Source organism: Myxocyprinus asiaticus, chromosome 9 (genome assembly GCF_019703515.2).
Source record: "Myxocyprinus asiaticus isolate MX2 ecotype Aquarium Trade chromosome 9, UBuf_Myxa_2, whole genome shotgun sequence".
Classification (NCBI taxonomy): Eukaryota; Metazoa; Chordata; class Actinopteri; order Cypriniformes; family Catostomidae; genus Myxocyprinus; species Myxocyprinus asiaticus.
The window spans coordinates 37,277,108-37,338,055 of record NC_059352.1 but is presented as its reverse complement, the minus strand read 5'-3'; the positions used below and the strand labels follow the sequence as shown (position 1 = coordinate 37,338,055).

Below are 60,948 nucleotides of genomic sequence, written 5' to 3'. Positions count from 1 at the left end.
TAAGGTGGGGGGGGGGTCTACTGAGGCGGAACGCTGTGTCTTACCAGACTCAGGCGGAACGTTCTTATGGACCATGCACGACACAGATGGGTTAAGCCATTGCACACCGTCTCCAGGATGCGAGCGGGGTCCGAGTTGGAGTGGCAAAGCTCATTTTTGGGTGGCAGCTGCCACCCTATGCCACCCTTCTGGCCCCGCCCCTGCTCTAACCCTAACCTTAGTAGCAATACTCAGTAGCAAATACTCAGAAAATAAATCTAGGTTACATGGCTACATTTGAGCAGGGACTAACTGCTAATGCTAACAAGTAAATATTTCATCACCCTGTTATAATTAAAAGAATGTTTATCAAAAGAAAATAGAAGCAGCATCATGATGAATAAGTTCTGTTCTAAAATGTTTTTTTTCTTCTTTTCAATTGTTTCGTTTCTAATAAATAATAAAAAGTTATTAGTGAAATATAATGCCATATTTTGTGTATCTTTAAAAAAAAAAAAAAAAAATATATATATATATATATATATATATATATATATATATATATATATATATAAAATGTGCTAATGCAAAAATAGTTAAATAGGCTACCTGCCTTAATTCAAATAAATTCTGAAAGGTAAGAGTTAATTTGAGAAAAAGCCAAGCAAAGTCAGGCACCAACACATATTAATCCTTTTTATTCCTGTTACTTTTTTATCTGATATCATACACAAGAAACAAAGTGTGTGTGAGAGCTAAAGCAAGATTAGTGCAAAAATCCAGAATACTGACATTTTAAATGAAGCATATTAACAAGTAACATAGGAACAAAGTTAGATATCTTCACAAGGACTTATGTAAACCAGATAGAAATTGTTAAAGAGAGCTGTGATTAATTCACTGGTTCTGGTTCAGTAAAATGTTCCATATTGTACTAGTAAGAACAAAAATAATCTCTATAATGACTCTTACTGTATATAACTGTATAAAACACATAGTTGAAGAAGACTGAATATAGACACTGGACAATACTGTGCCTTGGGGTCACCAAACTGTATTATTATTTCTTTGTATTTTGATTATTTGCAATCAGTGTTCTGGACTGGGTGGATGTATGTATGGAGAGCCAAATGTGTAGATGGATAAAGACCTGATTAATGCAAAGCAACACAAATGTTAGAGTGTTACAAATGCACTCTGTTTGAAGGAATGTCTTGGGAAAACTTCCTTTTTTGTTGCATACTCAGTGCCTGAAAGCCACAAAAAATATGAAAAAACAAACAAACATCTAATTAGTAGCAAATCTGTAAGCAAACTGTGCTTTTGATAAAATTTTTGATTTTACCATGTCAATGTGGATTACTTTGAATTGAATTGATATACATTGAATATCACTTTACCTTTTTCTTGGCTTTATCGTTTGATAGTCCTTTAACATTTAGAGCAGCTATCTTGTTTTCAATGTCCGAGACCTGATAATTACAATAAATAAACAGACAGACAGACTATAGATATATAGATAGATAGATAGATAGATAATGCAGTTATTGAAAGATCATGAATAATTATCAGAACTTCATTATAATAATTTATTATGAATGTATTCTTGAGTTGTTGCTCACCTCACTCTCCGTACTCTGAACTTTAGTGGCTGCCAAAGCAACCTGGTCCTCCAGTTCAGAAAGTTCTGAATCAGTTAGTGGGCCACTGTAGTGATTCTTAGCATTCTGCTCAATCATTCGCAACTTCTTTGTCATATTGAAGGACTTCCCAGCAGTCATATACACCTGCTGTAAAAAAGAAAAAAGAAAATGCACAATTCTTATCAAATAGCTTGTGAACTTCGGTGATACAATTATACAAAAGGCACAAAATCGCTTCGTCATGCCATTGGCATTTTATGTGTCTAATCTCTATCCTTCAAAAAAAAAAAAAAAACTATAAGAGGAATAAGCTTACATTTTCCTCAAGTCCCCTGCAAGCATCATTAGACAGCTTAACATCTGTGCACGCTAACTGAAGTCTGTCAATAGGATTTGAGGGGGCAAACTCATTCAAAGCGCTTTCAGTGGCATTAATTGTTCTTAGAATTGCAGTTGTGACGTCACAAAGGGCCGCCGCAGTGGATCTCTGAAAGCCATGTAAAGGGAACAGTAATTTACCGGAAGGAGCTTAAAATCCTTAAAAAATACTATTGTAAGGTACTGTCATTGCTAATGTTGTAGCTTAACGAGGCACAAATTTTGCTAATGCTTCATGATCTTTAGATACGTTATTGCTTTATATAAAAACAACCCAGGGGAGTTGTCTATCGAAACTTTCATGAGCTGTGATAATAAAGATGCTAGTGATAAAACTGAGCCTTGTTAAAACAAGATGTAATTATTGAACTATTTGATCTGACATCCTTATTAAAAGTTTTTTTAAAGAGCACCTATTACAGTTTTTCAAATATTACCTTTCATGTAGTGTTATATAGCTGTTTGTGAATGTAAAAAAGTCTGCAAAGTTTCAAAAATCAAATTGCACGAAATATGGAGTTATTGACACCCAAAAGAAAGAACTGATTCTGAACACCTGAAACGAGTCGTTAGTAATTCCAGACTTACTTCCTGTACTAACTTACGTAATTTGGTAACAAAAAACCTGCCTCTGGTCTGTTTACATGTACAGCCAGTGCAGGCTGTTAGCCTGTTAGCTGTTAGCCTCTGCTAACTGGCTAACTCACGTTATTGTCAAACTACATATAAACTTACCACAGAAAATCGCCCTGTTCTCGTCGTGCTTGCGATGGTGGTTCGGGTTGATCTTCCGATGTATCTCTATCGGACTCGGGCTCAAATTGGTAAGGTAAAACAGACATTTTTTCAGATGGAGCTGAACTCGGATATGGTAGTGGGCATTTCCTTTCCAACACGCACTGTAAGTGGTAGACCAATCACAACAGACTGGGACATCTGACCAATCAGAGCAGAGTAGGCTCTCTGAAAGGAGGAGTTTAGAATGAATCCTTTAGAACGGATCATTGAATGAGTCGTTTTTGACACTGGGAAAAAAAGGTAATGTTGCAATTTAAATTATGAGCAAATTAAAGTGTTTTTTGACCTTGGATGCATGTAAATCTATTGTATGAGACCTTTAAAACAAAATTAGGCACATTTAAAAATCATAATAGGTGCACTTTAAATGACCAATTAGAGATGTTAATGATTAATATCGATTAAATAATCAATGAATCATTGTTAATAAATTGATTGATCGTCGATTTGTCAATTTCAGAACAAATGCTTTCAGTAAGCATGCCAGCAGACGTTGAAAAGACTGACTATATAGTCATCCGCCGCTAGAGGGCAAACTGCCCCTTGTGCGTTGCATGTCACGTCTTGTCTGCAACACCAAAGAAAAACCACCTCTCTTGTAAAGATGAAGCGGGCTCAATGTAATCAGTGTTGGAGCATTTCCCTATGAATAAACATCATTGGTTCTTTTAAATTTCCTATTGATATTTTCATAATTTAACCTAATAATTCAAGATGCACTATTGAAGTATGTGACAGTAATGGTTTATTTAAACCACAAAGGTGAAACATGAATTAAAACTGTTGTGTCAGATGTGAAGGGGGAGGAGAATTAATGCATGCATCAGGTGCTTCGACCAAAACGTCTTCCGCATAGGATGACCCAGTGCTTCCTCAAACTCAAATATGTAGCCAATATCATCTATACAAGTTATTATTAAAGTATATCATTAACCGTAATTAAACAATTCACAAATTCATACTAAACATGGCCTAAATGTATTAAAATACACTGAACTAAGAATATTTTAAGAGGAAAATGCCAATACTTGAATTTCTTACGTGTATTTATTTTAATTATATTTAAATAGTAGGCTTCAAGCACATAATATTTGTGTTACGATTAACTGTTGTCTGCCCTGTGTTTTGCCTTTATCATCTGTTCCCCCCGGACTACACTTCCCATAATCCCCTGCTCTGATCACTTCCAGCTGTTCCCCATTGTTTCTCACCTGTGTTTCATTTACCTTATTATCCTTGTATGTATATTGCCCTGATGTCTGTTTTACCTTTGTCAGTTGTTATGTGTTTTGACCTCCTGTCCTTTGACCCATTCCCATCGTTGTTGTTTTCCCTGTTCCTGTGTTTTTCCCATCGTGGATGTTTCTTTTGTTCCTGTGTTTACCTCGTTAATCTGTACTTTGTTTATCTGATTAAATACTGTTTCGCTGCATTTAGATCCTGCTCTTGAGACCTCCCTCAGTGTTACAGAACAACTGACCAACCGAAATGGATTTAGCGGTTCCTTTTATTCAGCTGACCCGAGCAAACTTACCCATCCAGGAATATTCCAGTCTATTTAGTTCCTTGCCAGATACACAGAGTTTTCTGATTCAACCCTAAAATCCATGTATCATATCGGTCTCATTGCACACCAGTGGAGGGAGTTGCCGGCATCTGGAGATTACACGTGGAAGGAATATTTTGAGTTGATATTAGAGACATTCGCTTCAGCGGATCCTACTCAATCAATCCCGATCCCGGCTTCCGAGTCAGCCATGTCTGAAACCGCTCCACGCAACGTCACAACCACGTCACAGTCAGCTCCGCACCATGTCACAGCCACGCCTGAATCTGCTCCACTTCATGTCCCAGTCAAGCTTGAGTCTGCTCCACGCTATGTTCCAGTCAAGTCTGAGTCTGTTCCATGTCATGTCCCAGTCAAGTCTGAGTCTGCTTCACGTCATGTCCCAGTCAAGTTTGAGTCTGCTCCACTTCATGTCACAGCCAAACCTCAACCTGCTCCATGCCATGTCACAGCAATGCCTCAGCCTGCTCCATGTCATGTCACAGCCAAACCTCAGCCTGCTCCCTGCCATGTCACAGCCACGTCTGAGTCTGCTCCACGCCATGTCACAGTCATGTCCGAGTCTGCTCCAAGCCATGTCACAGCAACGTATGAGTCTGCTCCATGCCATGATACAGCCCAGCATTCTGCGACTCCCTGCTTGAAGCCCTTCTCGGCCCTTGTCTCCTAAGTTGAATTATCCACCTCTGATGTCGGTGCGTAAGGTCATGAAGACCCTTCCTCACAGCTTGTCAGTACTCCTGCCTGCCACAGCCTATGAGCCAACGCCCATGCCTGCCACGGCCTACGAGCCCACGCCTGCCACGGTTAATGAGCCAATGCCCACGCCTGCCACAGCTAACGAGCCAACACCCATGCCTGCTACGGCTAACGAGCCAATGCCCATGCCTGCCACGGCCAACGAGCCAATGCCCATGCCTGCCACGGCCAATGAGCCAATGGCCATGCTTGCCATGGCCTATGAGCCAATGCCCACGCCTGCCACGGCCTATGAGCCAACGCCCATGCCTGCCACGGATAACGAGCCAACACCCATGCCTGCTATGGCTAATGAGCCAATGCCCATGCCTGCCATGGCCAAAGAGCCAACGGCCACGCCTGCCACAGCCAACAAGTCAACGCCCACGCCTGCCATGGCCAACGAACTGCCAGCCTCGTCCGTCCCAGAGCCAGTGTTGCCAGCCTCGCCTGTCCCAGAGCCTGCATTGCCGGCCTCACCCGTCCCAGAGTCTGCATTTCCAGCCTCGCCTGTCCCAGAGTCTGCGTTGCCAGCCTCGCCCGTCCCAGAGCTAGCATTGCCAGCCTCGGCCTCCCGGAGGAGGAGGAGGAGGAGGAGGAGGAGAAGAAAGGCTTCTGTCCCAAGTCTCTGCCCATGTACACAACCACGGAGGTTATTTCCAAGTCTCTGCCCATGTTCACAACCACAGAGATCGTCTCCGAGTCTCTGCCCATGTACACAACCACGGAGGTTGTTTCCAAGTCTCTGCCCATGTTCACGACCACAGAGGTCGTCTCCGAGTCTCTGCCCATGTTCACGACCACAGAGGTCGTCTCCGAGTCTCTGCCCATGTTCACGACCACGGAGGTCGTTTCCAAGTCTCTGCCCATGTTCACGACCATAGAGGTTGTCTCCGAGTCCCTGCCCATGTTCACGACCACGGAGGTCGTTTCCAAGTCTCTGCCCATGTACACGACCACAGAGGTCATCTCCGAGTCCCTGCCCATGTACGCAACCACAGAGGTCATTTCCAAGTCTCTGCCCATGTTCACGACTACAGAGGTCGTCTCTGAGCCTCTGCCCTTGTACACGACCACGAAGGTCATTTCTAAGTCTCTGCCCATGTTCACGACTACAAAGGTCGTCTCCGAGTCTCTGCCTATGCCCACAACCACAGAGGTTGTTCTCGAGTCTCTGTCTACGCCCACGACCACAGAGGTCGTTTCTGAGTCTCTGTCCATGCCCGCGACCATGGAGGTCATTCCTGAGTCTCTGTCCATGCCCACGACCACAGAGGTCGCTCCCAAGGCTCTGCTCATGTTCGCGTCCTCTGAGGTCATTTCCCAGTCATCCTGAACTCTTAGTCTCGAGCCTCCCAAGGCTCCGCTCCTCGAGCTTCCCATGGCTCCACCTTCCACGGCTTCGCTCCTCGAGACTCCTACGGCTCCGCCTGCCACAGCTCCACCCCTCGAGCCTGCCACAGCTCCATCTTCCATTGCTCTGCTCCTCGAGCTTCCCACGGCTCCGCTTTCCATGGCTTCGTCCCTCAAGCCTTCTACGGCTCCGCCTGCCACGGCTCTGCCCCTCGAGACTGCCACGGCTCCGCCTTCCATGGCTCCACTCCTCGAGCCTGCCACGGCTCCGCCTTCCATGGCTCTGCCCCTCGAGCCTGCCACGGCTCCGCCTTCCATGGCTCTGCCCCTCAAGCCTGCCATGGCTCCGCCTTCCATGGCTCCACACTTCGAGCCTGCCACGGCTCCGCCTTCCATGGCTTTGCCCATTGTGCCTTCTATGGCTCCACCTTCCATGGCTCCAGTCTCTTGACTGCGGCCATCTCCCAGGTCTCCTGACCCTGTTACAGCCCTGTGGCTGCCAACCCCTGATCCAGTCCCTATCCTGAGGTGGCCTTCTGGATCTCCTGGCCGTCTGCCTGATCTGCTCTGGTCTCCTGAGTCTCCTGGCCAACAGCCTAATCTGCTCTGGTTTCCTTGGTCCCCTGGTCGTCTGCCTGATCTGCCCTGGTTTCCTTGGTCCCCTGGTCATCCACCTGATCTGTCTGCCCTGGTTTCCTTGGTCCCCTGGTCATCTGCCTGATCTGCCCTGGTTTCCTTGGTCCCATGGTCGTCTGCCTGATTTGATCTGGTCTCCTGGGTCCTCTGGCCACCAGCTTGATCTGCTCTGGACTCTTTGTTCTCCAGCTCCATCTTGGCCCTGCCTACCCTTCCTGCCCTCCTTGGGCGTCAGCCGCCCGTTAAGGGGGGTGGGGGGGGGGGGGGGGTTATGTTATGATTCACTGTTGTCTACCCTGTGTTTTGTCTCTGTCATCTATTCCCCCTGGACTACACTTCCCATAATCCCCTGCTCTGAACACTTCCAGCTGTTCCCCATTGTTTCTCACCTGTGTTTCATTTATCTCATTATCCTTGTGTATATATATTGCACTGATGTCTGTTTTACCTTTGTCAGTTATGTGTTTTGACCTCCTGTTCTTTGACCCGTTCCCATCATTGATGTTTTCTCTGTTCCTGTGTTATTCCCATCGTGGATGTTTCTTTTGTTCCTTTGTTTACCCCGTTAATCTGTACTTTGTTTCGCTTTAGATCCTGCTCTTGAGGCCTCCCTCAGTGTTACAATTTGGAGTCCTCCACGTGTATTTTGCAGTATTGACATTAACTATTAATTTCCATGACAACTGTTTATGAAAATGTCTGAAAACTGACATCCCAATTACCAATAATATGGGAAAACTGTGGAAAGTTGTGTGACTTTTAATACCAATTGGTTGGCTATTCCACTAGCATTCAATTGGTGAGAAATCAAAACTGAATCTGCATTATTTCTCCAACAAAAAGCTCATTATTGAAGGACAGTTCTTATCAAAGAGATTTTGCAGAGGGTATTACCTTACCTTGGAAAAAGACATCAGTATCTCCAACAGATTTTGGCCTTCATGTATGTGTGTGTTGTCTTTGTGCTCACCTTTTGCGCTTCATTGGGCATCTCATCACTTGAGGAGCTCAAGGGTTCTTGGGGTGCAGGGGCAATTGGTGCCTGGTCCCCCTTTTGTGCACTTCTCATAGTAGACTCATTGGACTGAGGAGGCCTCTTCGGCTCATCCTCATCAGAGGAAAGTGCCTTGTCACTCATTAGCTCATCTAGTTTTCTTCTTAGCTTTTCCTCCTCCAGCTGCCCTGCTGTGAGCTGAACAGGCAGCAGACATGGCAGAGTAACAGTTAATATGAAAATTGAATTATGAATTCAATTTACATGAGAGGGACTTTACTTTAGTCCTAAAAAAGAAACACTGCAATAAATGAGCTACTTTGAATGTTTCGGATTTGAGGCTTTATTCATACCCGATCAGCAGGCAAAGTAATTTTCTCTTCCAGTCGATTCAAGAGACTCTCAATGGCAGACATTCTCTTGCTCAGCTCATTGATCTATGTACCTCACAGCAACAGTGGAAAGAGAAAGAAATAAACAAAAACATTTTGTTACTTGATATGCTGTGAGAGCATTTAAGTGAAGGTGACTAAGCGATTGATCAAATGATGATTTGAACATAAGGTAATCTCGCATGCCAGATTTTGTAGTGGTCCACTGGTTAACTGTAGCTTATTCTGGCCAAGAACCAACCAGTTAGACAGAAAGAAACTGTATGATTGACATGTAAAATATGCAACCAGTTTGTTACTCGTTACTATTTGGGGTAGGTACATCTGAAATCAATCATATGGCAATAATAGACCAGCATGAAGAAAACCTAACTTTGAATTACTGGTCATGTAACATGGACTCAGGAGAACCAGAAGTTATATTCATTTGCAGCTTTACTTGTAAAGTCACAGAGAATATACAACAGGCAGAGGTCAGTATTCAAAATATACAGCAACGTAGGCAAATCCAATAAACATGGTCAAAAAACAGGCAGAGGGTCGAGACAGGCAGAAAACAATCTCAAAGAGTATATCCAGGAACAGATCAAAGTCAAAAGGCAGGCAGCAGTGAATCAGAATGACAATAACAGGCAGAAGTTCAAACACAGGCAGACTAATATGGAAAAATGTTCAGAAATGTTAGCCGGGGCAAAAACAAGACTTTGCACTGAACCCAGTGTTTGCAGTGCTTAAATAGTCCATGAAATAAGGTACAGGTGTGTAGTAAACAGTCCTGCTGAGGATGATGGGAATCGTAGTTCGTGAGAAACAGTTAATACTCAGGTGACGGCGCTCTCTGGTGGTTATCGAGGGGAGTTTTCCTAATAGAGCCCCCCCCGCAACGTGAGAAAGCACACGACGCCGGGGTCTTCCACGGGGTCTGGGGGTAGGTCTTTGCGGATGAGTCCTGTGGAATTCTGTTATGAGGTTGGGGTCAAGAATGTCCTCAGCATTGACCCAGGAATGCTCCTCCTGACCATATCGCTCCCAGTCTACCAGATATTGAATTCCGTGACCCTGCCATCTGAAGCCGTCCACGATTATGGGGGGGGGTTACAGTATTGTCCTCCCTCGGACCAACAGCAGGTTTGAGCAGCGAGACATGAAATGTGGGAGAAATATGATAGTTAGCGAGCAGTTGAAGATGGAATGATACAGGAGTGATTTGTCTTATGATTTTGAAGGGACCCACATACCTGGGACTGAGCTTTCTGCAGGGCAGATGAAGGCGTAGGTCGCAAGTGGAGAGCCAGACCCATTGTCCTGGTGTATATTGGGGACTCGGACAACGATGCCGATCAGCCTGCTCTTTCTGTCTCCTCACGGCTTGCTGTAGATGGACATGTGCCTGGTTCCACACTTCCTCGCTCCGCCAGAGCCAGTCGTTGATGGCCGATAGTTCTGTGGACTCTCCTGACCAGGGGAACAAGGGTGGTTGAAATCCCAGCACACACTGGAATGGAGTCATGCCCATGGGTGGTTTTTGTAGTGAGTTTTGGGCGTATTCTGCCCACAGCAGGTACCGGCTCCAGTCGTTTTTGTTTTGATGGCAATACATCCTGAGAAAATGAGTGATCTCTTGATTCAGACATTCGGTCTGCCCGTTGGATTGAGGGTGGTACCCAGAGGTGAGGCTGATGTTGACATTTAATTGATGGAAGAAGGCCGTCCAGAGCCGAGCAGTGAATTGTGGACCTCAGTTGGATACGATGTCATCAGGTAACCCATAGAACCGAAATACTTGATGTAATAGATGTTCCGCTGTCTCGAAGGCTGTGGGGAGCTTGGGAACAGGGATTAATCAACATGCCTTGGAGAAACGATCGATTACAGTTAAGATTGTGGTGTTACCATGAGAGATTGGAAGATCGGTGATAAAGTCAATGGCGATGTGAGACCATGGTTGCTGCGCAATGGGAAGTGAAGCAGGCCTGCCGGGAGTAGTCTGGAAGATTTGGTTACTGCACAAGTGGGGCATTGGTTGACATAAGAAATGGTGTCTGCCTGCATGGTTCTCCACCAAAATTGGTTCCGGAGCAGATGGAATGTAGTCGTGATGCCTGGGTGCCCGGAGCTGGTGGCGGTATGGACACTCTGTAAAACCTTCTCCCGTAATGACTGTGGCACATAGGTTTTGCCCTCCGGGCAATCGTGAGGAACCGGATCTTGAGACTGGGACTGGTTAATCTCTGTCATGATGTCCCATTGGACTGGTGCAACTATTAGAGATGTGGGGATTATGGGTTCTGATGTCTGGTTCTGACTCTGAGCTTCAAATTGACGCGAGAGGGCATCAGCTTTAACATTCTTAATGCCAGGGTGATATGTGATTTTGAAGTCAAAACATGTAAAACATAGTGCCCACCTGGCCTGCCGTGGATTCAAGATTCCGATGATCTGTCAGCACGAGAAATGGATCCTTTGCTCCCTCGCCATTCCTCCAGGGCTGCTTTCATGGCGAGTAATTCTCGATTCCCCACATCGTAGTTTTGTTCTGCCGTGGAGAGTTTTCGGGAATAGAAAGCACAGGTGTAGAGTTTCGGAGGTGACCCATGGCGTTGTGAAAGAATGGCTCTGATCCCATTGTTCAAGGCGTCCACCTCAACTACGAATGGACAGTCTGGATTAGGATGATGCAGAATGGGAGCGGAGGTAAAGTGGGATTTGAGATCCTTGAAGGCTTGTAATACTGATGCAGACCAACATAGTTTGGTGCCCCTTCTCTCTGCATGGACGTAAGGGGTGCAGCAATCATGCTAAAATTTCTAATGAACTGTCAGTAGAAGTTAGCGAACCCCAGAAATCATTGTAGTTCCTTCAGAGATGATGGTTGGGGCCAGTTTAAGACTGCCAGTACCTTGTTGTCATCCATGGCAACCCCCTCAGAGCTAATGATGTAGCCCAGGAACGATACAGATGTTTGGTGAAACTCACATTTCTCGGCCTTGGCGTAGAGCTGGTGTGAGATTAGACGCTGGAGAATGGCTCTGACATGTCCGATGTGTTCCTCCAGGGTATTAGAATAAATTAGAATGTCATCGATATATGCAATCACCCATCGGTTTAACATATCTCTGAAGACATCGCTGATGAAGGACTGGAACACTGAAGGACTGTTAGCAAGGCCGAAGGGCATAACCAGGTATTCATAGTGTCCACTGCTGGTGGAGAATGCTGTCTTCCACTCGTCCCCCTCTTTGATGCGAATGAGGTTGTAAGTGCTACACAGATCCAGTTTGGCGAAATACTTGGCGGTTCGTATTTGTTCCAGTGCTGCCGGGACTAATGGTATAGGGTAACAAAATTACACAGTGATATCATTGAGAGCACGATAATCTATGCAAGGTCGGAGACCACCGTCCTTCTTACCCACGAAGAAGAATCGTGGATGGTCATATGGCCAGCTCTTCCTTGATGTAATTTTTCCTAGCCTGGGCTTCAGGCTCAGATAAAGGAAAAATCCTGCCTCGTGGTGGTGTCGTGCCCAGTAATAGCTCAATAGCACAGTTGCTGGAACGATGAGGGGGAAGTTGTGATGCTTGGGTCTTACTGAAGGCCTCCACCAGATCTGTGTATTCCTTTGGTAATTTGGGTATCTCAGTGATCTTCTCTGTGGCTGATGCAGCTCCAACAGATAAAGGAACTACTGACCTCAGGCAGTTGGAAAAGCATGTGGAGCCCCATTGTGATAATGGAGTGGTGTGGTTTAGTGGACTAATGCACTGAACTGGTAAGTGGAAGGTTGTTGGTTCAATCCCCACAGCCACCACCATTGTGTCCTTGAGCAAGGCACTTAACTCCAGGTTGCTCCAGGGGAATTGTCCCTGTAATCAGGGCACTGTAAGTCGCTTTGGATAAAAGTGTCTGCCAAATGCATAAATGTAAATGTAAATATCTGTCTCTCAGTCCAAGAGATTTGTGGGTTATGTTGCTGAAGCCAGGGTAGTCCGAATGACAGGATGGTGTGGTGAGCGAATGACATAGAGATGTGTGATTTCAGTGTGTATTATGCCCACTTGAAGGGTGATGTCTTCGGTGGTGAATTGAACATGGCCGGTCCCCAGAGGACGTCCATCTAGCGCTGCCACTGCCAAGGGAGATTCACAGGGAATTAGTGGTAATTCTCTGACTAACTCCTCATCAATAAAGTTGCCAGCCACACCTGAGTCAAGCATGGTGTGAGTGGGAAATTATTTGTTTGTTATCGGAACATCAATGCATGAGGTTACATGGAGAGGTAGAGAGACATTACTCACCGCCGATTGAGATGATGGTGCTGGTCGTATGGGACAGGCTGCTCTTAAATGTCCAGGTTGACCGCAATATAAGCATAGGTGTTGTCTGACGCGGTGTTCTCTCTCCTCCGAAGTCAAATGAGCATGCCCTATTTGCATAGGCACCGATTCCTCAGGGGTGCATGCCGGCTGATAATTCTGCAGGGGAGGTTTAACTGGTCTCCGCGAGCAAATGAGATTGTCAATATGGATGGCAAGATCAATGAATTGGTCCAAGGTCCTCCCTTCATCACGACATGCCAACTCCGATTGCAATTCGATGTTTAATCCTCTTCGAAACAGCACCTTGAGCGTGTCATCAACCCATACAGTATGTGCAGCAAGAGTGAAGAAGGACAGGGCATATTCGGCGGCTGTGTTTCTTCCTTGTTGGAGAGAGAGTTACTGATCTCCCGCACTTCTTCCTCCCTCGGGATGTTCAAACACCTCGCGAAAGCATTGTTTGAAGCTGGTGAATGAGGTGAATCTCAAACCTTTGTTAGACCACACGGCAGTAGCCCAATCCAATGCCCTCCCGGTGAGCAGTGAACATACAAAGCAAATGCGACTCTCCTCAGTGGGATAAAGTGTAGGCTATTGGCCAACAAACATCGAGCACTGCATGAAAATCCCTTACATTTAGAAGGTGTACCGTCAAACTTATCTGGGAAGGCGAGTCATGGATTGGCGATGTTGGAATTAGGTGTTGTTGGATTCTCCGCGGGAATTGGTTGAGGTGTTGGTGGAGATGGGTTTTCCGTGGGCAGACGAAGGTTCTGCAGCATCTTCACCATCTCCTCTGTTAACGAGTTAAGCCATTGTAATTGTTGCTGATGAACTGCCAATACACCAGCCTGAGCAGAGAGCTCGTTGGAGAGCTGAAAAATAGCTGCTGGATCAGTAGGTGGCGAAGTCTTCTGTAACATAGACTCAGGAGAACCAGAAGTTAGATCCATTTGCAGCTTTACTTGTAAAGTCACAGAAAATACACAACAGGCAGAGGTCAGTATTCAAAATATACAGCAATGTAGGCAAATCCAATAAACGTGGTCAAAAAACAGGCAGAGGGTCGAGGCAGGCAGAAAACAATCTCAAAGAGTATATCCAGGAACAGATCAAAGTCAAAAGGCAGGCAGCAGTGAATCAGAATGACAGTAACAGGCAGAAGTTCAAACACAGGCAGACTAATATGGAAAAACAATCAGAAATGTTAGCCAGGGCAAAAACAAGACTTCGCACTGAACCCAGTGTTTACAGTGCTTAAATAGTCCATAAAATAAGGTACAGGTGAGTAGTAATCAGTCCCGCTGAGGATGATGGCTGTCGTAGTTCATGAGAAACAGTTAATACTCAGGTGACGGCGCTTTCTGGTGGTTATCGAGGGGAGTGTTCACAGCAAACAGAACAGCAGAATGTGCGTATACTTAGTATTCAGAATTTCAGTTCATCCAACAAATAATAAGCACTGATTATTATACAGACATAATTCAGATAACTAAGCAGAATGTACAGTTCTGTTTGTGAATAACTAGTTTACTTGATACTTAGTGCCTCAAACAAAATTCTGAATATCTTTCTAAGATCTAATGCAAACTTTGTCAAATCCAGCAAGTAGTTCATCCTTATTAGCACTTATTGTTGCAGCTCGGTAGCTTGTAAACATGACTTTGTTTCCAGGCAGACTAATAAAAATAAAAACAGCACCCTGACTCCAGGAAGTTCAGATTGCAATCAGATTGGAACTGGTGATCCAGCCAGCTCTTGATTTCAGTCATTTTTGTATGTAACATGCAGGAGGCTGAGGCTGAGACTAAACAATAGTTTAAGTAACCTTTTTTCAGATTTGAGGATTTTCATAGTCTATGATCATACCGGTGGTGCTCCCTGATTAATGTTTTCCTGAGATGATGCACGACTGCGGCGTCGTGGGGGTAGCTGGTAGAGGGGGAAACGGAACATATCCTCATCCTCTGAAGAGTCCAGGTAGATCTGGCATGGAGCCAAAGAGGAGTTGATTTTAGAGAGAGAACGAGCACGTACCACTCTGTTTTCAGAGTACAGGCCATCATCTAAAACAAAGGCAAAGGGGTCAAATCAGTTTCTGAGTGTAATATCATAAAAAGTATGATTGGTTCAGTGTCTTTAACCTAACTGCATGCAACTTAAGCCCAGTGCAAACTATAAAAAAAAATTCTATCCTTTACGATCGTTTCTTATCTTAGGAAAAGATCTTGTAAAAAGCCAAGGGCAAACTGTGCCACATCAACCGTCACTTTTATCAAACAGTATGATACGATCTTAGCTAACACTTTGGACATGATTGACAGCGATGGCTCATTCATCGCAAAGGCAATGAACTGGCCATCGGTAAGCATGATAAAAAGCTACCGATTTGTCCTATGATTAAACTTGCCTCAGACAGCAAAATTGTTTCCAAAATCATACAGTGCACAAAGGGCTTTATTGCAATTACTCACTCAATTTCAGTAGTGATTGGTCCGCCACCCTCTGTAGCCTACTTATTTGGTATGTGTTTAGGTAAATGAAGTAATTTCCCACTTCCCCAATGGTTATGTGGCAGGCAGACATGTAGAGGAAGTTGGCGTTTGTTGTGTAAATGATAAAGTTTGCTTTTTTCCTTTACTGTATGTTTGGGATCATTTTAATCCTCTGTTATCACCTCTCTTCAGTAATTTGTATTATGTATGTATCTATGTATAGCCTATATGTATAGTGAAGTATGACTTTGTATTAGTTCTGCCAATCGATTCGATTTTTAATTGTAGTAATTATTGACAAGCCGATTAATTAATCAAATAAAATGCAATTAATCACATATAATCAATATTTGCTGAGATATTTGTCAGTCTATGTACGTATGCATCAAATGGATGCTTTTGGAGCGTCTGACTGGTTTTCAGCATCATAAACATTGCATCTTTTAAGACACTGTCAAGTTAAATTAGTTTGATAATCACGTCTCAAGATCCCTGCATTCTGTTGTGCTTTGTTCATCTGTCAATAGCACATCTTGTGTGAACAGCTCTAATTCTGTGGATGCACTGCTTGTGAGATTTGTTGAGGTGCACGGATTGCCCCCTACTGACGCGGCTCATAAAACTTAAACCTTGAATAGCTCAGATGGAAGGTAAATACATGTTTTTATTTTGAAATGTATGTATGAGTCAGGAGGCATGATTAATTGAATTAATTATTTTAACGTGTTGTTTTTATATAATTAATAGCCTTAGTTCCCTATCTGTTACTCACTCGACATTGTGTCGATATAGTGACACTAGGGGTCACTCTTGGGAGCCCGAGACACCTCTGGTCTTTGATAAAAGGCCAATGAAAATTGGCGAGTGGTATTTGCACGCCACTCCCCCGGACATACGGGTATAAAAGGAGCTGGTATGCAACCACTCATTCAGATTTTCTCTTCGGACAGAATGGTCATGCTCATTGAGCTGAATTCTACTGTTCATTCACCTCTGCTGGATCTGATGGCGCATTCCAGCGGCTTCTCCCTCCTCTGCACTGGTGCACTGCAGAGAACGCCCCTGGGTGCTTCGGCAGAAAACAAAGAGAGTATATTTTCTGAAAGAGCTTTTTTCCTCTAAAAGAGTATATTTCTCTAAAAGAGCGGCACACACGGAACGTCTTTTTAAAGACACGTCTTTTTAAAGATGCCTTTCCAATTGTGTGTTATTCCTGGTTGCGGTCGTTATCTCTCAACTTCGGATGGTCATGATCGCTGTCTTTCGTGTCTGGGCGCGACACACACGGAGGTAGCGTTTGTGGATGGTTCATGTTCTCATTGCGTGAACATGACCATGGCAACGTTGCGGTCGCGGCTTGCTTTCGTAAGAAAGCAAGCCACCCCAGCGGCTCCCCGCCTCAGTCCTTCTACCTACGGGTATGAGGTCAGCGCGGCTAGCACTGGGGGCGATTTGGGGACCCCAATTTGATTGCCTCCACCGGGTATCCCCCTGCGGACCTCCCATTCCCCAGCACCCTCGTCTGCCCCAGTCGGGCTTCCGGATGAGTTCGCCGGCTCATCTCACGGCGAGTCTGGCTTCTTGTTCGGAGCCCGCGAACATGATGAGTTCTCGAGTGCAGCATCGGAGACCGGGCTTGTCCAGTCGGAAGCAGAAGCCTCAGCTGGGCTCCCCCCCCTCGGGGACGATTGCCCAGTCACAGGCTGATGCAGAGATGACGGACATGCTTTCCCGGGCGGCCGCGAGCATCGGGTTAGAGTGGAACCCTCCGCTCTCCCCTGAACCCTTGCAGCTTGATGATTGGTTCCTGGGCTCGCGGCGCTGCTCAAAGCAGCCACGCCCCGCTCCAGTGCCTTTCTTCCCGGAAGTGCACGAGGAGCTGAAGAAATCGTGGGAGGCACCTTTTACTGCCTGGCCCCAATTCCGCAGTTCCCCCGCTCTCACTACCCTCAATGGCGGGCCGGCCAAGGGCTATACGGCAATTCCCCCGGTGGATAAGGCGCTCGCGGTGCACCTATGCTCACAGAACACCCTAAGCTCCCGTCCAAGCCCTGTAGGCTCACGTTGTCCCTGACGGCTAAAGCCTACAGCACTGCTGGACAAGCCGCCTCTGCCCTGCACGCCATGGCTCTCCTGCAGGTCCACCAAGCCAAGGCATTGAAAGAACTGCACGAGGGTAGTTCCGTCCCAGATTTGATGCAGGAACTGCACTCGGCGACCGACCTCGCTCTCCGAGCGACAAAGGTCACGGTTAGTGGTCCAGGAGCGCCACCTTTGGCTCAACCTGGTCGAGATGGGTGAGGCCGACAAGACACGGTTTCTTGCTGCCCCCATTTCCCAGGCTGGCCTATTCGGCGACACCGTCGAGGACTTTGCCCAGTAGTTCTCGGTGGTGAAGCAGCAGACGGAGGCTATCCGGCTCAAGATCCCGCACCCCATCTGCTCATCACCAAGGGCGTCCCCCTGGGGTGACTGCACAGGTCGGCCCGGCAGACACCACCTGTCTCACAGTCGGCACCTAAGAACCCACGGAGGTCATCAAAGCGTCCCTGAGAAGGGCGACCCAAGGACGAAGGAACCCACTCACCTGGAGCTGGTAAGAAGACCACTCCATCCCCCGGTGGAGGGCCGGGTGGAAAATCTTTTGTTGCCTTTTTGTTTGATTTCGCCGCATGCCCAAGTGGCTGCGGTACCCAACAGTTCAGCAAAATAGCGGCTTCCTTCCTCCCTGGGTCACATACCCGGTGTGCATGGTCGTCATCACAACCACCGTCCACGGGTTTTTCCTTGCAGGATTGGCGCTCCAGCGTTGGTCTTTCCGGGTGGTTCTCCATGGGTTACGAGGACAGGCCTCTTCATCCCCTGTCCCAGGCTGTTCCGGGGATGGTCACAAGGAGCCAGGTAAGTGCTTTGATGTCCCCAGACTCAGCACGGCCACGAAGTGGTGTGGCACCTCGAGATCCGCCCGGCCGCGAGGCCCCACTTGCCGGTATGTCCGACAACGTTGTCCCCTTGGTCCCCCTTGTGCGGAACTTGGATGCGTGGCTTGCGCTTTCCAATCCATCACGATGGCTGATCCGGACTGTCCGACTCGGCTACGCGATTCAGTTCGCCAGGTGCCCGCCCAGGTTCAGCAGTATTCACTTCACCTTGGTCAAGCACGGAAACGCTGCTACCTTGCACGCGGAGATCGCTACCCTCCTACGGAAGGGCGCGATAGAACCTGTCCCTCCAGCCGAGATGAAGAAGGGGTTTTACAGCCCCTACTTCATCGTACCAAAAATGGCGGTGGGTTGCAGCCAATCTTGGACCTGCGAGTAATGAACCAGGCCTTACACAGACTCCCGTTCAAGATGCTGATGCAAAAATGCATTCTGGTGAGCGTCCGGCATCAAGATTGGTTCGTGGCGGTAGACCTGAAGGACACGTACTTCCACGTCTCGATCCTTCCTTGACACAGACCCTTCCTGCGGTTTGCATTTGAGGGTCAGGCATATCAGTACAAAGTCCTCCCTTTCGGCCTGTCCCTGTCTCCTCACGTCTTTACGAAGGTCGCAGAGGCTGCCCTTGCCCTGTTAAGGGAGGTGGGCATTTGCATTCTCAACTATCTCGACATCTGGCTAATCCTAGCTCACTCTCGAGACATGTTGTGCGCACACAGGGACTTGGTGCTCTCACACCTCAGCCGACTAGGGTTTCAGGTCAGCTGGGAAAAGAGCAAGCTCCTCCCGGTTCAGAGCATCTCTTTTCTTGGTTTGGAGCTGGACTCAGTCTCTTTGACGGCGCGCCTTACGAACGAGTGCACCCAGTCGGTGCTGGCCTGTTTGAAGGCATTCAGATAGAAAACAGCAGTTCCACTGAAACTTTTTCAGAGGCTCCTGAGGCATATGGCATCCTCGGCGGTAGCCACCCCGCTTGGGTTTATGCATATGAGACCGCTTCAGCACTGGCTTCACTGGCCATGGGATACATCGCGTGGTCATCACGCCGGTCTGTCACCGTCTTTTCAGCCCTTGGACCAACCTCTCATTTCTACGGGCAGGTGTTCCTCTAGAACTGGTCTCCAGGCGCGTCGTGGTCATGACAGACACCTCCAAAATGGGCTGGGGCACTGTTTGCAATGGGCATGCAGCCGCCGGCCTGTGGACAGGCCCGCAACTGCATTAGCACATCAACTGCCTTGAGTTGTTGGCAATTCTGCTCGCCCTGCGGAGGTTTCAGCCGTTGATCCAGGGCAAGCACGTGTTAGTTCGGACAGACAACACGGCAACTGTAGCATATGTCAACCGCCAAGGCGGTCTGCGCTCTTGTTGTATGTCACAACTCGCCCGCCGTCTCCTGCTCTGGAGTCAGCAGCACTTCAAGTCGCTGCGAGCCACTCACATCCCGGGCAACCTCAACACAGCACGTCGGCTGTAGTCATGGCAGGTTACCCTCAGGGGAGTGTGGAGACTCCACCCTCAGGTGGTCCATCTGATTTGGAGTCGATTCGGATGGGCACAGGTGGACCTGTTTGCCTCCCAAGAATCCTCCCACTGCCCGCTCTGGTACGCCCTCACCGAGGCTCCCTCGGCATAGACACGCTGGCACACAGCTGGCCCCCTGGCCTGCGCAAATATGCGTTTCCCCCAGTGAGCCTACTTGCACAGACCCTGTGCAAGGTCAGGGAGGACAAGGAGCAGGTCGTCCTGGTAGCACCCTACTGGCCCACCCAGAAGTGGTTCTCGGACCTCACGCTTCTCGCGACATCCCCCCCCCCCGGCGAATTCCCCTGAGGAAGGACCTTCTTTCTACAAACTTTGTTCCCTGGTTGACTTCCTCCGAGACCTGTGGCATTCGATAAACTGTTGGCAAACTGCGTCTTCCTTGGGCAGAGCTCCTCTGCCCCAGTCTCCATGTCTGTAGTAACTCCTCCCCCGTTGGGTAGGATCTACCTTGAAGACTCTCCACATGGTTGGAAAGACCATGTGACATATTCTTCCACTTAAATATCCCCCGCTCTCTTTGGGCGAGGTGTGGTCTCCACGGTGCCTTCCCCTTGGGAGGGACACCCCCCGACTAGACCTGGTGGCCCAGTCAGAAAATCCCCCTTCTTTTTAGGGAGTGGAAAAAGAGAAGGGGAAAAGAGGCCACGACTGGGTTAAGCCTGTCTCTATCTCTTGAGTAGTCGACTTGTCCCCAAAGGGCCATTCGACACTCATAACTGTGTTGGGGGAGGTTACGTGTCAACATGGTGTGCTGGCTATGAGGCACACAGTAATCTGCCCACCACACACTGCCAGTCCACGTAACACAGTTCAGCTGGTTATGGCGTTTTGTATAGGGATCCCTAGTGTCACTACATCGACACAACATCGAGTGAGTGACAGATAGGGAACGTCATGGTTACTTGTGTAACCTCCGTTCCCTGATGGAGGGAACGAGACGTTGTGTCCCTCCTGCCACAACGCTGAACTACCCGCTGAAATGGCCAGACCTTATATCGGCTCCTCAGCATAAAACCTGAATGAGTGGTTGCATACCAGCTCCTTTTATACCCGTATGTCTGGGGGAGTGGCATGAAAATACCACTCGCCAATTTTCATTGGCCTTTTATCAAAGACCAGAGATGTCCCAAGAGTGACCCCTAGTGTCACTACATCGACACAACATCTCGTTCCCTCCATCAGGGAACGGAGGTTACACAAGTAACCATGAGGTTTGTATGTGTTTTTATTGTATGTATTTTAGTATGAATGATTTATTTGTAAATATTCTGTTTATGATTTGTATCATAAAAACAAACATCCAGACAACACCAATAAAATACTTTATGGGATTTTCTGCTCCATTGTTTTAAAAGACACACCTTTGTGTTAGCACCCAAACCACAATTGAGTCAGCTCACTCCTTGTCACATTTATGTGTTTTGTTCTTGTTTTCATGTCTTTTATTTTCAAGTTTAGTTCCTGTTCAGGTCATGTGGTGTCATGTTATGTGATTTCCTGTTCCCTCATGCGATCTTGTCATGTGTTTCCCATGTTCATGTGTCTTGTTTTCATTGGTTCATTGTTTGATTACTTTGTTATTAGTCTTGTCTTTTCATTGGTTAAAGTTCATTTTGTCTTGTTATCTTGTTTATAGTTTAGTCTTGTGATTGGTTGTCTTGTTTACTTGTTAATCATGTCCTTGTATTTAAGCCCTCATGTTTGCCATTGTCTGGTGTCAGGTATTGTGAATGTAACTTTGTTGTTTTGTTAAAGTCAAGTCAAGTCAAGTCAAGTTTATGTCTAGTCTAGTCTAGTCTAGTCTAGTTTAAGTCAAGTCAGATTTTGTCAAGTCTAGTTTTAGTCATATCAAGTTCATGTTTATTTTTAATTCATGTTTGTAGTCAGGGTTTTGGGATTCCACGTTTGAAAAATAAACTGCACTTGGGTTCATCACTTCATCGTCATCGTCTTCATCATTGTCTTTGCCAGCATGATTACACTCCTATGGCAATAAAATAAGTTTTACACCGTCCACATTTGTTTGTGTAAATGTGTGAGTATGTGTAAGGAAGCAAGTGAGGAAGAGAAAGATAGAAGGATGGCAAGAAAGAAATGGAGACAGAATGTTATAAATAGAATGTGTCTGCTTGACCTGGGCGTGAGAACCGGTCAAGGCTCTTCCTGCGGTTCATGCGATAGTGATAGTGATGGTACATGTCAGAGCTATATTCTAGATCATTCCGCTGAATTCCTCTCTCTTCCTGAATGTACTGGAGATGAGAAACAGAAGTAACTTTAAGGTTGAGCACCCATTTAAAGTGTGGATGTTGATAACTATAGCCTGAGGCCTCTCAATACCTGAACAGACGGTCTGCGAGAGTGGGTGACATACTCGTCCATGTCAAGATCCATTGGGTGGACAGAGAGTAGACGCTTGGTCTTTCGCATCTGTGTGGATGTCGTCATGACAATTTGTACTTCATTTAACCCTCCTATGGTATTCGGTCATTTTTGACCAATATAAATTTTGTAAATTTTTAATAAAAATGGTTCCTTGATCTGAGCAGTACAAAACTCCATAACTTTTCCTCCATTTACCATCTGAACATTAACAAAAAAAAAAGAAATATATATATATATAAAATAATAATAATAAAAATTGGGCTTGATTCGATAAGTTTAAGTGGTCATAAAAAAAGTGACACCTTTGGTATTTGTGGTCAAAATTGACCGACCATTGAAAATGAATAGGAAAGACCAAAAAACTGAGCAATTTTTTTTAATCTGTCAAATACAATCAATAAATCAGCCACAGTGCAGAAGAAAAAAAAAAAAAACAGACAGAAATTACAGGATGAGACTCTAAAACAAATATGCAAAACATACACACCCATTCACATACAAACTCACACACAAAAATGAACTGGTGAGACAATAACACAGAGCCTTTTTTACATTTGTTAAATTAACCAATAAATCAGTCATAATGCTAAAAACACACATTCAGAAATGAAAAGGTAAGACGATAACACACTTGCAATGCAGAACACACACACACAAACACACAGAACAAGGGCATCAATAAGTGGAGCTCTACAGCCATATTTTAGTCATTGATGGCATTACAAGACAACTGTTGTTTTCCAGCTGATGACAGCAATCTGACACACACACATGTTGGTGTGGCTATCCTTATGAGGACTCTCCATAGACATAATGATTTTTATACTGTACGAATTATAGATTCTATCCCCTAACCCTACCCCTAAACCTAACCCTCACAAAAAACGTTCTGCATTTTTACATTTTCAAAAAAACATTGTTTAGTATGTTTTTTAAGCGATTTGAATTATAGGGACACTAGAAATGTCCTCATAAACCACATTTATAGCATACTATCCTTATAATTACCAGTTTATAACCTAAAAAAAGTCCTCGTAAACCACCCAAACCACACACACACACACACACACACATGCAAACATACACACATGTTTGCAAAATAAATTTTTACTACAGAAAGTTTGAAATTGAAAAATGTTTACTCTGATTCTTCTGTTTTATACTCTAATTGAATTTTCAGAACTATTTTCTTTACATTATTATGCATTTACTTTGAGTTATTAAATTTTTATATTTTAAATAAATTATTGGTAGAAAAATGCCTATTCTCTGTCTTCTCTTTGTAATGCCATGGTCAGGTTTGATTGCAAGCATAAGACATTAACTGCAAAAACTGACACTTCAAATCAATTTAAAATGCTAAACTTTGATAAATAATAGTTTGATAATGTCTAAATAAATATCCAAATGCATATCTTGTGATAAAATATAAACTTAGGTTACAAGCTATCAAACTACACAGTAGGCAGCTACAGCCATCTACTGGTTGTTACTGGCATGATATTGTTTTCAAGTCATGTTATTTATATTTTGTTCACCAGATGGCAGCAATCTGCCTCCCAATTTATGTCACATTCTCATATTTTCTTCATGTTTCAACTTATAGAAATGTTGGTTTTGAATTTTGAATGTATTTATAATTTTTTTTCATAAATTTGGTTATTTGTATATGCAAATTAATGGTAAAATTTACACATGTACATATAAACAAGATAAAAAATACCATAAAATCCCAAAAGAGATGCATAATGTAAGTGTTCTTACTTCAAGGAAGAAGAAATGGTATCATTTTCATAATCAGAAAAAAAGGGTTACACATCTGACCCTTACGTCAAAAATGACCGCAAATACCAAAGGGAGGTGACCTTTTTCAATACCATAGGAGGGTTAAAATAATATGAGTAACAAAGAGATTTATAATTTAAAAATTAGATTAGAGATTTAAAATGATAATTTAGTCCAATTCAGTTTAAAGAAAATCTTAACCGCACACTTTAAAATATCCTCAAGGCTTTTAGATAATATATCTAACATATTCCCATGGATTTAAAAAAGTATAGCATTCAAAATACATAACTACTAATACATACTCTAACGTAGTATAATCTACCTGTTTATAGCGTTGAGCTTCTGCTGCATCAATATGCTCATCGTCATGACCATTATGTACATCTAAGAAAAACATATATAAACATATACATATATCATAGTGCACTGTCAAGTGGTTCCATAGTTTTAATACCAATACATGCCAACAATGTCAAGTGGTTCCATAGCTGTAATACGAATACATGTCAACAACACTTGGGCACCTGCCCTCAGCTTTGCTCTGTGACAACACCAGCTATTTTCCCTTTTGTTGCTTCACAACACCATGAATGTGTTTGTGTACTCACTGCAGACGTCAGGCATGCTCTGTGTGTCATCATCCTGGTGCCCTACCGGTACAAAGGACAATAATGTGATGAGCACTAGTCCTGTGCATTATGAGAACACAAGCAGAAAATCTGACCTGTGCTAACTACATTCTCTACAGAATGGATTTAATTCAACCTGTCAGGTAATTTATCAGATTAAATGTTGACGTACATAATACATAATATAATAATGTGATTCAATTAATAATAGAAAAAAATAAATTAACCCTTCTCACATTACTGTAAACAAAGAACATAAACCGTTTTTATTGATGGAAACCAAAGACAGATGTCACACTTCAGTCTGCTTTAACCCTAGGGTACACCCCCTTCTGTGCATTCAATCAAGGTTTCTTATTTTTCTATATAACATGCCCCATTGTGCAAGGCCATAAACAACATCAACAAGCTCTACTGTGCCCCAGGCACAGCATGTGACACAGTTATGGCCTAAGCACTGGAGACACAGCCTCTGAACAGAGTTCTTTGAATTCAACAGATACATAAATGAATATCCTCTCAATAATGCACACACAGACATTTCCTAATGTTTAACAATACAAAATTGGAATGATATCTCTACTGTCTCTTCCTGTCCTTTATCTGAAAGGTAATACTTACAGGCTTTACATATTTACATATGATATGATTATTTATATGATAATTCTTGCTGATGAGAGTGTTCCCTTTAATAACTTAACAGCCAGATCTCATTATTATTCATAGGTATTCGTACGTAACATTTACATGTACATTTTTGTACATTTGGATAGATGCTAAAACATACAATATGTACGCATTGACAGCAACTGAAAAGCAAACATTTTTACGTATTGAAAGCTTTAGAAGTGTAAAAAGATTTACGATTCCTAAATATTGTACGATATTTACAGTTTTACTATTTTATGGATATTTTAAATCCCATAACCCTAACCCTTACCCCTAAAACCTTACCCTAACCATTTCTAAACAAACAAACAAAAATAAAATTTGGGTCTGTTCCTCACATAAAGCTGATGTGAAGATGTGAAGACATGGATTATAGCACAGAAAAAGAATTGATTAACTTTGTGTTTGCTTTTTGGTGCTTTTGTGGTGTAATTTATTTATTAATTAATTTATTTATGTTTTTGGCTGAAACATATTTATAAAAAATACTTTTGTGTCCTATGTCAAACAAAATAAAAATATAATGATTAAGTAATGATTAAATTATTACATATTTTTTTATTCATTTTAACATTTAAAAGTTTAAACTTGGTGAAAGTGATGGAATTCTTCTAAACAAGTTGAATACGGCACCAGAAATCACAGAACAGAATAACACTGTTATAATAATATAATAAATTAGGAAAATGAGTCAATGACGTTAAATACATGTGGTGCCATTGAACATTTAATTAGTCTAATTGATTAAATACAATAAAATGAAACAATTAATTCCATGAATTCACTATTCATGAATTCAATAAGTATATGCAAGCATTTGTACGTTTCTAAAGTTGTTGATATGTAAAATTATTTATATTTTAAACGCTGTCCATACGTTAATATTTTCACAATAAGTTTCAGTGTCTATGCAAATGTAAGCAAATGTATGTGTAGGTACTATTGCCACACTTTACATAAGAGTACATACAAATACTCATGATATTATGTTGAACTGAAATCCCTGTGCAAATATTCAAAGCAAATAATTCCCACAGTAACTAACTGCATTGTAAAATTACTGATATGTGTAAACTCTAATAAGCAATCAATTTTCAATGTAAGATTATGAGCAAATTAAAATATATCTTATTGTATTATGTTGTAACTTATTTGAATAATTACTTATTGCTAAGTACAGTGAGTGCTTTCTATGTGATAACGTTTCTCTTGTGATGATGTGACAGCTTATTTGGACACATTGAAAGTTATCAGGAAGCTTTTAATAGCACCCACCTTCTTCATTTAATCTCTTGTACAGGGACCTCATCACCTTTGCACTGCCAAAACGCTTGAAGCGAGAGCGTATGTTGTCATGGTACCAACCCAAGGTTCCAATTTTCAGAACCCTATATAGACAAATAGGTGTTTTGCAACAGATTTCATATAACTGATTAATTATAAACACATATACTACATGGCCAAAAGAATGTGGATACCCAAACACCCAATCACAATGAAATACTTTTGTTGAGCATGGTTAAAATCATGGGCACATTGGGAGCTTACATGCTTCTGGGAAGGTTTTTCACTAGATGTTGTAACATGTGGGGATTTGCTCCCATTCAGACAAGAGCATCAGTGAGGTCAGGTGCTAGTTTAGGGCAATGGAGTTTGGCTCGCAGTCGGAATTCCAAATCATCCCAAAGGTGTTCAAAGGGGTTCAGGTCTGGGCTTTGTGCAGGCTCAGTAAACCTTTTCTTTATGGACCTTACCAAGTGCACAGGGGCATTATCATTCTGGATTTGAAAAGGGCCCCTTTCTACTAGAAATTCTTGTCTGGGGAGATTGCATGGCTGTAGTATACTTTTGGCCATGTAGTTGTAGTTTACCCAAGGTTATAGGCTGTAAACTCAGAAAACATGTTCCAATTGTTGGCCAAACTTTTCTAACCTTGCCATGCGGCAGGGGTCGCATACCCAGCCACGTTCCTTCTTGTTGTAGCGGCTACAGGTCTTGCAGGTGTAGAGTTTGCAGTCCACGCACTGGCGTTTGCTGTTCACCAGGAACTTAAAGGGTTGCAGGCAGTGGATACAGTGAGAGTCCACCAGGTTTGACTGAGATCCTAATAGGTCCCTCTTTGTTTCTTCCTTCTCTAACTTGGATTTCAGATCCCTTCAGTGTAATACAAACAGACAGAGCCTCTCAGAATGTCTCAACACAATGACATACATGATTATTAAGTGAATTAAAAATAATTTCTAATATAATTTAACATTAATCATTTACTTAATAAAGGACAAGCCCTGATCTTAGTGCAGAACACCAGTCTCACATGAAACCTAATAGAGTTCTGTAATTTCAATAAACATTTGGAATGGAATACTTTAAAACCACAATGAATCACTCATTTTCATTTATATTCCCATTAATACTTAAAAGCAGCACTCAGATACTTACTTTGTGTCTTACCATCTTAAAAATCTAACCATGAAGTCAAGAACTGTGCCATAAAAACAGAACACCTTTTTCAGACATGAACAATTCAGTAACCAAACAGAGACCTCCTTGTAGCAAAGGAACAGAGCTCTGGGGCATCTTGTTTTCCCAGCCAGTGGTATGGTGTGATCAGGCCTTGTGACTATTCCATGATCATCATGATTTCTTTACAACAGTGGCCTTTCTCATAGCCCTGTTCCACTTCTATGTACTATAGATAGAGTATGTATTATAGAGAAATATTAAAGAGATCATACATTGTGAATAATAGGCTCTACAGAACCCAAGACTACATACATATGTAAGTTTACCTATGTATGTCTATTAGAGTCAATGCTGACTGATGAAACATATGTGTCATTGTATTAAAGTTTAAATCCAATGTTAAGTGAAGTCGCAGCAGATTTGTCAATGTGGTAACATAGCGTTTAACAATGTAATTTAAAATCCTCACCCAAGCCGCTCTTCTTCCTTTTTCCTCAGCTCAAAATCTCTCTGAATGACCTCCCATACATGTTTGGCCTCCTCTTCTGTTAGTCTAGACAGGTCCAGCTTCTTGTCCATACTTGCTGCTTAGATTATCTTTTTTATTTCCTTAACAATAACAACAGTAGACAGGACCTATGTGTATGAATTTTAAAGATAAATCTTCTCTTTTGGGTCATTCCTAAAATTCAACTTTAAAACTTTTGTATCTAGACTTTTCGACCCACATAAGTGTGTAACATTATAAATATATTATTACCAAGCCTATTAAAACTGCAATCGATTTAACTTAAACATTAACATCATAAGTACCAAAACTTGTACTGGGGACTTAAAAAGCACCCAATTGTAACAATGACCCTTTTATCATTCCACCTCTCAGATATTATGTTTCCAATACAACATTAGGACAACAAGGCCTGTGCTACAAGGACATGCATCATGTTCATAAAGTGCCACAGTCATTACAACCAAGAGTCCATCCATTAAGTGTGCTCCTTTGTATAACTATATCCCAGTCTGGTGCAAACCCTTTATATAAAGATACATATAAACACTCTCCAAAATAATTCATGATAGATTTTTCTTTGACCTTTAGCAAACACCTCTATCAATAATTCAAATCAAGTTTGTGTATTGCATCATGAAAGAGACATTAACTACTGATTAAAAAAAAAAAAAATACTGCTAACACAACAACTGACCTCAACAACTAGTTGTAAATTATTTACTGGTGTCATTCTAATCCATAGTGCATTAATTTACTGTTGCTCAACATAGATATGCATTATGCAATGATGCAATGATTTCAGTGTTACATGTAATTGAACTGGAAATTACTGAAGTCTGAAACCTGCTAAAACAGACGGTATAAAGTAATGAACAATGATAGCGTGACAGTAAACAAACACTATTCACATTCCTAATCCTAACTAACTCTAACAGCAACAAGAATATTAATGACTTAATATACATGCTGAAATGATTTATGTCTACACATATGAAAATATTAAAAGCAGAGTTTAAACTTACAAAAGTGTTACAGAAGTGGTAATGAAGATTCTGTTTACCTCGCTAGCAGACAAGGAGCTTTTCTTGCCAAGTTTCTCAGAATGAGGCAAATGATGTGAGAATAGTCAGAGGTATGGTATGTCATCTTAATCACATGTCTGTTCTAATGAAAAATGGAGGGGAAAAACACCACCCTTTCCATGCTTGTAATGAATAGTGTGTTTTTTTTTCTTCAGAGATTATAATAATAATAATTATTATATATATATATATATATATATATATATATATATATATATATATATATATATATATATACACACACACACACACACACACACACAAACACAGAGAGAAAGACTGTATATACATACAGTTAGATAAAGATTTAGATAAAGAGAGTTAGATAAAGGGTAATTCTAAATTGGCACTGCATTGAAGATCAAATATTACGGTATTGTTGTATATACAGTATATTAGTTGTTGGTTAAACATTAACATTTTACCTCTTTTCCAATCCTAATTTAATTTCACTCTTTATCTAACTTTGTATCTAAACTCTGATTCTCAAGGTCCTTCGGGAACTGTAGGTATATAATTTGACCTTTTGAGAATTTCCACATTTATACCTCCATAACCTAAGATCTCAAAAGCAATAGTGACTTTTCGTTTAAGATATTCATGTTTAAATTTCAAGCTTCGGATGCTTTCTTATTATTATAATGAGCTGTCTGCTGTGTTTTATTATTACCTGTTTTGCATTTCCATGACTATGCTAGGGACTGATGGTGCAGCTTACAGTAGTCCCCATGAGGCATATGGCAAGGTGACAGAGCAAAAGTTTCTATTTACTGTACGACCATCTACAGGCAATGTCTGCTGGGGCTAAAACTGAACCTAGGATAGTTTTACACATCGCAGCTCACAGTCTTAGATGTGCACTTTGTAATGCAAGTCATACCTTCCTGTGTTCAAAATGATACTCATTGCAGTTTCTATTCTGACTTTCAGTAATTTAACAAGACTGGTCCACAAATGTCTTTGCCTTAGTGGTCAACACAAAAGAACCTCTCTCTGGCTGTGGTTCAGGCAAAAGATTTGTCCTAATTCCTGTTGCAGGAGTGGAGGTTGAATGAGAGGGTGCCCTTTAGGGATAGACTAAGGGCAGGCTGATTCATTACTCTAAAATTAGCTGCAACATACTGTTCTGGCCCTGGATGCTGGCTAGGGGAAGTCCTTCTCTTATTTAGGAAAGTATTGCTGTGCTTTCAGTGACTTTTCGTTAATATGTCAGACACAGATGTATCTTTGCACACACACTGGTTGAATGTTTCACTGCTGAGCTGCAAAGAGGGAACTAGAATTATCTGAAGAGTTTCCTGAAGTGTAAATGTTAAATAGAGAAGGGGTACAATTCACATGTCCCTCAACAGAAGTGGTATATCTATATGGCTGTTCCAGTGTGGGACGAGTTTGAGCCATAAATAAAAGCACAATAACGTGGACTGTCAAAATTAATCTCTGAAATCCATTAAAAATGCAGACATAAAGAGCATAATGATGATAAAGCCTGTATAGCTCATAAGCAGCTATATGAATATTTTTTGTGGTTAACTGTGGCGCTCTATATTACATAATTTTGCTCTTAAGTGTATCGGTTTTATGGTTGATTGGCAATGTTAAACTTGACAAAATGTATCCTTTGTTTTGTGGCAAATCTTAAAAAAACAAACACATTTAAAGTAATTTGTTTACTTTCTGGATTAAAAAGAAAGTCTTAAGCACTAAAACTAAAGCACATGTACACATGCTGAATCCCGTGCCAGCATGGCCTCCAACGTGCAAAAACATGAAAGCTGAGCTTCAAACTAAACAGATATATATACACATGACAGGTATGCACAATGCTATTCATGGCAATTCAGGCCTACATAGCTGGAGAACTTCAAATCAACAGGTCAGCCATGCAAACAGCTGTTATATTCTGTTGTTTTAAACCATCTTCTTTTAAACAGACTCAGCAGTTCCATTTTCATTTAAGCTATTTGTTTTCACACACACACAAAAAAAAGACCACTACAAAAATAAAATTTAAAGATTTACATTGAATGTACAGTATATGTTGAGTCAGCCACCATGGATGCCTAGTCTTCATATTGTATTGCATGATGCTTTAGGATCTTGTCAGGGCACTGGGTTTATAGGCAGGTTTGGGTAGAAGAATGGCAGATCAGCCTTCACTAAAAGCCCAAAGAGGGTCTACCAGATTCCTTTGCCTGAGTATACAAATTTATTAAAAACATGCTTAATTCCCCCATATGATTCAAGTTAGGGGGAAACTTAAATAAAATATGAATAGAATGAAATGAATGGGGGAAAAAGAATTTGCAGATCCAAAATAAATAAATACAATTTCAACACTTACTGTGAATGGGTTTAATATAGTAAAAAGTGACATTCTTACTTGGAAGTAGTAAAAACTCACAGCAGTCTATTGCCTTTGCCAAGCAACGGTTGAGTTTAACATCTGTATGTTTGGTAGATGTGCTGACACTGTCTTGACAGAGTTTAGCAGGGCTGGAGGTGCCATTGCAGTAAACGTTTTACATTAGCCCTTTATCACGGCAAATTTTGTCTTAGGGCCAGTGAGTCTGGATTTATCAACGGAGTGACTATTTGCTCTAGGTGTAAATAGCACCTGCCGCAAGGGCATCTATTTGCACTCCAATAGTCTGGTGGTAAAACAGAAATTTAAGACAAACTGTGCACCAAGTGTCGCTGCAGTGGCATGGGGTGTTATGACAGTGTGACTCTGCTTTTCTTATGCGAACAACCTGGCTTAGATTCTGCTTTTGTCCCACTTTTTCCCATCCTGTTTCCTGTCTCCACTCTTAATATTTCCTTTAATACTACTTATAGTAATAAATAAAAAATAAATATAAAGGTTGATTCAGAGGGTTGAGAGAAAAGGATAGAGTGGGTAGAGTGGTGGTGGTGTAGTGGACTAAAGCACTGACCTGGTAAGCAAATGGTTGTTGGTTCAATTCCCAAAGCCGCCACAGTTGCTCCAGGGGGATTGTCCCTGTAATAAGGGCACTGTAAGTTGCTTTGGATAAAAGCGTCTGCCAAATGCACAAATGTAAAAGGTTGATGCAGGTAAAATTTACCATGGTTTTATTGTAGTAACCATGTTTTTTGACAGAAGCCATAGTTTTAATACCATTAACCATGGTGTTTCTACAGTAATGTGGTGTTAATATAGTAATCATGTTTTTGTGGTTACTATGATTTTACTACAAAACACCATGGTGGTACTATAGTTAATGTAATAAAACCATGGTTAATTTTTGTAAGGGAAGGTTAGGGTTAGGTTTAGGGGTAGGAGTTATTGTAGGGTGCTACAGTGATGCCCTATGATGTATGTTAGTATTTAATTAGGGGTAAATAGTATCTGCCACTATTTGCATCGAGGTACAAATAGCATCTAACACTATATGCACTTAGTGCAAAGAAGATGCTTTTGGTTGCTATGTACACATAGTGCAAATAGCCTCTGCCTTTAAGAAAAAGATTATTTGTTTTCAGTGTTGGGAAACAGGTTGCTGTAAAAACATTAAAAACACATTAACACATCCCAATAAAATATTAAATTAGTGGCCACTGTTTAAAATCTATTTACATTTGTTTTGGTTTTGTTTGTTTTTTTGGTAAATTTGTAATTACATTTTTGTCTAGCTGTGTTTGCTGGCTACTTGTGCATGTGACATTCACTTAAAAACGTACAACAGTTTTGTTTAAATCCACCATTAGGATTTGTTTTAGAGCCATAGCAACTGTAGCTGATAGTCAGTGTTACCCTTTGGCCCATTACTTTGTCAGACGTGCCTGTCAGCAGCTGTAATTGTCATGGTTGGAAACATGAGGCCTGCAGCACACTGTGAGTCTATTCCTAAAGTTATGTAGCTTCTCTCATTCTCACCCTCCTAAAATAGCCACCCACTTCAACAGCATAGAGCCTCACAACAATAGGTTAGATAGAATTCAGAAGGCATTCCCGTTGAAAGGAGTAAAAATGCAAGGAATTTAAAGGTCATTTGAAGGTGTGCACCTCAAAAAATGAATAGAGCCCAGAAATGACATCTTTTTTGTAAGTCCTTTATTCTCATTGAATTATCTAATGGAAAAGAACTTTTACATTACAGTTAATCAATCAAGTGCATTATTTAAAATTTCAAGTATTCAAACATTTTGATTCACATGACACTAAAATTAATGAGCACAGCTGTATTCTACAGCTCATAAATCTAGCTTAAATTTCAATTTGGCAAACAAAACTAATGTAGCTAAACAAGTATAAACTTTACTATCTACATTCTACATAAAATATATAAAAATAATAATAATTAAATACGAACATCATATAAATCACAGTAATACAAAAAGTATAAAAGTCAAGTGGAAAAGTCAACAAATGGTGAAATTTGAATTAAAAAACTGCTTTGATAAGATTGCACTTCCTTTTCCTCACAGTTATCAAAAGCAGCTAGATTTCCTTATCAAAGCATTGATAAGGGGTTTTGATCTACTGTTGCCTCTTTTTCCCTCAAAGTCTTTTCCTAAAGCCAATCGTTGCTTTATTCCTCCTCCTCTTCTTCTTCTTCCTCATCATAATCATCCTTATCTTTACCGACTCTAAAGTCCATTTTTGCAAGCATTGCCACTAAATCATCAGTGAAGAGCGTGAAGTGGTCCATATTCTCAAAGCAAGGCTCTGGCCTCTGTAGATTGGAGCTCTTTGATGCATCTTTGGCTTCGGTGATGAGCTTCTTGGCAGTGATGAGGAACTCTGCCACACAGCTGTTGTCCATGGTCTGGGAGGCTCTGTCCATCAGCTTTATGCTGGCCTGCAGCTGTTCATTGAACTGCTGGACTAGAGATCGCACCACCGCCACCTTCTCATCCTGTTCTTGCGCGATTTGTTCAAGGAGCTGGCCCTTGCGCTCCTCGAGGATGGCGTAGAGTAGGTCAAACTTCTCTGCCAGCTTCTGTTTCTGTAGCTGGCTGTTTTCTTCCACGGTTTTGCAGGTTTCCTCCATCTGTGTTAACATGGACTGCAGACAGCTATTGCTTGCGCCTAACAGGTCAATCGAATTTTTCAGTTCGGACTTCTGTGTTTCATAAACACTTTTCAAAGTGGACACTTCGCAGTCCTTGTGCTGACCGAATACCTTGCACATGGAGCAAGTGGGTGTCTGGCAGGTTATGCAGTAGATGTTTATTTTTTCATCTTCATGTACCTCGCACATAGGTTCTTTTGTGTCTTTGGATTTCAAAGGGGGTTCAAGGGCGTTACCTCCTTTCTCCAACTGTTGCTTATAGATGTCGATGATGTTCTCCACCAGAAGGTTCCTCTGCAGACCGTACACACCATGGCGATCCAGCACCACTTCAAAGCGGCAGGTAGGGCAGCGGAAAATACCTCCAGAGTAGTGGTAAGGGTTTTGGGAGTCGTAGAGGTCATTGGCACAGTTGCGGCATAGATTGTGCTGGCATGGTAAAATGACGACCGGCTTCGTGAACATGTCCAGGCAGATGGGGCAGCTCAACTGCTTCTCTAGGCTCTCCATGGGGCTTGGAGCCCATACTATTTGACCAGTCTTGATGTCCATTTTTGTTGTTTGAGGTGGAGTCCTTATGACTGCCGATACTTCTTTCCACTGCTTTGTCTTTTGGTTGAACTTGATGTCTTCTGGTTGCTTCTGCCTTTACTGAGGTTTATTTTGATCTACTGGGGCAGAAAGCACCCAGAGCTTATATGCTGGCCGGCTGCCTGTGACACTTGATCTGTGAGGCGGCTGTGACAGCATTGCTCCCACCACTTGTTTATGTGGCTTGATTCGGACAAACATACAGCCAACACAACCAACTTAGCAACATTCAACACCCCCCCCCCATAAACCTCTTTTCAGAGCTCTCCATCTCTGAGCGCAATGTGTGGAAGAATCAGTCATTCCAAACAAGACCCATGTGATAGAAGTTGGCATCTAGACTCCTAGACATCCAGAATGTCCCTGACTACACAACAACATGGCAGGTCAAGTGCTACTTTACTTAATTTTATTGTTTCCTAACAGACTTTGAATTAACTGCTGTTCGTGCCAACTGGTTATTGAAACCAGGTCTCATACATTACTGTTTTGCAAACTGACTTTTACATGCCACGTTCCATGTTTCGCATCAGTTTCCTGGTGAAATGAACACTAGAGGCACTATAACAATTGTCGTTTTATTCACCTTCACACAAATCTCGACTACAACAGCTGATTAAGACTTTATAAACACTTATTTTTCACACTATTACTGACACACTGCTATGCTATATTATCGAAACACTTTTACTATAACGCATCAGTTGAAAAACATTTTAATGCTTGTATTACAGACCCAACTAGATTTACACACATATTGCAATGTGATTAGCTTGGCAGCTAAGCCCCTCTCCCCCATCCCCCCATGACTGGGCTATTTCACAACTTTAGCACAGAAAATCTGTAAACAAACAGTCATGTGGTCGACAACCATGCCACTGCTTGACAGTGACATATGCAATATCATAGTGAAAGTGTTACTGTCCCCTCCTAGAGATGTTCTCCAAAAGAGCAGGTGTTGAACTGGACACTGTAGAACATAGCACATATGTATGAATGTCATGTTTGCTGTGGAACCATCACACATGTGCAACTGAAACACTATTTTCAGATCAGTGTGCTCATCACAGGTGGTGAAGCCATAAAATGTATGATAAATGAGAAATACCTAAAGGGATATACCTAAAGTAACTGTAGTTGTAGCATGTTTGTTTTGTTATCATTTGCATATAAAGTTTTGACAAAGCTATAAATATAGAATAGCAAAAAACTACACGATTACACAGGAATTTGACATGTTGCTTCCAAATGTTCATGTACCCTCAAATTGAACCCATTCTGCCAAATTGCTGACAAGTGCCATCCCCTATCAGAAATTTCTGCATCAATTTAAATATCCTTACTTTTATAGCTGATAGCGCTTTGCGAGATCAACCTCCGAGACATGGATTCTGGTCCCATGGAAACCTGGAAGTAAATGCGTTCACATAAAAAAATTTGTGCGATATACAGTGTTTAATGTATAATGACATTATATATATATATATATATATATATATTCAAAGACATTATATTATTGTGGAAGACGAGTGATAACACAATTTAAAAAGTGTCTTTGGAAGTCAATATATTGTTTGTTTTATTTCCATATTATTGAACATAAGTCTTTCCCTTGCCTACAGCAATTCCATTTTACAATTGAGTTAAATCTTTTCGAGGTAGACAGGGCTGTACTCATAAGACACGTTCTTGCGTCTTTCTGTGCTTTTTTTGTTGGTCTTTGTCCACAAGTGTCAGACGGATGCTTTTGGAGTGTCGCACTGTGGTTGTGATAGTTTTACTGGTTTTCAGCATCTCGAGAATAAACTCTGCATTTTTAGGACATTGTGTCCAGTTTGTAGCTTGAAACTTTGAAAAACATGTCTCGAGACCGCTGCATTCAGGGTTGTACTTCATCTACCTGTCACTGAACTCAAGAATGCGATCTGCTGTGACTTTTTATGTGCTGCTTGCTTTCGGTAAGTGTGGTTTGTTGCCTATACAGCTGAGGCTGCACTGACTGCCCCTTCTGACGGAATTTACATATGGCATGATTTAATGTGTTCATTTTTATATAATTGATTGCACTGAATCAACAGACTTAATTTTCGTTCAATGTTTAGGTTTATTGTTGAGGTTTTGGTTAGGGTGTAGGGTTAATAAAATATGCATTCCTTTTGACTGTAGTACATCATTTATAACTAAAAATACTACTTTTGGCTCCACCATGTGGACATTTCACCTGTAATCTGGAGCTCAGGTGTCCATATGTTTAAAGAGATCATACAAAAATGAAAATTCTCTCATCAGTTACTCACCCTTATGCCATCCTAGAGGTGTATGAGTTTCTGTCTTCTGCTGAACACAAAGATTTTTTATAAGAATATCTCAGCTCTGTAGGTTTATCCAGTGCAAGTGAATGGTGACCAGAACTTTGAAGCTCTAAAAATCACATTAAGGCAGCATAGAAGCTATCCATATTACTCCAGTGTTCAAATGCATGTCTTCTGAACGATATGATAGGTGTGGGTGAAAAACAGATACATTTTAAGTACTTTTTTCTATAAATTCTCCTCCCTGCCCAGTAGGTGTCGATATGCACAAAAAATGTGAATCACCAAAAACAATAGAAGAACTCTTAGGAGAGGAGAGAGAAAGTGGACAATTATAGTAAAAAAATGACTTAAATATTGATCTGTTTCTCACCCACGCCTATCATATTGCTTCTGAAGATATGGGTTTAACCACTGGAGTCATATGAATTACTTTTATGCTGCCTTTATATGCTTTTTGGACATTCAAAGTTCTGGCCACCATTCACATGCATTATGTGGACCTACGTCTTCGTTTGTGTTCAGTAGAAGAAAGAAAGACATATACATCTGGGATGGCATGAGGGTGAGTAAATGATGAGTGAATTTTCGTTTTTGGGTAAACTATAACTTGGTGTGTCCAGCTTCGGCCACAGGGGTAGTGTTTCCAATTTTTTGTAATCACAGACCAATTTCAGCAGCAGAACTTATGACCTACTGTCGCCAATTTACAGTGCTTGGAAGATAGTAGACAATTTTTAAGTTATTTATTGTAATGACTTATATCTGAATGTATTTACAAAAATTAGCCCTCTATTATCTAAAAACTTTTTTTATCATGAACCTATCAATATTATGATAACCTTTTAAATGGAATAGATTCTAAAGACATTTAGAGGCCTAACAACATCTTTTTGTAAATTGTGCGTCAGACTGGGGGCTTCATGTAACCTTTATCAAAAGTCACTGAGGTCATAAAACATTATGATCTTAAATCACATTCAAGCGGACCGTTTAGATTTTATTGACCCTGCCTCAATGTACGTCTATCCATGTAAATATAAACAAGTGTTTGACCCATCTGCAAACTGACACCTGGCTGCAAGGAAATTATGTAACTCATTTGCACAACTCATAATGGTCCATTAAGCAAGATGCACTTGTGCTGTTGGTGTACAAATGGCTTATTACATGTACATGTGGTCTGTTGAACATTTTTTGTTTTGGCAGTGAAACATGTTCCTGGAACGCAGTGTCTTGGTTCAAGATGGTTTTAATTTTAGAGACTGGATCAAATCACCACCCTTGTTTTCATCTCATGGGTAATTTTTAGAAACCTTTTGACCTCTGTGTTAATCCATCCATAGTTAGCAAAGATCTAAGCATATTAGTGATAGGATTTCCAGAAGCTTTTGCTAAAAGAACCTCCCAGTTCACATTCACACCAAGCAGTCTGAACATGTAAATGGCAAATCTATTTATATGATTTACATGTAATCTACAGTGTGTTACTGAAAATGTCCACTAGATGGCACGTTACACCAATTTTCAATGCTTATTTTCTCTCAAGCTCTCTCTTCAGTTTTTGTTGTAGTTTGGGTCTGGCAATAACATCCACTCTACTGTAAGAAAGCAGTTTTGGATTTCGCATTGAACAACAACAGCTTTACAATGCAGTAATTACAATGCAATACATTTAATTTACTGTACTGTATTAGTTTTAATAGCTCTTATGAAAGTGTCTGAAAGAATAGGTCAGACAATGAGACATCAACATAAGCATGCTGCTCTCTACATGTAAATTTTAAAAAGCAGTTGTTTTATCTTTGAGAACCTGTCAACTTTTGGTGAGCACAGTCCTAGTTTATTGGTTTACCTGAGAGAGAATAACCTATGCTCTTTATAAACACTCCAATGAATGTGTTTCCTACAGTGTATGTGATAATTGGAGACTGGCTATTTGTTTTGGGGCTACAATCAAAGATAAGTGATGAATGTAAATTTCCTGAATGGTGCCAGTTTGACCCCTATCAACAGAACCATCTTTGTGTCCAGTAAGTCTACGATATCAGTCCATTGTAGCTGTGTGTACAAGAGACACAATGATTTGAATGACTTACAGCAGTGTGAAGCTTGCTGTTGTGCAGAATTCCGTGCCTTGCCAAAGGTGCCAGCCACAGCATGGCGTGCAAACAAGATTCCTGTTCTTAACGGAGTGTTTAACTTCCACCACTCAGAAGATGTCAAATTGCCATAAACACAGCAGTGTGTTAGGTACAATGGCATATAGTATTAACAACATTGATAGTGATTATAGTGATATCTTTTCCCACACTTCAGTAAACTTAAACTTAACCTGGTGGCAGCTATTTGACAAAAATACTGTAAGCTGCCATTCGCACTAAAAATGTGTTTGTGTCTGTCTGCGCTTTTTTAAATTGTTTTTTTATGTTAACATCCACTAGAGGGACATCTTTGGCTGCTGCGACTCATTGTAACCTATGCTGGAACTGCTGACAATGATGGCAATGACAAAGACGTGAAGATGAAGAACCCAAATGCAGTTTATTTACAGAACGTGAAATCCAATAACCCTGACTACCAAAACAAAACATGAACATGAACTTGACTAGACTAGACTAGACTTGACTACGGCTTGACTTGACTTGACTATGACTTGACTATGGCTTGACTTGACTTGACTACGAAACAACATTCACATCCATCACATTCAATACTAGACAACCACACAATGGAAAACATGAGGCTTAAATACATGGACATGGGGGAACATAAACCAATGAACAAACAGAACTCATAACAAGCTAATTAAACAATAAACCAATGAAAACATGACAGATAAACATGGAGGGAAAACAGAAATCACATGACTAGGGAAACAGGAACACATGACATGAAACAGGAACTAGAATTTCAAAATAAAAGACATGAATCAACAGAATACACATGACACTCATCTTGCTGTTTTTTGAGTGTCGCTCACAAAAACACCAGGTTTTCTCATACAGAACTCTTATGGCAGTATGCAAAACACATATATTAAATATATGGTCATATATGATTTTCGCTCATATTAAAAGGTCACATACGATTATAATGCAATAAAAACCTCTTCAAAAAAGAGGCACTTAAAATGATCCTAGATAAATATGTGGTATTGTTTCAAAAGCTTAGAATCTGAACTTTTCATAGATGACCATCACTTCTGCACTTATGTTAGATAAAATAACAAAATCTGTATCGCAAATAAGCGCCACCTAAAAGTAATGTGATAGAAATATTAATATAAATATAAAAATCTATCAAATAGCACTTAAATAGAAAAGTCATATATCAAATAAAAGCTCCCATTCCCAGCAATGCAACTGTTCAGTACTTTATTTTGTTGCCTTAATACCACAGTCCGAAATATTTTCAAAAGAATCACAAAGTGAAATATAATTTCTATTAGAAATGACTTGGGATTATTGAGATTAATACAAGCATAGAGATAATTATATCATTTGGCGTAAGTCCTGTCCTACAGTTCAGCACTCGGATACTTGATTGACCCATCAGATCCTACCGGAAGCGATGATGGCAGGGGAGCGGAGCTTACCCCTGCCCAGGACGGGACATAAACTGGTGGTGATAGGGTGGAGGGGGTGAAAACAGCGGAAGTATGCCAACAATGAGAGACAACTTAGTGGGTTTATAAAATGTATTGTGTATGAAAGAGATGACTGATAGAATGAATCCCGAGATCTTCCTGCTAGAACCACACTTATGCATACATTTCTATCAGGAAAGATTCGGGATTATTGGGATTAATACAAATATAGAGATACTTATATAATTTGGCGTAAACCCCATCCTACGGTTTAGTGCTCAGATACTTGCTTGAACCTTCAGATCCTGCTGAAATCGATGACGGCAGGGGAGCAGAGCTTTCCCCAAACGGAAAAATAAACTAATTTAAAACCTATACCCCGCAAAAGAAAATACAAAACCAATGTATTAGACTCAGGATAACAACCAGTTCTTCTGAAGTTGAGAGACAAATCTGAAAGAAGAAGAAATATAAATGAATGATGCAAACATAAGCTTGTATATGTAAAAAACTGTAAAAATATACTACTGTTGTGCCATACCCTGCAGAAGGGTAAGTTTAGCTTATAAGAATATTTTAGCCCCTGTGAATAGATGAGCTTTGTTTGTGCAATATCTTTGCAGAAGGGTAAACAATGCTAGTGACTGAGCCCTTGCTGGACATTGTTTGTGCAATACCCCTGCAAAGGACAAACAATGTTTGCATTGAGCCCTACGATAAGGGCAATGTCATTTGTGCAATAACCCTGCAGAAGGCAAACAACATTTTGCGTTTGAGCCCTACAATAAGGGTGACGTTGCTTGTGCAAAACCCGTCAAAAGGACAAACAACATTGCATTTGAGCCCAACGATAAAGGCAACTTTGTTTGTGCAAAATCGGCTCAGTACATCTCCTAAGCAGTTGCGGCACTTGGACAGCATATTTGCACTGCTTAGAAGATGTACTGAGCCAATAGAAAAAAACATGCCACAGTTGCAGCACCTGGACAGCACCTTTGCGCTGCTTAGGAGATGTTCTGAGTCCAGTAGCAAAAATTAGCCACAGCTGCGGCACTTGGACTGCACATTTGCGCTGCTTAGGAGATGGATTGAGCCAATAACAGGAGCACCTCAGTTGCTGTGAAGCATAGACAAAAGGCTTCATGATCTGCATTGTATATGGCCCTTCTCGAAGAAGGGAGAAAATGTAATAAATTCCAGGCAATTAACTATGATATATTATGAAAAGTAAACAAAAAAGTCCAAAGCATATCAATTATTAATTAAAGTTAAGGAATGGAATATGCCTTTAAATTATTATCTTACTATTTGAAATCTTCTTTCTATTTGAAATCCTGGACGACTGAATGGTCAAGGGACTAGCGAATGCCATAGGAGGCAGATCAAAAGGCAAATATGTAAATGCGGATAATGATGTGATGATAGAAACTGAGACTTCTGTTTAAGCTTGCATCAAACTATTAACTCGTATGCATAATCCATGATGTGAAGCTTCAATCGACTGAATATTCGGTATCTGCTTAAAAGAAAAGTGTTAATCCAGCACAGGTGGCACAGGTAGTCCCAATAAAGTAATGCAAATACTTCCTTGCTACTAATGTTACTGCCCTGACCAAAAGCACATATATTGTGAACGGAGCAGAATTACCAAACTGCATATGGAACTTAAAATAAAATACACAGGAGTGGAAAGAGTACTGAAAAATAATACTCAAGTAAAAGTACTGTTACTTCTTTAAAAATGTAGTATGAGTAGAGTAAAAGTACCTGTCCTAAAAACTACTCAAGTAAGAGTAAAAGAGTAGCTCATTTAAAAGTACTCATGAGTAGTGAGTATTGAGTACTGAGTTGCGAAAGCTATGCCCCTTTATAATAAAAACTCTATGCTTCATTTTAAAAATGTTGCACACATACTGTAATTTACATTCCCTTTTATGGCTGTTTGCCAGAAAGAATAAAAAATATAGGTATTTTATAGGTGTTTGTGATCGACAACTTTTAAAATACATCACTTATCTATGATACTGTAAACACTACATGAATCTGATTTTAAAAAATAAATAAAAGGGTGACATGATTACAGAAATGAAAAGATGAAAAAGTTATTTTCAATATCATAATGTATAAAACATTAAACATTAAAATCAGTTTATGTGTAGGGTGTAAATTTCCCTTAATGCCAACAGAAAGAGAGTTACTGTTGTGCATAAAACATGTTCAAAACAATGCAAGGAATGCAAAAAAAAAAAAAAAAAAAAACAACAAAAAATTATGAAAACCCACTAAAATAGCAGGGTCACTTGGCGCGTCATGTAGAGCAGTTGTTTGGTACAGGGGCCACATCAGGCTTCAAAGGAATAATTCACACAAAAATGAAAATTCTCTTATCATTTACTCACCCTTATGCCATCCTGGATGTGTATGACTTTCTTCAGTAGAACACAAATTAAGATTTTTAGAAGAATGTATCTGCTCTTTTGGTCCATACAATGCAAGTGAATGGGTGCCAAAATTTTGAAGCTCCAAAAATCACATAAGTCAGCATAAAAGTAGCCTAATCCATGTGACTCCAGTGGTTAAATCCATGTGTTCAGAAGAGATATGATAGGTTGGGTGAGAAACAGATCAATATTTAAGGCCACTTTTACTATAAATTCTCCTCCCTGCTCAGACAATATCCACTTTAACTTTCACTTTCTTCTTCTTTTGTTTTTGGTGATTCACATTCTTCATGCATATCACCATCTACTTGGCAGGGAGAAGAATTTCTAGCAAAAATGGCCTTAAATATTGAACTTTTTCTCATCCGCATCTATCATATTACTTCTGAAGACATGGATTTAACCACTGGAGTCATATGGATTACTTTTATGCTGCATTTATGTGCTTTTTGGAGCGTCAACATTTTGGCATCCATTCACTTGCATTGTATGGACCTACAGAGCTGAAATATTCTTCTAAAAATCTTAATTTGTGTTCTGAAGAAAGAAAGTTATAGACAGATGGCACGAGGGTGAGTAAATTATAAGAGAATTTTAATTTTTGAGCGAACTATTTCTTCTTGCCACATTGTCCTCTTTTTGAGATACAATGTTCCACATTGATTTAGTTCTTATATATTTTAAGCCCAGAAATAGTTGTGTTGTCATTCTAATGCATGATGCACAATTTTCTGAAGTTTGTGACTGGTGGAATGTTCTGCCTGAAGTATTGCTCTATAAAGGTCGATACTTTTCTATCAGGCATTAGAAAAAACATGATAAAGGCCAACCATAATTATAAATTATTTTATCATCTCTAATTTCATGGTAATTTATTATACAAATTAACACTCCCTCTACATCAGGGGTCGGTATTATTAAAAAACTAACAATATTAAAAAATATATATTATTATTAAAAATGTCACTGTTTTATTCTATTACATTAATACTTTTAAAGCTACTCAAGTTATTCAGCCAAAAGTAGTGAGTGGTTTTCTCGTTTCCTTGCTATTGTTGTTTGATTAATAGCCTTTATATGACATAGCCTACTAGACAGTGCTCAATTCGGTTACATGTACACTTCAAGTCTGATATTTTGATACAAATATGCTTTTTGTCCCACTGTTTACATTCACTTTCGACCAAACCGACTTTACATTAATGCCTCACCAAGACAGGCATTGGCGGAAATATAAAGTGTATTTGACCATTTAGGCGCATTAGCGCTCAAACATTAGCCGCCTGTCAATGAAACAGCATGCAGCAACAGACGTCAGGAAATAAAAAGTCAATCTTTTATATTTTATCTAGATCAACCAACCAGTGGTTGTCTTGTTATCGTGATCAATGTAATGAACACCCTTGGTCTAAATGCAGAACATAGGCTAAGTATAGAAAATTACTCAAAGGTTTATCATCGATATCGCGGACATCTCTCTTTTTTCATATAAACATCAAGATTGTTTTATCGCCCAGCCCTATTGATAACATCGCCTTAATCTCTCACATCAACCCAATAATCTCAGTGATAAATAGCTAATTTACAGGCTACATTACAGACACACAGAATCTAGTAAGCAGAAATATGAAATTTACCTCGACATATTAGGATTAATGCTGATATCCCTCTTGAGCAAGTTAAACTCACAGGACACAATCATGCAATTGGCCTTTTTCACTGCAAAAAGCCCTTTCAGGTGTGGCCTTGATGTTCAGGTGTTGAACTGTGCTTGAGGCATCCTCCACAGCTGGCACCAGATCTACAGCTGCTGTTCAAGTGTGTGATTTGATTTGATGGGAGTCACGAGACTCTCCCTAGCCAATCATGTTGATAGATAAAAATAAAATCAGGACAGGGAAGTAGCGAACACAGACGGTGGAAAAATAGCGCAGTAAAAGTACAGTTACGGCACTTAAAATGTACTCAAGTAAAAGTATAACATTTTTAAACTACTTAAAAAAGTACAATTCCTGGGAAAATATACTTAATTACAGTAACATGAGTATTTGTAATTCGTTATTTTACACCCCTGAAAATACAATGTTGTAAAGCTAAAGCTGTAGACCATTAATGGGAGTTTATGTTTTGACCAGCAGATGCAGAAAATTTAACTGTATGCAGAAACTTGAGTAAAGAAGATTTGGAGTTTCAAACGTTTGAGATAAAGCCCCATTGTCAGAAGTCCTCAAGTCCCATCACTAATAAAAATAATTAAAAGTTAACAGTAACCAATAATAATACAAATGTCTACACTGTAATGAAGCAGATGACTAATAAACAAAACATTTGACATTACTGATATGTGAATTAGTGCCCCCTTCATTTGATTTGATTATTTATTGTATAAGAGCAGCAATATGCATAGCAGTGTTAATAAAATATGGAAATGTAATGAGCATTACCTACCACTAGATGTTAGAGATCACACAGCAACAGATGATTCTCCCCTTTAAGAAGAACAGCAGGTGTAAACATATGAAGTCAAGAAAACAGCGTGTGATAGGAGCGACCAACAGAATGCGAGAGCATCATCTTAACTTAATGGATATATATATCCTTATATATATATATATATATATATATATATATATATATAAAATCAGACCCCGACACTGAGTGCTTATGCATAATGACATGCATGAACATTGGAACCTGACTCCCCAATGAGGAGTAACTACAGGCATGCAAACACTACCCGCGTGATGCAACCGCTACTGCTGGCGGAACGCACAATCAACAAGTACTATAGTAAAATTAAATATTGCCGCTTGAAAAGCAATATTGATGCAGTATAAGGGATATGATGAACAGAGAATTAAGAACATTGAAAGCAAGAAGCCTAGACCCCAACACCACCAGTTATTTGCATTGACGATTGTTCCCCAAAAGAAGAATAGACTGAGATCTTAGTGTATTTTCCTGATGGAGACCAGCTGTGCTGAGAAGCGTGAACATCATGGCGAGTACACCACAATGCATAGTCCAAAATGAAGCGACTGTTGCTTAGAGAGGCATGGCATAACATGTGACATGATTTTGTGTTTCACTTACATGCACGTGAGTGAGAACAACGAGGCATAGCGTGTGACATGAAAGCAACGGAAGTATGCCAACATTGTGAAACAACTGAGCGAGCTTATAAAGTGGAGGCTGTATTGTGATTGGATGAGATGAATCCTGAGCTCTTCCTACTGGAACTACGCTTACGCTTACATTTCTCTTAGACATCAAATACAGATGTCTCATTTATGTTGATCACTACTGCTGTAAGCCCCAAATAGCTGCTCTTACCTTAGGCAGTTTTGTACTGTGGGGTGGGGGAATAATTTGGGGAGCAAAACCCACCCCAGAAGATCCCTAGATCTGGCCCTGGTAAAAAGCACTGTGAAAACTACCAAAATGAAAAATCCAGATAGAGAACAACAACCATTTTAAGTGATATTGTAGAGGTCTCCAACCCCACCTGGGCCTGACAGTACCCGAGAACCCGCTGGGTTACGGTCCAGGTTCGGGTCAGTTTTACAAGTAGGACTTTGGGTTCGGGTCTGGTTTGTAAATAGTCCAAAAATAAACAGGCCTACCGAACTTGTTTCGCACACACATGCACTCTCACTCATAGACATGTGCGAACGGATTAGTTAGGGGCTGTACACACCAAATGTGTTTTTGCATGCATCTGCTCTGTTTTTCCATTGTTTTCCTATGCAAACACATGCTGGACGAACATCTTTGACTGTTGCACTGCATTTCGCTGTTTCTTCAGCGTTTCGCGCAGGACTGGCACATTCTTACGCGCTGTGTCAAGTTATAAAGAACTTCAAGTTTCAAACACTTTCAGACATTTGCTTTCGGTTTAATTCGTTGTGCTACTCTTAAATTGTTTTTAGCGCAGATGTCACAAAGATTAAATGTTCTGAACAAGTCCAGGCTGCAAAGAAGGGAATGTTACATTGTTTCACATTATTCCAGATATGTTCTGCACAGCAAAATTTCAGCTCTTGATAAACGGTAAGGCAATGTTTTTTTTAACCCCCTTCTGCTCTGGTGTACTGAGGGTCTGCCATGCCTTGATAAAACTGTGTATGTTTACTGTTACAATACTGTTACGAATTTTACCTACGATGCTTACATAAAAAACAGCCTATTGCAGCAGTATTTGATAGAAGAAGAAATTATAAAGAGAGTAAGCGAGTTCTGGCTTTGGCTTCAAATCTGATGCTACCGTTCGGGCCGGGTAGGGTCAGGCCACACGTTCTCGGGTACGGGTCGGGTTCGGGTTTCATTTTAAGGCTTGTGCAGACCTCTAGTTAGTTGGTGTAAAATGAGTTTAAGCTCAGCTTGTGCAGTAGTTGGATGTAAAAACAACTCAGAAGTAGTTAATGATATCAACGTAACTAACCTCGGACCATCGCATCATGTCGTCTACCCACTCGTTAAACTTCGGTGCGGTCTCTTGGGCAGGCGATGCCCACCCTGGTGGTCCAGGAGTGCCACCTATGGCTCAACTTGGTCGAGATGTGGGAAGCTGAAAAGGTATGGTTCCTTGATGCCCCGTCTCCCAGGTCAGCCTGTTTGGCGACACCATCGAGGACTTCGCCCAGCAGTTCTCGGTGATGAAACACCAGACGGAGGCTATTCAGCACATCCTGCCTCAGTGCGGTTCAAGACCCCCAGATCGCGCCTCATCCCCTCATGGGACCTCTCTGTGGTCCTTCGGGGCCTATGGGGAGCTCCATTCGAGCTCCTGGAGTCAGTTGAGCTAAAGGCACTCTCTTTGAAGACTGCCCTCCTGACTGCGCTCACTTCTATCAAGAGGGTAGGGGACCTGCAGGTGTTCTCTATCAGCGAAACGTGCCTAGAGTTCGGTCCGGGCTACTCTCACGTGATCCTGAGACCCCAACCGGGCTATGTGCCCAAGGTTCCCACGACTCCGTTTAGGGATCAGGTGGTGAGCCTTCAAGCACTGCCTCAGGAGGAGGTAGACCCAGCCTTGTCGTTGCTGTGTCTGGTGCGTGCTTTGCGCATCTAATTGGACCGCACGCAGAGCTTTAGACGCTCTGAGCAGCTCTTTGTCTGCTTTGGAGGACAGCAGAAATGGAGCGCTGTCTCCAAACAGAGGATTGCCCACTGGGTCGTGGATGCCATCACTTTGGCGTACCAGGCCCAGGATGTGCCACCCTCTTTGGGACTATGAGCACACTCCACTAGGAGTGTGGTGGCCTCCTGAGCCTTGACCAACAGCGCCTTTCTAGCAGACATCTGTAGAGCAGCGTGCTGGGCAACACCCAATACATTTGCGAGATTTTATAATCTCTGGGTTGAGCTGGTTTCCTGTTGTCAGGTACAAACAGGTAAGTATGCGGGGCAGCTGGCCGGGTGTACCGCTTGCGTCCAGCGCCTTTCCCCTCCCGGAGGGGAAGACGTGCACTTTTTCCCCCATGCGAGTTCACTAGTCGGTGAACCCTGGATGTTTTTCCTCTTCAGCCCTGTGGCAGGCGAATTCGGTGGAGACATTCGATGCCAGCTCAGCATGTGTGCTAGTATGCCCTGTACTGGGGTAGGTGCTCCACATGTGCTGGTTGCCCATGGGTAACCCCGTGTGATGTATTTTCTGTGGTACAGTTTCCCTGTTGGTAAATCCGCGTCTTCCTTGGGCAGAGCTCACTCTTTGTTTGTAGAGCTCCTCCCCCTCCGGGTAGGACCTACCACGTGACTTCTTCCACATGTGATACTGCCGGTTGGTAAGTCCATGTGACATATTCTCCACACATTACCTCCTTTTCGGGATGCATATGGCCCCAGCTGAATGATTTTCCATTTTTGTGGGAGAAAAAAGAAGAGAAGAGGCCACGGCTGGCGCGGCCTGTCCCCACTATGAGTTCATCTCGTCCCCAGGGTGCAAGGGGCCGTACGATACTCTTGGGGCATTGGGGGAGGTTATGTGGGGGACGGGTGCACTTGCTACGAGGCACGCAATGGTCTGCCTGCACCTGCACCGCCAGTCCACGTAACACAGTTCAGCTGGTTGTGGCGTTTTGTATAGGGACCCTTAGTGTCACTACATCGACACAACATTGAGTGAGTGACAGATAGGGAACGTCTTGGTTACTGTTGTAATCTCTATTCCCTGATGGAGGGAATGAGACATTGTGTCCCTCTTGCCACAACGCTGAGCTACCCGCTGAAATGGCCAGGATCCTGTCCCGGCTCCTCAGCGCAAAACCTGAATGAGTGGTTGCGAGCCAGCTCCTTCCCAAGAGCGACCCCTAATGTCACTACATCCACACAACGTCTCATTCCCTCCATCAGGGAACGGAGGTTACGACAGTAACCAAGATGATTGTATAGCAATCTAACACCAAAGATACTCACAAATTAAATGATGTCTCGGCTTTACAGGGGTACTAGGCAGGGGTGCGTACTTAGCCCCTTATTGTTTGCTTTAGCATTGGAACCACTTGCAGAGGTGATTCGCTGTCATCCTGATATACATGGATATAACATGGAATATACGGTTAATAAGATTTCGCTGTATGCGGATGACATCTTGTTATATGTGTCCCAACCTCAGACTGCCATCCCAGCAACTGTAATTGATTCATTTGGCACCTTTTCTGGATATAGGGTTATTTGGGGTAAGAGCGAAGCGATGCCTATATGATTGGAAGATTATAATTGGCTGAAATCACTTCCCTTTAAAGTGGCATTAGAAAAATTCACTTATCTGGGAATCATGATTATGAAAAAATATAGCTCTTTATTCAAAGCTAATTTTCTCCCCCTACTTGACAAGCTTAAAGATAACATTCAGTTCTGGAGGATGCTCCCAATTTCATTACTGGGCAGGGTAAATACAATTAAGATGGTTTTCCTTCCACAATTGCTTTATCTTCTCCAAAATACACTAATATTCCTCTCTAAAGCCTTTTTTAAAAAGATAGACTCAATAATCCTCCCCTATGTATGGAATTATAAATCTCATAGAATAAAGAAGTAACACCTCTGCAAGTGCAGATCACATGGGAGACTTCACTGCCAAATTGTATTCATTATTATTGGGCTACAGGCATGCGTTCCATTATATTTTGGTTAGATGATGCCGCTTTACTTCCTAGCGGACTGCAGATGGAATGTGAAGATTGCCTGCCATACTCTATTGGTGCAGTCATCTTATCACCAGCCCCTATTAGCAAAGCATGCTATAATTCAACCCCATAATACATAGCACAATAAGGATTTGGAAACAGATATTAAAACATTTCATACTCAAAAAAATTTCCTTCTTGCTGCCTATATTTGCAAATCTATATGTAATATATATGTAATATAGGGAATTTGTATATAGATGGTACTTTTTCATATTTTCATCAGCTTCAACAGAGATACGGGTTGCCAAAGAATCAATTTTTCAGATTCCTTCAAGTCAGAGATTATGTAAAATTACATCTTCCCCAGTTTGAGAATGCTGGGCCTGACAGGCTGGATGAATGCTTAAAAGGATTTGTGGGGTCAGACCATATAGTATCTCGCTTTTACGATTCACTACAAGGCATAGGTCATCCAACTGCAAATATCATAAAAGCGGAGTGGGATAAAGAATTGGATACTCAGATACAAGATTACATATGGGATGAGAGTCTAGGTTACATTCACACATGTTCCATAAATGCACGTCACTGTTTAATACAGTTTAAAATATTACATAGATTCCATGACTCTAAGGAAAAACTGCATAAAATATTTCCAGAGGTCTGTCATTTGTGTGAGAAATGCAACTCAGAGGAAGGTAATTTACTTCACAGTTATGCTCTCTGTCCCAAAATACAAGACTATTGGTTGGATATCCACTTTTTTGTCAAAGATATTGAAGGTTCAGATAGACCCAGTTCCTGTTTTAATAATTCTGGGGGTATCGGATGTTTTAAGGGAACTAAACATCACACAAATGCGCCTATGATATGGCCTCATCACCACGAAAAAACTCATTTTATTATTTTGGAAAAAGAAGTCCCACCACTGAAATGATGGCTTACAGAAATGGTAGACACACTCCACCTTGAGAGAATCTGATTTATTATTAAAGACAAGCTAAAAGATTTTGAGAAAATTTGGCAACCTTTAGTCTCTCATCTTGTAGAAGGAACCGATTCTTGAATGCAGTTCTGGTTTGGGATGGGAGGGGTGGGGGGTGGCTTGGATGTATACGTATGTATATGTATATGTACATTTAATGTACATATACATGTACAAATAAAAACATTTGAAACAAAAACGTAAATTGAAAAAATGGACATGAATTTTACTTTTTTTATATTTTGGCATTTGGTCTCTCCCCCATTTGCTTTAATGGCAGCATGCACTCAATCTAGAATGGACCTGATTTATGTTATCCCAGCATGATTTGAGAATGTTCTGAAGAGCATATTTTGTGCTTCAGTGGACGCAAGGAAATCTGACCTTTTGTACAGTGGAGTTACTGTAACATGGTCACAAATTTCTTACATTTTATTAGGGTTCCAGGTTCAAGTATGATTATGAATCCCAGCTATTCAACGTGGTCCCCAATGATTCTTCTTTCATCTTGATTCCTCTTCAGTGATTGAACAAACAGGTCACTGAGTGAGGACAAGAAAGAGAGAGAAATAGAGATCATATCCATCAACATCATTCACCACTGAGTGGACAAGTGGAACACTGTCACTCTAAACAGGAAGAAGTGGGCAGATTAAATGTAGAAGTCTCAGCAAAAGGGAGAAAGGCACAGCAGTGTAAACAAAAGATTAGCCAAGCATGCAGTGTCTTGGGTTAATGGCATTATTCACTAAACACCATTGGCTTGTAAATTAAAGTGCTGTTTACGTATGTCAGACCTAATGCAAATTCTCAGGGTCTCTTATACCCTATTTAAGATCCAGAGTGGAGGTATACATTGACGCAATAGTGTACACAACACTGAGATGATAGAATCTAACAGTATCTGCTTGGTCATGGACTTTGCAATTGTCCTGAGAAGCATATGCTAGATGGATTAAAGGGGTCCTATTGCGATTTTTTGTTTTTGTTTTTCTCAGCTTCAATTTCAGCCTTAAGTGCTCAGTGACATTTATGGTGCTGGTGGCCCATAATTTTTTTAAGTTTCAGACTTTTGCTGTTTAATTGAGGGACTGAAGTGTGACAGGCATTATATTTGTTTTATTATGTCACTGGAATCCAGTCTTATGAGATTTGTGGTTTTCAAGATACAAAAAAACATGAAGATCAGGAGTCCACGGACACCATGCGAGAAGCAGACGTGTGAGACACGAGCTCTGCAAACTTTGCTAGTTTTTAAATTATTTTCATGTTATAATCCAGTGAGATTTGATACACCCAGTTACATACTTGCTCTTTGAGGTAAACATGGCAAAGAAGTCAAAATCATCAGACTCTGGAGACATTTAAAGACACTTACGTGTTCAAGCTGAGGCCTCTGACGGGCCTGCGAGCTGGGGACTCGATTTGGACGGCACGTCGGTAGATGAAATCCAGCGTCAAGTGTCCAACATTTCGGTGATGCTGACAAAGGTTGTTGCTGACTTGGAGGATCTCGCTGTAATACGTCGATCGATTATGGCGATGGAAACAAAATTCTCTGAATTGGTTACAAGAGTGACAGAAGTTGAAAAATGAATAGATTATCTTGAGTCATCAGAAAGGGAATAATCCGCTAATCCACCCACGTCCAAAACAGATTTGGAATTAATTTCGGAAAAACTGGAATATTTTGAAATATGAGCCGAAGGAATAACATACGAATTGTTGGAATTTCTGAGCATGAAGAGGGCAGAGATATGGTGAAATTCCTGGACGAGCTCTTCCCAAGTCTGCTTGACATAACAGGTCATAAACTGGAAATCGAGCGAGCTCACAGAGTCCCGGCTCACAGAACTGCTGAGGGAGACAGGCCCCGATCGATTCTGGCCAAATTTCTGAAATCATCCGATAAAGATCTCATGTTGCGCCAGGTGAGGAGCAAAGGAAAGCTTTCTTGGAGGAATCACAATGTTTTCTTGTTCCCGGACTTTGTGAATTCGACAAGAGAGAAACGCGATCGGTTCAAGGAATGTAAGAAACTCTTACACCAACAGAAGATCACTTTTGCACTGATGTTCTCGGCCAAACTGAGAATAGAAACGAAGAATGGTCACAAAGTATTTACATGTCTAAAACAGGCGCTCTCCTTCATAAATACACTGGAGTAAGCCATTTGATGTTTCTTATATTAGTGGACTGACTTGCGGTTCAGGGACTGTATTATCTGAGGAAGCTGGGTGCCATTTTTGTTTCTTTTTGTGCTGGCTCCGCCTAGCGGAGTTTTGTGGCATGACTCCAAGAAACTTTTGCATTGACGGAAGATCTTTTTATTTTTTTTATTTTTTTTTTTTGTTACACTGAAGTTCCTGGCCAGATCGAGAATGGACACTATGGATGACCACAAAATATCTACATGCTCACATAAAGGACGTCTTTTATAAAGTTGACGTGCTGAGTAAGTTATGGTGTATTTTTTTTGTGTGTGTGTGTGTGTGGCCTCCGAGTTAGTTTGGCTCTTGATCATCCGAGGAACTGGGATGCTGGTTTTGTTTTTCGTGCTGGCTCCACCTAGCGGCTGGAGCTTGTTCTGTTGAATAACACTCCTTTAGAACAGCTGTGGATAAATCTGTTTGTTCTTTGTGCTTATGCCTCCTGTTGGCTGAAGTTTGTTTTTGTGGAGTATTTTTTAGGGACAGTAGAATGATTACGTCATCTGCTGAACTTATAACAACCGGCTCACTGAACAACTGTTTGTCTGTCCGAGGAAACTGAACGGCTTTATATCAGCTGGAGTTTGTTTTGCAGAGGATCACACCTTCGAGATGGTTCTGTGAATGAGTCTACATGTTTTTTTCTGTTATTCTGCCTGTTGGCTGGGGTCTGTTTTACAAAGTATTTTCTGTTATGTAATTTTGCCTCACAAAATTTGTATAGAAGCACCGGACTTGAGCAATCCGATGGCAAAGTTGTCGCAGGGACTCTCGTAGGCGTACATGGACTCTTTGAGTTTTAAGGGATTGACGCCGGTTGGCGCTGTTGTGCGCGGGGTTAATGCACACGTTTTTCTTTTTTCTGTATGTTTTGTTCGGAGGGAAGTTCAGGGTTTGATTGTTTCATTAATGGAGAATGTGGTCTGTGTAATCTTGTTTTTGACACACAATTTTCTTTTTTATTATATCAATATGTCAGATGTTAATATGAATAAGTTGTCTCTCTCCACGTGGAATGTGAATGGGTTGGGGCACCCCATAAAAAGAAAGAAGGTTATTTCTTTTTTTAAACTTAAGAAATATGATATAGTGTTTCTTCAAGAAACACATCTCTCCCCGCAGGAAGCTGAAAAATTTGGGAAGATATGGGGTGGACATGTTTTCTTCAGTGCTGGCTCAAGTAAGAACAGGGGAGTCATTTCATTAATGAGTAAACATCTACGATTCAAATTTCTTAAACAGATTAAAGATAAATTAGGAAGAGTCATTATTGTTTTAGCAGACATTCAGGGGCAAAGGTTGATTTTGGCTAATATTTATGCGCCTAACGTTGATGATTAGGGCTTTTTTATAGATCTTGAATGGATGCTGCAAGCCGCTGGCACCCCTCATGATATAATATTGGGAGGAGACTTTAATCTTTTGATGGACTCAGTCCTTGATCACAGTGAAGCCTTGAAAAGTGTGTAAGCTCCCTAGAGCAACAGTGATGCTTCACAGGATGTGTAAAAATCTTGGTCTTGCAGATATTTGGAGACTTTTGAACCCATCTGGTAGAGACTATACATTTTTTTCATCAGTCCATAAGATTTATTCTAGAATCAATTTTTTTTTTACATCCAAATCCCTCATTTCATCTGTTGTTGATTGCTCAGTTGGAAACATCTTAGTCTCGGATCACGCCCTGGTGAGTTTGGAGATGTTGCCATATACGGAGAAAAATAAATCATATAGTTGGCATTTTAATGTATCCCTTTTGCAAAATCCTGATTTCCAACAAATGTTAAAGACCGAAATCAATGTTTATATGGAGACCAACTGGTCCTCAGTATCTTCTGTGGGCATGGCTTGGGAGGCATTTAAGGCAGTTCTTAGGGGTCGGATCATACAGTACACCTCATTCACCAAAAACTCCAAAGCACGAGAACTTGTGGAGTTGGAAGGGAATATAAAAAGTGCAGAGGCAGAGCTGAAGCGCAGAATGTCATCTGATGACCTCAGAGAATTGACTCGATTGAAATACAGATATAATGCTATTTTGTCGCGGCAAGTGGAGTTTTGGTTATTCAGGGCAAGACAGTCATATTTTGAGTCGGGGGACAAAGCAGGGAAGCTTTTGGCTAGAAATATAAAGCAGAGAGCGTCTTTTTCTACCATTCCCTCATCAAAATCTGCTGGTGGTGAAATTTGTACCTAGGCCACTGATATTAATAATGCTTTTAAAGAGTTCTATCTTGATCTTCATAGTTCTACATCTTTGTCTACTGATGAAGATATTAGAAACTTTGTGGAACCATTAGATCTTCCTAAACTGATGACTGAGCAAAGAAATTGTCTTGATTCTGAGATAATCTTGGAGGAGCTTGGCGAGGTTATTAAGGCCTTACCTACAGGCAAGGCTCCGGGGCCAGATGGTTTTGCTGCTGAATTTTTTAGATCTTATGCTACAGAATTGGCTCCACATTTGTTAGAAGTTTATACGGAATCATTAAAGAACGGAAAGCTTCCTCCAATTATGACACAAGCCCGGATCAGTCTGATTCTTAAAAAGGACAAAGATCCAAGTGTGTGTAAAAGTTACCATCCAATTTCCCTGATCCAGCTAGATCTAAATTTGGCTAATCGCTTAACCTGTTGATGTGCATGCCTCCCCTCCCAGAACTGATGTCACTTTGCTTAAATTAGTTCACATATACTATATAGTCTAGTCAAAAAAGAGTTAGTAATGATGACATATTATAAAGATGTATAATTTGTCAACATTATGAACAATTTTGAACAGCACACTATATAGTAAATGTGAACTCATTTAAGCAAAGTAAAGTCAAACCCATGGGTGGGGTCAATGAGCATCAACAGGTTAAGTAAGGTTATGACATCTCTTATACATATAGATCAGGTTGGGTTTATTCGGGGCCGCAGCTCTTCTGATAACATCAGGCGTTTAATTAATATCATGTGGTCATTAGCGAATGATCAGTCTCCAGTCGCTGCCATCTCACTTGATGCCAAAAAGGCATTTGATATGGTAGAATAGGATTATCTTTTTAAGATTTTAGAAATATATGGGTTCAGGAGTACATTCACTGGTTGGATTAAGTTACTTTATAGACACCCCGTAGCAGCAGTACAAACAAATGGATTAATTTCAGATTATTTTACTCTGGATAGGGGCACTCGGCAGGGTTGCCCTCTTTCCCCATTATTGTTCTGTCTTGCCCTGGAACCATTAGCAGCCGTGATAAGAAAGGAGGATGATTTCCAGGGGCTGGAGGTGTGGTGCATAAGCTTCTGCTTTACGCAGATGATATTTTATTATTCATCTCCGACCCCACTAGATCTATGCCTTGCCTCCACAGAATTATTAATTCCTTTTCCAAGCTCTCTGGATACAAAGTCAACTGGTCTAAATCCGAAGCTTTAGCTCTGACTGCGTACTGTCCAGTAACGGCCTTTCAGCCAGGCGCCTTTCAGTGGCCCAAACAGGGCATTAAGTATTTGGGTATTTTATTCCCAGCAAATTTGTCTGATTTAGTTAGAGTTAATTTTGACCCTTTAAATAAAAAGTTTTCGAGTGATGTGGACAGATGGGCTTCATTACATTTATCGATGATTGGGAAGATTAATGTTATTAAAATGAACTGTATTCCAAAATTCAACTACCTGCTACAGTCACTCCATATAGATGTCCCCCTCTCTTATTTTAAGCAATTTGATAGAATTGTGAAGTCCTTCATTTGGAATGGTAAACTTCCCAGACTACATTCCAACAAATTACATAGGGCGACTGACAAACGTGGGTTAGGCTTACCCAAGATTTTGTTTTATTATTATGCGTTCGGTCTCAGGCATTTGGCTCATTGGTTGCTTCCACCTGAGAGAGCCCCTCCCTGGTTTTCTATTGAACAGGAATCCTTTCCCCTATTTCACCATTGCAAAGTCTTTCTATTAAACTAACCGGAGAAGTTTAGTCATACCCCGTTATTTCACATTTGCACATGATTTGGACAAGAGTGGCCAGAGTATTTAATTCGGACATTTATTTAAATGTTGCCTCAAGCATATGGCTGAACCCAAAATTATGTATCAATAAGTCCCCTTTCTGTTGGTCAGAGTGGATTGTTAGAGGGGTTGTTACACTCGGCGACCCATATGAGAGTGGAGTGTTGAGATCTTTTGAGAATTTGGGTCATCATTTTGGGATTCCCAGATCTCAGTTTTATAGGTATTTACAGCTGCACTACATGCTCTGTACTATTTTTGGGAGTAGCACACACCCCCCTAAAGCGGCAGATGCTTTGGGAGAGGTGATTACTGCTTTTGGAAAAGGTCATGAGGCATCAGTGTATTACTCCCGGCTGGTTCGGAGTCTGGGGGATGGAACTTTAGCTTCTATCAAGAGATTATGAGAAAAAGATTTGAATTTGGTATTGGAGGAAGAAGTGTGGACTAGGATTCTAAAAAATGTCAAGTCTGCATCTAGAGATGCAAGGGTTCGCCTTATGCAATTTAAGATTTTACATAGATTTTACTGGACCCCCTCTAGATTATACAGGCTTGGTCTTAAAGACACACCCAACTGCTGGCGTTGTCAATCAGAAGTTGGAGACACAACTCATGCCTTTTGGGGGTGTGTTAAGATTCAAGATTTTTGGCTGAAAGTGTAGAGCTATTTGTGTGACGTTTTGGGCACTCAAGTTTTGCTTTGCCCCAGACTGTATTTTGGGCGATGGAGCGGTCATAAATTTGGGGAACAAATGTATAAAAAATTGGGTTTTAACAAGTGTTATGATTGGCAGACAAGTGATTTTAAGGGGTTGGAAGTCCGACGGAGTGCCATCATTTCAAGAGTGGTGTACAGAGATGGGAGGGTGGCAGCATTTGAAGAAGGGGTATCTAGAGGATTTGGTCATTTGGACTTGTTTATGGGAAAGTGGGGCAAATATTTGGCATTTTTGGAGGGCTATCTGGGAGGGACAGCGGAGAGAGAGATGTAGAGGTTATGTGTGTGATTTATTATATTTTATTAATTATTTTATTTTTTTAATATTTGTTTTTGTGTGTCTATAATTATGTGGGACCACTAGGATGTTCTTATGGGTAGGGTTGGGGATTGGGGGGGGGGTAGTAATAGAGGGTGTTAAGTATTGATTCTGTTTGTATATGTTCTTGCTTTTATGTGTTAATATAGGAATCAATAAAAAAAAATTAATATATAAAAAAAAATAAATTAAAAAAAAAACCACGAAGATCATGTCTTCAAAAAACATTCAGAACTCTTACCCCAGTTCTTACCCTTACCAGGTACATTAAAACTCAATCAAGTTACAGGCTTTCTCTGTATAATTTGGCCTGATTTCAAACTAAAAACAAGTATCATACATTTATTTCGCAATTTAATTATATAGTTTTTTAGTAATTCTTATTCTTTATGTAAAGTTACATCTTTTAGATGAATAAAAGAGATGGTAACACTACATTATCCCTCCCTTTGTTAAGGATTTATGAAGGGGTTAGATAATGACAAGTAACTCATTTACAAATGCATTATAAATCATTGATATGCAATTGTAATAACATAAATAAAAAGGGTGTCATTCATGCAATACATGCCAAATAGTGATATTTTACATTGCATGTTACAAATGCTTAATTACATTTATTCAACTTTAGTAACCTATGAAAATGTTAAGTGGACACATATTAAAGGAATGTTCCGGGTTCAGTACAAGTTAAGCTAAATCGTCAGCATTTGTGGCATAATGTTGATTACCACAAAAATTATTTTGACTCGTTCCTCCTTCTCTTTAAAAAAAAGCAAAACTCAAGGTTACAGTGAGGCGCTTACAATGGAAGTGAATGGAGACAATGAAAGTGAACGTATAATTTTATAAAAGCACTTTAATTCTTCTGTTAAAACTTGTGTATTATTTGAGCTGTAAAGTTGTTTAAATCATCATTTTTACAGTCATTTTAGGGTTTTGGGGTTTGTTGACATTACATCATCATGGTAACGAAGTTGTAAAATTGGCTATAACTTTACACAGAAAAGGTTTGTAAGTGATTTTATCACACTAAAATCATGTTTACACACATATCATTTATGTCTTGTGGTTATACTTTTGAAATAGTGAGTATTTTAACATAAAAAATTGGCCCCCATTCACTTCCATTGTAAGTGCCTTACTAGATCCTCAATTTTTGCTTTTTTTAAAAGAAAAGGAGGAACGAGTCGAAATTATTTTTGTTGGTAATCAACATTATGCCACAAATTTAGCTTAACTTGTATTGAACCCGGAACATTCCTTTAAGAATTAAATGGTCATCATGTTTATTAATGGTCATGATGTATGATAGAAAAGAGTATTAAGACCTGAAAAGTGTATTTGCAGAGGACTTTAGGTAACTAGGTCTCGGTAACTCAGAGTATCACCATTAATTTGACATTAATGTGACAAGTAAAGTGACAAGTCAAGTGAGTCAAGACTTTACAGTAATTAATATAAACACAAAGGGGACTGTAGCAAAATGACAATCACTCTTTTTAGTCTCATTTTAATAATCTATTTTTGCTGCATGGTGAAACAAATCATTAATTAGGCCATTTTATGTTTTTGATTAATATATGAAAAAGTGTTCCCTATCTGTCACTCACTCGACATTGGTGTCGATGTAGTGATACTAGGGGTCACTCTTGGGAGCCCGAGACACCTCTGGTCTTTGATAAAAGGCCAATGAAAATTGGCGAGTGGTATTTGCATGCCACTCCCCCGAACATACGGGTATAAAAGGTGCTGGTATGCAACCACTCATTCAGATTTTTCTCTTCGGAGCCGAACGGTCATGCTCATTGAGCTGAATAGCACTGTTCATTCACCTCTGCTGGATCTGACGGCGCATTTCAGCGGCTTCTCCCTCCTCTGCACTGGTGCACTGCAGAGAACGCCCCTGGGCGCTTCGGCAGAAAAACTAGAGAGTATATTTTCTAAAAGAGCGCTTTTCCCCTCTAAAAGAGTATATTTCTATAAAAGAGCACACACACGAGACGTGTTATGCGCACACAGGGACCTGGTGCTCTCGCACCTCAGTCGACTAGGGCTTCGGGTCAACTGGGAAAAGAGCTATCTCCTCCCGGTTCAGAGCATCTCTTTTCTCGGTTTGGAGTTGGACTCAGTCTCCCTGACAGTGCGCCTTACGAACGAGCGCGCCCAGTCGGTGCTGACCTATTTGAAGGCATTCAAACAGAAAACAGCGGTTCCACTGAAACTTTTTCAGAGGCTCCTGGGGCATATGGCATCCTCGGCAGTGGCCACCCCGCTCAGGTTGATGCATATGAGGCCGCTTCAGC

At 41.1% G+C, this 60,948-nt stretch overlaps 3 protein-coding genes across 5 annotated transcripts; all 3 read right to left on the bottom strand.

The window, feature by feature from the left end:
* Positions 1-662: 662 nt before the first annotated feature.
* LOC127446610 (melanophilin-like) lies at positions 663-29,322 on the bottom strand. Of its 3 annotated transcripts, none has more exons than XM_051707663.1 (14): positions 29,285-29,322; positions 28,183-28,322; positions 27,183-27,404; positions 26,526-26,638; positions 24,561-24,602; positions 24,275-24,336; positions 22,120-22,209; positions 21,914-22,031; positions 14,667-14,863; positions 8,440-8,523; positions 8,063-8,284; positions 1,602-1,769; positions 1,380-1,451; positions 663-1,229 (listed from the first exon to the last, which is right to left on the bottom strand). In XM_051707663.1, exons 2-14 carry the CDS (start codon positions 28,290-28,292, stop codon positions 1,164-1,166), a joined length of 1,566 nt encoding a protein of 521 aa, XP_051563623.1. In that variant the 5' UTR covers positions 28,293-28,322; positions 29,285-29,322; the 3' UTR covers positions 663-1,163. The 3 variants fall into 3 exon arrangements, 2 of the variants coding, with proteins under 2 accessions (XP_051563623.1, XP_051563624.1); XM_051707664.1 differs by having other exon boundaries at positions 29,247-29,312; XR_007898228.1 differs by lacking the exons at positions 663-1,229; positions 1,380-1,451 and adding an exon at positions 2,736-2,963 and having other exon boundaries at positions 1,632-1,769.
* On the bottom strand, positions 8,531-14,643 carry LOC127446611 (uncharacterized). The gene is made up of 2 exons (XM_051707665.1): positions 9,717-14,643; positions 8,531-9,544 (listed from the first exon to the last, which is right to left on the bottom strand). Exons 1-2 carry the CDS (start codon positions 10,076-10,078, stop codon positions 9,160-9,162), a joined length of 747 nt encoding a protein of 248 aa, XP_051563625.1. The 5' UTR covers positions 10,079-14,643; the 3' UTR covers positions 8,531-9,159.
* Positions 29,323-33,371: 4,049 nt separating the features above from the next.
* On the bottom strand, positions 33,372-35,115 carry LOC127446227 (E3 ubiquitin-protein ligase TRIM63-like). The gene has a single exon (XM_051706972.1). It carries the CDS (start codon positions 34,892-34,894, stop codon positions 33,860-33,862), a length of 1,035 nt encoding a protein of 344 aa, XP_051562932.1. The 5' UTR covers positions 34,895-35,115; the 3' UTR covers positions 33,372-33,859.
* Between the last annotated feature and the right edge of the window lie 25,833 nt (positions 35,116-60,948).

Coding starts and splice junctions, on each gene's coding strand:
- LOC127446610 (XM_051707663.1), bottom strand. CDS start 28,292: ATGGACAAGAAGCTGGACCTGTCTAGACTAACAGAAGAGGAGGCCAAA. Junction 14,864..21,913: donor TGACCGGTTCTCACGCCCAG/GTCAAGCAGACA, acceptor CCTTTGTTTTAG/ATGATGGCCTGTACTCTGAA. Junction 1,452..1,601: donor TTCAGAGTACGGAGAGTGAG/GTGAGCAACAAC, acceptor TGTAATTATCAG/GTCTCGGACATTGAAAACAA.
- LOC127446611 (XM_051707665.1), bottom strand. CDS start 10,078: ATGTATTGCCATCAAAACAAAAACGACTGGAGCCGGTACCTGCTGTGG. Junction 9,545..9,716: donor TGCAGAAAGCTCAGTCCCAG/GTATGTGGGTCC, acceptor GGACGGCTTCAG/ATGGCAGGGTCACGGAATTC.
- LOC127446227 (XM_051706972.1), bottom strand. CDS start 34,894: ATGGACATCAAGACTGGTCAAATAGTATGGGCTCCAAGCCCCATGGAG.